Source organism: Typopeltis vanoorti, chromosome 5 (assembly GCF_054136105.1).
Source record: "Typopeltis vanoorti isolate ZY-2024b chromosome 5, IOZ_Tvanoo_1.0, whole genome shotgun sequence".
NCBI classification, from domain to species: Eukaryota; Metazoa; Arthropoda; class Arachnida; order Uropygi; family Thelyphonidae; genus Typopeltis; species Typopeltis vanoorti.
Window position 1 is genome coordinate 5,577,037 of NC_143553.1, and position 60,948 is coordinate 5,637,984.

The 60,948-nt window shown below is 36.1% G+C and overlaps 2 protein-coding genes across 3 annotated transcripts; both read right to left on the reverse strand.

Annotated features, from left to right (window-relative positions):
- Nucleotides 1–6,690: 6,690 nt before the first annotated feature.
- Nucleotides 6,691–12,272, reverse strand: Patr-1 (Protein associated with topo II related - 1). The gene has a single exon (XM_090393033.1). The coding sequence runs from the start codon at nucleotides 11,860–11,862 to the stop codon at nucleotides 9,325–9,327; it is 2,538 nt and encodes an 845-aa protein (XP_090249159.1). The 5' UTR covers nucleotides 11,863–12,272; the 3' UTR covers nucleotides 6,691–9,324.
- Nucleotides 12,273–37,543: 25,271 nt separating this feature from the next.
- LOC150106200 (uncharacterized) lies at nucleotides 37,544–56,446 on the reverse strand. Of its 2 annotated transcripts, XM_090392224.1 has the most exons (3): nucleotides 56,272–56,446; nucleotides 47,327–48,186; nucleotides 37,544–39,200 (listed from the first exon to the last, which is right to left on the reverse strand). In XM_090392224.1, the coding sequence occupies exons 1-2, from the start codon at nucleotides 56,423–56,425 to the stop codon at nucleotides 47,498–47,500; spliced, it is 843 nt and encodes a 280-aa protein (XP_090248350.1). In that variant the 5' UTR covers nucleotides 56,426–56,446; the 3' UTR covers nucleotides 37,544–39,200; nucleotides 47,327–47,497. The 2 variants fall into 2 exon arrangements, with proteins under 2 accessions (XP_090248350.1, XP_090248351.1); XM_090392225.1 differs by lacking the exons at nucleotides 47,327–48,186; nucleotides 56,272–56,446 and adding an exon at nucleotides 40,093–40,517.
- Between the last annotated feature and the right edge of the window lie 4,502 nt (nucleotides 56,447–60,948).

Here is a 60,948-nt window from a genome sequence, read left to right on the forward strand (position 1 = left end):
AAACCTAAACACAACTAAGAATGAAGTTATGTCAGATCAGTGTAGCCCATAAGCATAATGCCATACTGATCACAATGCAGTTTAATATTTAATTAAATTTTAATATCTGATTGCATCTTATCAGGATGTATATTAAAAATGCAGTTTTATTTCTTGATTTTATAGGATTTTAAGAGTTACAATAATTGCAATGGTTTGTAACTTTAAAAACAGCATGTTGCTTATGAATATCATTATGATTTTTTTCTTGTTGCATTACATAAATATTCCTTTAAAAGATATTTGTGAATAAATCAGACAACTGCCACCGCAACTCACTCGCTAGAATTACAACATGAGTTGCGGTGGCAGTTGTCTGACATCCTCATGTGCCGCATTCACCTATTCATGCAAGCTAATCATGCTTAATCTTCCAGAGATGATTCAGTTGGTGACCAGCAGATGCCAGCAAGTTTGCAGATAGTAAGGACTACCCTTCTTGGGCAATAAAAAAAAAGGTGCAGAAGATACTAAATCAGATATTTATCCATAATATCCTTAGGAGCAAAAACTCTGCCACCTCCATAATGAACCCAACTAATTCTTCTTCAATTGAGACTGTATAAAAAGTCCTTGATCCTAGACAGGATCTCAGCATATGTCTTTCCTATGCTCAAACTATAAAGAGCACTGTCATTACCAACTGAGCAATGGAGGCTCCTTCAAACTCACAAGCCAGTGTATTAGATAGCAGAGCCACTACCCAATCGAACAACCAAGCCAGCAGGTTGAAAAATATCAAAGGAGTGGCAACTGAACACTTTCATCTTGAAAATGAAAATCTGACTTCACTGTACTGATAATTGAAAGTTAGGGCTAACCTTTGGATTTCTGATCTGTTGTTTGTCCCATCTTAATGAGATCCATGTAAGATTGTTTGCCTATAAGATCAGAGACAAACTGATTGCTTTCCTTTTCTGGATATATTAATTATTAAATATTATACACTGAGTAAAATTACAGGTACAAGAGGAGGAATTAATTGGAATCCTGTCACAGTTAGAAGATCTAGATTATGCTAATGACATTATTATTATTATTACGGGTATCTCCATGGAGTCAGTAGACTCATCGCGGGAGACCCAAACTAGCAAAACAATATCTGTCATATCTCTTCTTGAATTCATTTACAGATGAAGAGCTCACAACAAAGTCAGGCAATGAATTCCACTCATTCACCACCCTCCAGGCAAAAAACCTTGTTCTGACACCTTTGTTAACCACACTCTTCTTTAATTTCCAGAGATGACCTCTTGTTCTTCCATCACTATCACACAGCTGAAACATTTCCCCTGCATCAATCCTATAAAAACCTTTTAGTAATTTGAATGTTTCTATCATATCCCCTCTTCTTCGCCTATCAACCAATCTCTGCAATCCACAAGCTCTCAATCTATCAATGTAGGGAGCATTTTTTATATCACTCACCAACTTGGTCACTCTTCTCTGAACCCTCTCCACAGCCTCCTCATCTCCAAGGAATCCAGGTGACCAGACCTGAGCACAGTAATCCAAATGTGGAAGTATCAATGCTTTATAAAGGGGAATAATAACCTCTTTATCTCTGGATGTCAGTGTGTTCCTCAACAACCAAGTAATCCTATGTGCAATCTTGGACACCTTAGCAATGTGTCCTCTGAACTTCATCTCCTTATCTACCAATACCCCTAAGTTCCTAGCCTCATCAATCTCTTGGAGTACCTTTCCATCTATGTAGTACACAGCTGGTAATCTTTTAATCCCAAAATGCAAGACTTTACACTTTTCCACATTGAACTGACATCCATTTTCTTTTGCCCATTTTACCAGCTTATTTAAATCCTCCTGCAAACTTTCAACATCAGCTTGATTTTTTATTGCACTACACAACTTTGCATCATCAGCAAACAACTGAATATCTCCCTTTAAGCCGTTTCCTATATCATTTATATACAAATTAAACAACATTGGCCCAAGCACAGAGCCCTGAGGCACACCACTGGTCACCTGCCTCATTCTGGACTCGGCTCCTCCATACACCACCTTATGGTTTCTCTCCCTGAGCCATTCTCCTATCCATATCACCAATTTAATATCCATTCCCATCTGCTCCAATTTGCGTAACAGTGTTCTATGGGGTATCCTGTCAAAAGCCTTAGCAAAATCCAGAAGTACCACTGTGTAGCCAGTTCCTTTGTCCAACTCTGATGTTATTCTATTATGGATAGTTAATAGATTGCTAAGGCAGGATCTACCTTTAACAAAACCATGTTGGCCTCTATAGAGTATCATATCCTGATCCACCCATTCTTGAATTTTGTCTTTAACCAACTTTTCCAATACTTTTACCACTACTCCTGAAAATATTGGAAGTGCCGGGGACATACTTTTGATATCATCAAAATACAATGATATACAAACAAAATCAAAAGACTTATATAAAACAACTGAAATGATTGGTCTTAAAATAAATATGACTAAAATAAAAGTGCTTAAACTAAACAGCAAATGCCACAAAGAGATCAAAATCAATCAGCAAACTATAGAAGTAGAATTTCACACTTGGGAGCAAATGTAGATACTGAAGGTGTAACTGACAGGGATATAATGCAAAGACTGACAAAAGCTAATACTGCTTTCAGAAACTTAAATAATATATGGAAATCGTAAAATACCATAATAAAACCAAAATAAAGATATTCAATAGCAATGTTAAGGCCATATTATTTATATGGATCAGAGACATGGAAGCTAACCAAAAAATAGGAAGCTAAATTAAATAATTTTCAAACCAAATGCAAGTGTAAAATATTAAAAATATTTTGTCCCCACTAATGAAATAAAGAAATGGACTGGACATATACTACAAATGGACAGCAGAGAGATTTCTAAAGTGGCTTTGACATGGATCCCAGAAAAGTGTAAATTAACTCGGCAGAGAATGACAGAAAAGGAAAGAACACTTGCTGGGGCTGGAAGAGCTGGAGAGAAGTTGAAGGGATAGCTCAGGACAGAGGTATCCAGAATGGATCTGGATCTAATGTGCCATGAGGCATAAAGAGGATAAGTAAGTAATACATACCATCTAGCTTTTTCCAACTATAAAAAGAATGCCCAAACCCATTAAGAGACAACATTCTCTTTATCATCCTGAACAAAAGGTACACAGTTGATCCCATTATAGTAAACATTCTTATAAATGAACTTGCTTATTACAACAAACATTTGAAGAAATCTCCAAAGTATCAATGCCATTCTAAATGTCACTATAACTATTCTTTTGGTCAATACAATTTTGACACAGCAATTGTCAGTAGTCAGGATTATTTCTATTTGTCCTTCAGAAAGTACCTTAAAAAAACTACAGCATCTTTAAAACACCATTTATTGAAGTGGATATAATTTTATTTATGATTTAACTGTTTCTCTAAGAAGCTTATTGAGATGACAATTAGTGACATAACTGCATTGTTATGTCACTAATCAGGACTATTTTTCAAACCTCGTGTAAAGAATTCATCAATTCTTATGAGTCAAGTATCGTCATAATGCACTTTTATACTGCACAGCAAACAGGGTTCCTTGTGGTTGTAAACTATGGTATTTTAAGCAATTCAATCTTGTACAATTAAAAGACACAAATTATACACCAGAGGCTCTGATCAACTTATATCACAATGATTTAAGTTGATACCAATTAGCAGGTGGTCAATTCTTATGGCACTAGAGTTGTCACAGCTGATTCAATTTGAATATGCTACACTTAACTGTTGCAGTAGTATGTTGTAATGTTCTTTAGCATTGTCTTTAATGTGCAACTTTGTAGAACATGTTTTGTACACCCAAGGATCAGTGAAATATTAAACTGACCAGTATTATCAAATTTAATTCAGTAATGGCAAAAAAGGCAGTATAAATTTTTTCTAATGGAAACAAAAGATCTAGCAATCTAACAGTATTAATTTATATACAAAAGTATTATGAAGGATGCTAATCACTTTGATGGATGATGATGCAGTATTGTGCCACATGATGACAATATGAAAGACACTGAACTTATTTCTTCATATTGAATGCTAAAGAAAAAAAACAAACATCTGCAGCTTCTCATGGATGTTTTGAAAATGTTCAAAAGGAAGCTAATGATTTTGATTATCTGGATCAATTATGATATAATGATCATAGTTGACAATCAGAGCAAGAGTACAGCAGTAGTAAAGGTGAGCAATGGCTCCAAGAAAACTCACTTGGCATTATTTTATTAGTCAGCTGGATATAATTAGCAAGAAACTAGAAAAGAAATAAGTGTATATCCTGGAGAGGAGTGAAGACATAACATCCCTTACAGAATGTAAGGGATGGTTATGCAAAACACCTTTTCTGACTATTTTTTGACACTAGTTGTTATGCAATAAGCAGATGTAGCTTTCCTATTTCTTTAAACTTAGCTACATCACTTGAATCTGAAAAGTCAAGATAAAGGTTGAGGAAGATCAAATGACAACTTTGTTAGCTGTCACAAAGTCATCTTATCTGTGTAGGTGTGTACTCATGGATACATTTCATTCTGATAAATTTATATAATTTTACATGGTGTTTAATATTTACTATATCCATTCTTTCATATTTAAAAAATTTCACAGCTTACACATATAACAAAAATATATAAATTTTTATTGAATAACTAAATACATTTCATCGAATATTACATGGAAATCATCAGGCAAAACCGACTATTAACTACATTCAAAATATAAATTACAATAGAGTATGCATATAGTAGTAGCTCATGTCTCAGTTGCAGCTAAAGTATATTATTATACTATTAGAGTTCAAAGGAACAATTGCTAATGGCCTGTCTCCCTGATGATGTTCATGTAACATTAAATGAAATATATCACAGTTATTGAATAAAATTCTCTATATTTTTTGTTACATGTCTAAGCTGTATAAAGTTTTTTAAATGTCTAATATACATGTTCCGTTAAAACTATTTATCCATGCTTTCATTTATTGCATTTTACTACTAACACAATGAAATTCACAGACATTAAAAAAATACCATCACATTACATCTCTATATGTAAGACCAGGTAAATATAAATACAGGATTAAGAAATAAGTAGTCCTGTTAGTAAGATTTCACTTAATTCCTTTTCCAGGAATGTATGCATTTAGCAGGTATTACCATATTTATGTGCTATATACATTCAACTTTTACTATAACAGACACATGGGGGACAAAAGGAATAGTTCAGTATATCACTGCTGCTGAAGTGCTTTTCAGTAGTCTGCTATAACAGTGTTTATTACAGTGAAAACTGGATACATATATTCTATAAAAACTTACACTATTCCTTTTTTTATGAAGTTGGTTTTGGAATACATTGTACACTGTCTTAATCTTAATTCTACCTAGCCAAGTGGTATCAGGCAGCATCAATTTCAGTCTCAGCAAAGTTGAAAAGAGCTAAACATTATGGAAATTTTTTAAAAATCATTTCCAGTAAACATTCATATCCTTTAATTCATATCCATCAAACCCTTAATGATATCAATCACTGTAATTATGAGTCTTCAGCAGAGCCAAACCGCATCAATGCCAACCTAAAGAAAACTTCTATATCAAACTAGCCATTTGGTTTTCAAGAGTTCAGTGAAAAGTTTAGCTCTCACTAGAAAGTTCCGATGAGGTTTAGGACCTTCCATTATGCAGTCTCCACTTGGTGACTACATGATGAAAGGTAGCGTCCACTAATGTGCATTCTATTGTAGTGAAGTCAGATGCTCTCAGCATACAGAAGCAACACAAATATGAATTTCATGTACAAATTTTGAGTGTCATATAGATATAATGTGAAAAAAACACAGTGTACTGTAAATTCTGTCAGGAAGAGTCTCGAGTTGTGCATGAAATTGAACTAGGATACATGATCATAATTCTATTTTATAAGTGTTTAAATATAAACTTCTTGATTTGATAAGTTTTGCATTCTAAAAAAGTAATAAACATGTGCAAAACTAAAATGTTTAAAAGACTTAAGAGTCTAAAGTTTACTTTGTCAATCCTACATTAAAATATTTTATTGCTTAAATTATGATTATTCAGAAAACAGAAACTCACATTTTTCAAGGTTTAAGTTTAGGATTAAAACAAATTTTGGTTATAAATCTTTTGTTTTAGATTCATTGCAGAGATTATTAGCAATGAGTTTTCGTTTGGGTTCTTTAAATGCATTCAAAGCTCACTTTGCTGCAAATTATGTAATATTCTGCATGAAAAAACATAACTGCACATCTGAATTATTTACATTTAATAATAATAATAATAAATTCCAACTTGATAAACATAATGATATCTTATAATTACTGAAGATTCATGATCATTACTATTCCTAAAAATATACAGCAATTGTGTATATAACAAAGTCACAATAATGTGCTCAGCATTAGTTTGAAACAGTTGTAATTATTTTCTGCAGAAAATTGATGCAGTAAGTTAAATATGTAAAAATAATGAAAGATGTTACTTTACTAAATATGACATTACAAATCTTAAATATAACTAGATAAGCAACTGCTTAATTATCCAGGTAGGAATGAATATATATATATATATATATATATATATATATATATATATATATATATATATATATATATATAGTGTCTCAAACGTCAACACTATTACAGATTATTCAAGAATTACACAAATTATTGGTGTTCAACTTTGAAACACTAAAATTCATTCAATTTATACAAGATGTTCAAATATTTCTTTCCACTATTGTGCTGTCCTTGGCACAAATTATTTTGTTCTACTGGACTGGAATTTTCAAGAGTTAACCAACTTAAGATCACATTTCCATGAAAAGAAATCTAAAGGTAAGATGAATGGTTGGCCTATCTTCACATAATTCACTTTTAGTCTGAAGCAACTGGTATATATTAGCACAATAATAAAACAACTTCTGTTTTGCATATTTTGTTAGATTTTTAGCTAACTCTTATCTGAAGGAGCATGAAACAAGATAGAAATTTAGAATAAATTACTGAAGATATAATAACAGCAAAACATGGTGGTGTGTTCTCATAAAGGAACCAGCATTCTAATGGAGCATCATTCAGAAAATGACAGCATTATATGCAGATATGGTCTGCCTAGTACACAGTTTTCACTTCTTATTTATCAGTTAACCTCTGAAGGTGTCTGAACAAACTTCAGTTCTCTTTCTGGATATTTCTACAGCTGCAATTTAAGTGTCTGGTTATTAAGCCTGCTATGACAGATTTCAATTAATGGGTATCTTACATGGTAAAAACCAGTTCTGTCTATGCAGTTTTTGTTAATTGTTTAGCTACTCTCTTACATGATCAGAGCATAACAAGCAATAATACAAACAATATCTTTAAACATATATATATCATGTGCTGGACTTCTTTCAGCTTCCTTAATATTTAAAAGATAATTCACTTTGCAATGCAAAGAAATCAAAATAAATCTGATTCTCCAAAAAGTAAAGCAGAAAAATGACACTGTCAATATTTGTTTATTTAATGCACAATACCAAGAGAATCCTTCTGGTAGCCTGTTACTCCAAAGGTATATATTTTAATGCTAGTTTGGATTTTAAAAGAAAAAGATAGATACAAATCGTTTACAACAAAAGAAAAAAAAATTTATTCACTCATGAGAATTATTACACAATATACCGAAAAAGACTGTATATAAACTATGTTTCTATTTTTGTTTTATAAACAATAGTACAGATGAAAAAAATCTGAACAATTTGATTATAAATTTACAAGTTTTTTTTTTTCTTTTTAGCAACTGCTATACTTCAGCAATTCAGGAAATTAAAAAAAAAAAAAAAGACCAAATCATCCCCATTTAAATGAGGGAAATTGATAAATGAGTTAAATTTCATAAGAAAACAGGTAAATGAAATTTCTGTGGTATGTGTTTTTATGAATCACACAATATATTTTGTGTCTTACAAATCTGCATTATAACTCAGAGAAATACAAGCAGGTTCTTGCTGCTTGTTTTCTTTTTTTTAATACACTAATATTTCTCACGCCTGTATTAACAATATTAAATTTTTCTTAAAATATAGGCATAAAAATTAATTTTATGTAAACATTAAATAATTCATCATATTTCAAAAAACAAACAAATTAATCACCTTTTATGTACTATTCTTGCAATGAAAAAAAAAAAAGTTCACATCATTTTATTTTGATAGGGTAACCAATATCTGAACTTCCCAGTGAGTATTCTCATTAACAGTACTACAAAAATAGAGAAAAATAGAAAAGGACCATTGCATATATGAGCTGAATCTTGTTACCCTTGCATACAGTAAGAATTAAATATTACCTATATATGTTAAACAGTTACATTTAAAAAAAAAAAAAAAAGGTATATAATAAACGGACATCATAGCAATTAGCAACAGCCAGCGGGTTCACATATTTATACAGATATACATTAATTTAATTAAATTGGAACTGCAGATAATTTTAAACAAGCTAACAGCTATCAGATATTTAACATGAGGCCAACAGCATATTATGGTTCATTTGAATATTCAAAATAAGGTATTCATAAATTCTGTACCAAATTATACAAAAATGAAACCATATATTATCAAACTGTAGCAACTTATGAAATGAAATTCCATTAAATCTGCAATAATTTCAAATATGATTTTAAAAATCTCTTAAGTAGCAGAAAATGGCACACACACAGAGCTCATTATTTGATTGTATTCACTTGCATTTACTAATGAAAATTTTTTTGTGTGTTTGTTTGTTTTTTACAAGGAACTGTATAAAATGCCCTTGCCCTATATTTATCGTACACTGAACTATCACAACATATGAGTAAGTTTTACACAGCATTTCAAAACCAGATTTCAAGTAACAGAAATAACCAGTTCATAGTCTTATTTCTGAGACAACAGAAAGAAAGAGAGAGAGAGAGGAGAGAAGAAAAAAAAACATTTCCATAACTAATCTTTACAAATATACATGTTTTAGAAATCAATTTTAACATAACCTGCTTTATCAAAAAGTATCACAAAGCCTTTTATTTTTTTAATACTTAGCAGTACACCAACATGCTAAAGGCAGTATTCTTTATCAACCACTTTAACTACCATAACTTTACACATCTAATTTTATGTATGTAACTCCTTTTTTATTATTAAATAAAAAAATCCAAAATGTTGCATTTCATTCTCATTACAAATGTGCTGAAAATATACTTTCTAAATTTTAGTCGGTAAAATCTACTGACTGTAACTAATAACCTTTGTTAGTAGCATCACCTCCACTTCGACCATCTTCCAGTGACAGCAACTGCAATCTATCCTTTAGAACTTTATATTTCTCAGGTTCTATAAGGAAGCGTTGGAAGTGTTTAAGCACATCTGCAAGCATTCCTTCTGGCACATTAATAGTTTCATTAGGTAAGGAACAAAGAAAATCACAAATATTTAAAATTATTTTAGCCCATGTGATTTGTAGTTCAGAATTCACGTACATTTCTGTTGAACACAGTTGCTCTCCTCGTTGAATCACACAACATAGAACTTGGGTGCCAAACTGTGTTTTCAGTGAAGCAAAATATAAATTTTTATCTTTTCTGGTTACATCAAGAGAGAGATTTGCCAAAGGTTCACTAAAGCACACCAGTTCCTCAAATGAAACTTTCGATATGATATCTGTAATTGTACTAGCATACTGTTTAAAGACTTGATCATTTTGATCTTTCCTGAGTATACTACCAAAATTCTGGAACATTATTTTTAAGAGATTTACTTGTTGAGTCTGATTGAAAACTAACAGAGCTCTCATCGTCAGGGCACGGCCTTTTCTTACTGACATAATCTGAAGCAATCTATCATCATTATTGGCATTTGAAGTCAGTCCTAAAAAAAGCTTTTCTAGTAACTGACTTTCTTTAGCTTTATGTGGCTCTTGTGCATCTTCTGGTAAAGCAAGCATTCGCTTCTCTTCATCATCAATTTCAAGTAAAATGGAATACATTTTCTCAATGTCTGTTAAAAGGCGTCTATACTTCAAAAGACTCTGATTTGTGACAATTCTTCCTTCATCATCTTCTAATTGGCGACTTACAGAAATATCGAGAACCTTTCTAGGATAATTAACACTAACAACTTGCAACTTGCCCAGTGAGCCAGCAAACTGTACAGGTGTGTAGGTTTTAGGCTCATGCTTTGACCATTCTGGAAGAACCAACTTTGGACCCTCAGTACTAGTACAATTTCTTGCTTTTTCAAGTGCCAACTTTCTGGTATTGTATGTTGTGAAATAATAATCATCTATATATGGATTATCAGTCTGCAGCTGCATTAACTGAATTTTGATCAACCAACATTTCTCCTTATGCGTCATCAATCCAGCATATTCATCAACTGGGGTCTTTCTGTAATCTTGTTCATATTTTTTGTTATAACAACGGTTATAAGTATTCCACAAGTTCTGCTGCTGCTTTATACCATGAGGAACAAACCTTGGATGATGAGGTTGAAAGGGGAAAATATTTCTTGTCATGTTGTTTATCACACCTGGGGACATTGGAAATGAGCCAACTATAGGTCTTGGATTTAAAATTGGATGAGGAGGCAGATGTGGAGAAAGCATCGGTCCTCGAACAGGTGATGAAATCCGTACATGAGGAGGTCCTCTGCCATGATAAACTGGAGGTAAAAGTGGCGGCCTTAAAGGAGACTTCAAATGCTGTGGATATTTAAAGGGTGGAGGTAGATTAGGTGTAAACCTTATATCACTACCATGAATTTTGGATTCTACCTCATCTAATGTCTGCACCCGAGGTCTAACCATTTCTTTTTCTATATCATCAAGTGTTTTAATACCTCTGTTTATTGATATTGGTGGAGAACAGGGAAGCCACCCTCCTTTTATTGTTTTATCTTGCAAATTTTCATGATTTACTTTGGAAGGAATGTAATTCCATTCATCCCTTGATGGTCCTACATGAATGAGTGGACTTTTTCTTCCTATGTCATTTACAGATATTGATTTGCCACTACTGTTTAATAAATCTCTTTCAACATCTTCTACATGAAATACCTTGGGTGACCTTAATTCACGTTCAATTTCTTCAAGATGCAATACTCGAGGAGAAACAAAATCACTAGCAGACAAAACTTGTGATCCTCTGGGATGCCTAACATTACTTGAAAATTCACATATGTTAGGTGCATGTGAACCAGACAGGTAACTTGGTGAAGGAGCTGAAAAGCTACTGCAAAATGGTGATCCATGTGCAAGTGGTGAATCTGATCTAGCATGGAACGATTGCATCAATGTATTGACACTATCTTTTATTTGTAATGAGTGAGAAGGACTCCAGATTGAGCTGGTTTTTGGAGAGCCATTTAATTCGGTATCTAACACAGGTGGTGGGGGTGATGATCTAAACAGAGATTTTACTGAATGGGAGTTATCAAGTGAGATGATTGCAGAATCATCTAAATCATCTTCCAGTTGTAAATGTGATATGCTTTTCTCTAAAATTTCATTCTGGTTTTCACCAACACAGCACGGATCGTTTAAATACACAGTACTCGAAGAGCGGGGAAGGTCGTGTGGTACGACTCTTTCCTTATCTATAAGCTGTGTTAATTTTTCATGATCCTCCTCCCAATCACATTCATCCAACGCACCATCTCCAAAGGTTTCATCATTTAAGGCATCGTATTCTTCTTCCACATCCGCTGTTAACAGTTCGCCATCAAATTTTGCTGACCCCAAAGACGGCAAATCCGAATCAAAACCAAAATAATCCGTCATGGCAATACCTTTTTAGTACATTCTAAGTAATTACGATATAGCATGATTGCAAAATGTTCCGTTTGTATGTTACTTCAAGGTTCTTGTAGAATGGAAGAAAATTAGAATACATACTTACAATTTCCAGACAATGTATTTAATTATCTTAAAGTAATAACCAATTTCTTTCAGATGAATATATATCAATTTCACATACTTCCCTTTTCATACCTCTATCTAGGCTTAATATGATGGTTTATAATTCGAACAAAGAACACACGTGGATTAAATATTTTTATCATGACAACACGGACTGAAATATATACTACGAGAGAATAACTTTATATGCATATAATATTTCACCACAAAAAAAAGAAAGCACATTCACAACGATAAATCGAAACTAGTAAGCGAACATTCGAAACGTAATACACTACGCGGGAGCTGTTTTGGATTGAGATTAATACCCTCGAAACTTCACACTTCATTCATAATAATATTGTAGCGCCATCTTAATAAAAGAATCATTCTAAAGTAATTTATTGTCGAAAAATATATATGCTGTACTTAATAAAGCAAATTCCTGTTTATTAACTCAAATGATCACTTAATCAAAAATTTCGAATATATGAAAGAGTAATATCTCTGGTTAAGCTCAATGAAAATATAAGAGTAAATGCATATGTGAAAACAAGAATGAAGTTATTCACCATGATGTTGTTGTTGTTGTCTTGTCCTTTGAAGAGTCATAGATGTTTCCGTGTGCTCTTTGTACTGCTTTGGCTATGTCTGTTTTTGTTTGTATAGAGCTGTTGTTCAGGATTAGGATCTATTTCTTGCAAGGCTGCTGTAATTGCTGGACAGGTGGAGATGTGAGTGGGTGTCAGTTCAGTATTGGGGCAGTTGTTGCAGTTTCTATATGTTCTCGTATCATCTGTATTGATCTTCATTCCTCTATAATGTCCTGTTCGTAGTCTTGCTATCGTGGTGGAGGTCCTTCTGTCAGCATTGATCTCGGGAATTTGATGTTGTATCACTGATTTCAATGGAATTAGTTTAGCTTTTGCTAGTGCATTGGCATCAGCAAGAGTTATCATATGAGTTTCTTGGTTGAGTTCTCTGGCCTCTTTTGCTAATTTATCAGCTGCTTCGTTGTGATCAATGCCTACATGAGCAGGAATCCATTGTAAAATGCAACTTTTACCTAAACACTTTAGGTGATTTAAGAGTTTATGGATGTCTTGTGTGAGCTTGGTATTGCCATTTTTGATTGCCTCCATAGCTGATCTTGAGTCACTGTAAATTATAATTCCTTCAGATTGTTGAGATGATGATAGATTTAAGTATGCTTCCAGTGCTTTATTTATTGCGTAGAGTTCGCTGGTAAAATTGGAAGCGATTCTCCCAGATCCAACTTTTATTGAAAGTTTTTCACCTTTCGGGAGTAGAAGGAGAACACCAGCGCCTCCATTAATCATATTGGTGTCTGATGATCCATCGGTATAACAAATAACCTGTTTGGAGGATGAAAGAAGGTTGATGGTATTTAGGCCTTTTTCTTTAAGCATTTCTTTTGGTTCTTTTTTTGTACAGAGTTTGGTAAGGTTTAGATTTATGGAGGTATTTGAAGGTAAAGGACTGGAAAATAGAGGTTCTTTGTTTATGTGGACATTTAGCTGATCAAGACCTATTTCTTTCCTGATAGTGTCATCATATTGTAAAGTTGATGATCTGTGAAGTCTGCAAATTTGGTTCCAATGTTCATAAGTTTTTAGGGAGATATGATCACATTGGTAGCTTCTGATATTATTTATGAATTTTATGGTGGCAAATTTTCGTCTGTCCTCCAGCAGGTCAAGCCCACATTCCTGTTGGGCTATGATGTTGTTAGTGGATGAGACTGCACCAATGATAATCTTGGATGCTTTTGCTTGTATTTTGTCTAGTTTTTTCTTTGCCGATGAGGCCGAAGGTGACCAAATAGGTGCTGCATATTCCATTATTGGCCTTATTAGTGTAGTGTAAGTAGTTTTGAGGATTTTTGGCTTTGCGCCCCAATTTGTTCCACAAAGCCTTTTCAGTATATTTAATTTTTTTAGAGCTCTGTTGGAAGTGTTAGAGATGTGTTGTGCAAAACGTAATTTCTGATCAAGCGTAATACCAAGGTATTTTGGATTTGTGACTTTTTCAATTAGCTTGTTATTGATCATGACTTTGGGATTGTAGGAATGTCTATTTTTCCTGTCTGTACTAAATGTACTTAGTTTTGTTTTGTCTGGGTTGATTTTGAGTTTGAGTTCGTCTGACCATTTTTCTAATCCTCTCATGGATTTGTTTAGAATTTCCTCTGATTCTTTGATTTTAGCACTAGTGTGCCAGATGGCTATATCATCTGCATAGCAAGTTACTTTTGTGTCTTCTGTAAGGTAGGGATGAATATTATTGACATATAGAAGGAATAGTAAGGGACTGAGTACTGAGCCCTGGGGAACACCAGCCCAGGTTCTCCGCTCTTTTGATATTGCTGCATTGATTCTGACTTTGATCTTTCTTCCTCTGATGAAATCAGCAATCCAGATTAAAGCGTTTCCGGTTTCCTCTAATTCCAATGTCATGTATTGTTTGTATTAATTTTTTTATCCAAACACGATCGAAAGCAGCAGTCATATCAAGGAATATGGCAGTTGTCTTTTTTGTTGGTTTTTCCTGAAATGAGTCTATTATTGTTTGGCAGAAATGGAATAATTGATCTGTTGTCGAATGACGAGTTCTATAAGCAGTTTGGTAGTAGTTGATTTTCTTATTTTTTGTCAGCCAGTGCATAAGCCTGGAGTGTATGATTCTTTCAGTAATTTTACAAAGTATGCTAGTTAATGCGATAGGTCTGTAACTTTGACATTCTGCAGCATTTTTGTCAGGTTTCAGGATGGGTACAATAACTGATTTTTTCCATTCTTTTGGAAGTTTGCCTGTTCGCCAAGAGGTATTGAGAATGTCCAGAAGTTGTTCTTTGGCATTTTTGCCAAGGTGTTTGACCATATGACCAAAGATAAGATCATTACCAGGGGATTTATTAGGTGCAGTTTTCTCGATTGATGAATTTAGTTCACTTAGTGTAAATTCTTCGGAGAAGATGTCATTAGTTTGGTATGTTCTTGCTTGTTTTAGCATTTTACTTGTGAGTTTATTGAGGGGCTTGTCCTCTCTGTTATACTGAAGTTTGGAGTTGTTTGAATAGGTTTTTGCCAGTGTGTTTGCAATTTCTTGATCTGTAATAGCTTGTTTCCCAGCATTTATGATGAAGTTTGTTTTCTGTCGGTTCTCTTTTTTGATATTGTCTAGGATTCTAATAATGTTCCAGTGTTGGCTGTCTTTTCTTGGATCCAGGTTACTGCAAAGTTCCGCCCATTTCTCTTGTTTGCACTTCCAAATTTCCTACTCTATTTTGTGTGTTATGTCCATTAATTTCTTTCTGTAATCATCAGTTTTATTAATTCTGAATTGTTCATTGATATTGTCTCTTTCTGTAATCATTGAATCAATATTGTGATCTTTCCAGTATGGTATCCAGGTGTTTTTCCGCTGGCCTCTTGTTATTGTTGCTTTGGCAGCTTTACTGATGGGTGAAGTAAGGATTTGTAATTTTCTGTCGAGGTTTCCAGAGACAGGTTCATCTTGACAAAGGCTCTCCAAGGTTTGAGTAAACCTTGTCCAGTCGGCTTTTCTGAAGTTCCACGTCCTTTTGGTTTGCTGTTCTTGTTCAATCTTGAAGTTTAGTGTTGTTATTATGGGTCTGTGGTCACTGATGGCATTTCCCAGAATTTTCCATTGTGCACTTGATGCAATACTATAATTAATGGCTGTGATGTCAATAGCAGATTCAGTTCCCGTAGTTTTAGAAAGATAGGTGCTCTGTCCATTGTTAATTGTTGTGAGTTCCAAATCTGTAAAGAGGTCTTCCAATTGTTGACCTTTATGGTCTAAATTGGGGGAGCCCCACGTTGGGCGTTTTGCATTTAGGTCACCAAGTATAATGGTTGCATCAGTTAGAGAATCGCTTAGCTTTTCAATGATGCCTGTATCAATATTTGTATTATCAGGATGGTAGACGTTTGTGATTGAAATAGAATGGTTTGGTAGATGTATTTCAACAGCTTGAGCTTCCGTTGAACTGTCATTATTTAAATATTGATTTAGGGTGATTTCTTTGAATTTGATTTCTGGGGTCTTCAAAAGGATAGCAAGCCCGCCACATGTTCTTTCTTCTCTATCCTTCCTAAGAATTGTGTATCCTTTGATGTTGAAGTTCAAATTTTTATTTAGTTTTGTTTCTTGTAGACAAGCTATATGGATATTATTTTTATAAAGCATGTATTTGAGTTCATCCATTTTTCTCTGAGTACCGTTGATCTTGAGTTCCAAAATGTTAATATGAGTCCTCGTAGCATATTTATCATCAGGAGCCCGGACTGCAGCCCCAGACGCGTCGGCTTCCCCGGACGCAGTAGCATTGGTTGAAAACTTTTTATGACTCTTCATTAGAAAATGGATGCCGTTGCTACGTTAGTCACCTTGAAATCGGACCATAAGAAATTTGGTCAAGAGCTTCAAGGGTCCAGGGGGGGCTGCGAGGAGGTGTGGTCGGACTTCTCCCCCCCCCCCATCCAGTCCCCATGAAGAAAATGCTTCCACACCAATCCCTCCCAGCAAGAGAGCTCGAAGATGGAGTACCAAATTCATCTCTTTATCTCCCCGAAAGCTGCGTGGGAATAAGAAACTGGTTTGGAAAAAATGGTAAGTGTAAAAACATTTTTTTTAATTATTTATTTATTTTTATTTTTTATTTTTTACCAGGATGTATCGATGCATATAAAGATTTATGCCACTCCATTGAATAATAATCTCTTTGAATAAACAATTGCAGTCATACATTTAAATTTTATTAAGGAATTCGATCATCATATATAAAATTTATGGAATGCAACGTAATCATCATATATAAAATTTATGGAATATGGCATTAAAATTAAGTCATTGAAGACTTTCTGTAGGCCTTTCATCATTTGAGATGTGGAGAAGTAAGCTATTAACTAAACATTCCTTCTAAATTAACCTTTAAGAAATATTTATTCAACATAATGTTAAGTTACAAGTGTTTATTTTCCATTCTTACTTCGACTTTAAAGTATAAAATGCTTGTATATTTGGGAATTAACTATAGAAAAAATATATGAAATATCTTTGAAAATTATTTTTACGTAGTAATGACACAGTAAGTGAATTATTCGCTCTTTCCGTATCATTTAATGCACTGTTTGATGTCCTGTACTGCATATATTTAAATGAAGTCTTATCATTATATTGTATAGGTAAATCTTTCTTTGCTGTAAAAACTGTCAGCTTGAAATAATTCTAGGCTTGGAAAGCTTACAGCATTGACTATTAAGTTTGCAGATTTATTTTTTAATGGTGCGTACAACAATAAAGTTGCGGAGAATTATTCTGTAATCACCTTCCAAACTATGCGTTCCATGTAAGTTGTAAAGACTTGTTTCGTTAAGTGGCAAGTAGAAGGAAGAATGAGTATGGAAGGATAACTTTAATGAGTGAAGAGAGGAAACAGAGGCAGACGAAATTTTAAAAATAAGAAATAAACATACAGATGAAAAAGTAAAAGCATATTTAAATGTTCTGCAAAAGTATTTAGGGTTGAAAAACCAAATGGCTCACACAGAAGGAGAGCAACAGGAACATAGACTACCACGTCCAGAACCTTTACTGAACAAACCAAATACCCAGAACCATTCCCATCAACCATCAACGTTAGCCAGTCCCCGTGAAGAAAATGCTTCCACACCAATCCCTCCCAGCAAGAGAGCTCGAAGAAGGAGTACCAAATTCATCTCTTTATCTCCCCGAAAGCTGCGTGGGAATCAGAAACTGGTTTGGAAAAAATGGTAAGTGTAAAAACAATTTTTTTTAAATTATTTTTTTATTTTCAGTGAATGATCTGTAACAGCATTAGTTACTACAATATCATTTAACCATAAATCATTAGAATAACATTTGCTAATAATATTTTGCATAGAAAGACCAGGACATCTCAATATTAAAAGATACACACAATGCAAACCACACGCGACAGATTCCTTAGCTTGTACAGCTACAGAATTATAATGCCATTTATTAGTGTTAATATTCAGAAAGTTAACAATATCGTTTTCGGGGTGGACGACCGAAGCTATCGAGAAAATCACCGTGTTTGTCTTTAATATAGATAGCTTGCCAATGTTGTCCTGGCAACCAGGTCGGATCTGTGTTCACGACGAACATCGACTGTTCTTTTCTGATCGGATATTGTGGCAATTCATCACGAGCACAAACTCCTAAACCCACTTTTCTCGTGCTGGGTTCTAACTCTAGTATGCTTACTAATTGTTCAGTATTCATAGTCCAGTAACACAGAACGATCCTTTGTTACGGATAACGTACACTCAAATTCTGCATAAAGAACCACTGTGATGTTTTCAGGAAGAGGTTGAGCAAATTTAACTTCGAGTCGCACACTTCCTCTTCTTAACAGGCTGATATGGGGGGCAACGGCATTTTGATCTGGTGATAAGTCAAATCCATAGAGAACGTTTCCCTTTACGTATTCTTCATAAGAAATGTCATTATCACAGTCTGTTCTATTTACCTAGTGATGTGAACAGTGACATGTAGCATCTGCTGTAATGCCTTTCTTTGAAGTTCGGAGTCAAAGGTTGTGAGGGATACTGAATACCGTCAGCTGTCACTATAAAAAAATTCAGATTGAAATGATGAAAATTAAATGGATTTCTGTTGAAAGTGCGATTAAATCCATCACTAGCGACAAGTCCAATAATTAATCTAGATGGTATTTCACCTAGATACAGATTGTCTCGTGTGGCATCTGACATACCCTTGGGAATCGAAAAATAAGACACTTGCACACGATTAATGGGATATATCATGTTTGACTTGTCTAACACAGACAGGTGAGCCAGTTGAATCTTTGAATTTATTTTGACTTTGCAGACAAAAAGTGTAGCCTCTTCAATTTGCACTTTAGCCTTAGAATCAGCATTTGCAGTCAGTAAACAAAATTCGGGAGAACTGCGAACCCATACGAACACGAACAGTAACGTTATTGATCAAGTACCGGGCTTGATGCATGATGTCAGCGTGTATTCGCCCAAGCATCTCGACACTTTTCGATTGGTTAATTCCAGCTTGTCGTCTACGCATCCCACATTCACTTTTGGTAAACATATCACTAACATTAGCCACATCATCTTTAACAAATAGTTCATTTGTGAGTTGACTGTTTTTAGCATCTCTGTCATAATTTAGTAGGTTTTCAATATAAGCCCTATAAGGATACGTGTCTGATGCCATATTCACTAGTTTATCTTGGAGAAAAAAGTCAATTTGACTGAACAGGGAATGGAAAAAATTATTCACAACACCAACTGAAGAATCTTCGATAGGTTTATTATCATTGTCAGTGATGCGCACACGAACACGTAGGTATGAGTTTCCCAAATCCAAGTATTCTTCAGATGTACCTGGTATGCAAAATTCCACTGGACCTCCACTGTCAGTACTGGATATTGGTTGGTAGGTAACATAAGAACTTCTTTCCACACACATGTTGACACGAGGGTGGGAAAAAAGATCTAACTCTGACATCATATCCTCAGCAAAAGATGTCATCTCGCTTGCGTTTTTTAGTATTCGTTTTTTTCTTCTTGCTTCCTTGACCTCTCTGAAGTAATCGACTCTGAGCCTTTTCAGCAATAGTTTTCCCAGCTTCTGATGTTCTGTTTATAAAGGCTCGACGTACAGGTACCCCTTCCAATACATCTCCTATCATATGCTGACCGGCTTTTAAGGCTTGACCACCGACAATTTGAGCTGCAGGTTTTAAAAGTGGACTTAGAAAATAGAAGGCACTTCTGAAAATGCTACATAATCCGTACCCTCATTGTATTGGGGGGCCTGTAAACATTTGAGCCCCACCTGCCTGCAATGTGTAATATCTGAGATAATCAGTCATCCTTCACTTGTCGGAACTGTAATTTAACTCTTGTCCTGCCACCACGAAAGTGGAACAACTCGCCGCTGTCAGGACGAATTTCAATGCTAATTGACTGAAATGTTTGTTTTCGTAACGGATAATAATCAGGTTGAGCAAAAACGAAGGAACACTTAGTGCTGCACTGAACAACTCGTAACAATGGTGCACATGTATCACCAACTATCTGTTCTTGGATTAAATCAGAATAAATAAAATATGCGGCTACATCCCTCTTTATATCAACTGGATATTTCCCTGCGATTGTACCTTTCAGTTTAACACCAATCTGATTAAAACCCAGTAGAAGACCCAAACCCGAGGCCTCCTTGGGAAACAAAAGGTTGTAATCTTTTGGGACTGTCAGAGAAATAGTGTTGTTTGGGTTCTTTTTTTCCAGTAATCACAGAACTCACATCAAACATTGCTTGAAGAAGTTGAGAGGGTGAATTGTAACTGCCATGGGGAATCTTGTACACTTTGTAAAATCCTTCTTTAGACTTTTCGAAAACTTTATTTCCTGTGATGTTGTTGTTCTCGATATTGTTGACACCTCCCCCAATTGCACGTATCATATGAAACTCATCGTAACCGGAATCGATGTTATTAAATTCTCCCGGAAGATGAATTTCGGCAAGAGCAACTTCCCATTTACCTTTAAGTCTGATCTCGTGTTGTAATTCCACTTGAAATTTCGTTTGCGTGTTTGTAGGAAACATTTTCATACTGGCATTACTGGGAAGGGTCAAGTAAAACATCTTCGCTTCGAACCCAAGAATTATACGATGAGGGATAACCGTGCCACTTAACAAAATACTGAAGCTTTCCTTTCTGTTTGTGCTGCTTAAGTACTTGTTCGATTAGATACACGTCTTCCGGAAGTTCATTGGGTATATTAGCCTTTTGCAGTTGAGGTTCATAGAAAGTTCCCTCCACTATCTCTCCGTCCCGACTGCGAACTCTATATACTACAGGGTTTCTATTAATAACCTGAGCAATAGTGAACAATTCTCGTGTCCAGTTACCCCAATACCCTTTTCTAAATTTGTGGGTATCATCACTTAAAACTACACTATCACCTACTTGAAATTTTGGTTTGCTAGCCTCCTCTTGGGTTCCGTATAAATATTTCCAAACACTATCCTCGTTGTGAAGGTTAACTTGCGAAGGAGCAATACCGATAGTGCGGTGTGGTGTGAGGTTATAAGTATGTACAAGGGTCGGTAATACATTCGTATGACTTTTACGTTTAGTATACGTCATCCACTTGTAGATCTTTGTTTTCAATGTTCAGATAAATCTTTCTGCAATGGGTGCTTTCATTTCGCTCCTGGTCGTGTAGAAATGAATATTATGGTTCTTAAACAATGCACGAACTTTCTTGTTGCAAAACTCTTTTCCTTGATCAGTGTTTATGTAACATGGCACTTCTTTAAAAATAGACTCGAAAGCTTTAACAATATCGTCTGTTGATTTCTTCTTCAGTATTCGAACCCACACAAATCGGGAAAAACAATCAGTGCATACAAGAAGGAAACACACACCACCATTCTCTTTTGCATGGGATGACATATCTGCCAAATCACATTGAAAAGTGTGTAAAAGTGTCGGGACTTTGATTTGATTGCGTTTAAACTTTCTTCTAATGGGTTTATGTCTCACATAAGTAGGTTGTGTTGCTAACCAACTTTTCACCGTTTCATATGACAAATTTGTATGTTTCAGTAAAGCTTTGATACTACCAAAACTAATTAATGCATTAGGATTATAGTAATCTACTAACTTTTCCATTACTATCAATGATTTTTTTTTTCTTTGCAGGTGAAAATCAAGAACCATCGCAAAAGTGGCAGTTACTTGCTTTTATAGCAGTACTGCTAATATTAGTGACCGGAGAAATAGCCATAATCATTTGGGAAGTAGTATCAAAATCAGGCAATCAAACTTGCCTCATCAAAGAAATGTTACACCAAGAAAAACACCATTTGCATTGGTGATATATGTAAATTCCTATTTCTGCATATTGCATTGTAAATAATATCTGTGAAATAAATATGTAAACTTAAAAGAACAAACAGTGTCGTTGATGTGTTATGTATGTTTAAGTAAGATCACTTTTGAAATCACCGTGAATTCACACACGATTTGTTTATTTATTTATTTATTGAACTTTAAGATATTAATTTAGACAAATCAAAATATTCGGATGAATTATCAATAAAATATGAACTTGATTAGAATATGAATATAGAAGAAAATACAGATGAGCTATGGAAAAAAAAAAAGTATGTATGTTTGAGTGACACCAGTATATAATTAATTATTCAGAAAATCTAAGCACACCCGCCATCACAACATACTCTAAGAATTCCCACCTTTAACAGGAAAGAAAGAAATACCCCATAATGTAATGGAAATTAATACACCCATTATTAGACAACCAAACAAAACATGACGACAATGTCGCATGTGTGTCACCCTGGGAAAATTCTAAGATATCTTATCTCAAAAACATCGCCCACAATTCTATAGCCAAACCAAAACACCACGTGATGTTTCTGACAGAAGGGGGGAGCCCAGCGAAATTCCAAAATCAATAACAACAAACATTCACGTCACGATTCCTTATCTTATCTTGATCTTGATCTGGTCAGAAGTGTCCACCAATCACGACACGATTCCTTATCTCTAATATATCTCCCTTTTCCATTCAAAACAACAACGTCACTTATTTACAACTAACAAATGACGTCACTTATGTACATCTCATAACAACAAACATTCACGTCACGATTCCTTATCTTATCTTGATCTTGATCTGGTTCAAAGTGTCCCACCAATCACGACACGATTCCTTATCTCTACCATCACCCATAATTCCATACGCGAACCAAAACACAAGAACTGAAGCCATTGACACATATGACCTCAGGGAAATTCCTGACATTCCAAACCCACGAAACCACGCTCACCGGAAGCATTTGGTTTAAAGTGTCCCACCAATCACAACACGAATCCTTATCTCTACCATCACCCATAATTCCATACGCGAACCAAAACACAACAACTGAAGCCATTGACACATATGCCCACAGGGGAATTCCTGACTCATGAAGCCACGCCCACCGGAAGCATTTGGTTCAAACCGCCACCCCTACTACTCACATAGATGATGGAAGAGAGAAGAAGAAGAATCTCTTTCATGATGAGAACATAACAAGCAATAATACAATCGAACTGTATTTACGGTGAAGAACTTGTTTCTATCTGTTATTGTATAGTTTCCAATGGCACCAAGATCGGGGCCGAGAGATAAGTTCTATTTGGAAGTATTTAATGACAATTTAGTCATCATTTTTGCATCGTTATATTTATGAATGTTTCTCTGTGGGCAGTGGACTTAATTTTCTGATTTCAAAAGCCCGATATTAACACGACAATTTAAAAAAATCGATTATTAGGAACTGGGAGATGGCGGCACTCGTCTTTTTTTAATGATGCACAATATATTATTTTCTCGTACATCGTATTGTGCGTCATGACACCGATTCGCAAAACAATGGAAAGCGATTTTAACATGCGTGATTAGGTTCACTGCAGCATGTGCAAAATCTATGGCCTTCACAGGACGAGAGATTCATGGAAGGAGAATGAAATTGGAGATCGTGTTTGTCGAAAGTGTTTCGTGAGCGAACGACAGAAGTGTGAAGAGAGTAAGAAGAATGATAGGAGTAAGTTGAAAGATGAAATGCGTGATAATGCAATTGCCGTAGTTAGTGTTATGGGAGGTATGAGTGACTGTACGAATTACGTGGCGGTAAATGAGAATGACCAGATAGTAATGGAAAAGATGGAACACTTCCTTGGTATTCTTTACAAAATGAAACGTGAGATTAAGTGGGCATAGAAAAGCCTGGAGGATGGTATGTCACAGAAGCGGAAGAAAGGAGAGAGAGACAGTAGAGCATTAAAGTGCGAAAGCGTGAAAATAAGGAGCGGATTTTGTAAGGTTATTCATTGATAAGAGGAGTCCTTGAGGAGAGTGTGACGAAATGATGTTTTCCTGGTGCTAAGTATAAGGATGTCAGTGGAGCTGTAAGGATATGGACAGTTAAGGTGAAAAGATGTTTATTTTGGCTGTTACATATTCGAATAAGAATTCGAATATTCGAATAAGAATTGGTGTGTTGTCTTGCAATGCGTTTAAGTCCTTGGCAACTGGTTTTTTCTGTCTGCTGGCTTTTATGAGATTGTCTCTTTGTGAACTTGCTTGTAAGACGAACTATGACTAGCGCAGGTCGTGGCAAGCCTTGTTTTTTGTTCTTCCTAGGAATCCGATTTATGGTCTGAATGTCGTTAAGCTGTAGGGGGGGGATGTCAATTGCATGGCCTAATTTTAAATCTACGCCTCTGAGGTTTTCTGTAGGTGCAGTTTCAGGAAGACCGTTTATGATAAGATCTTCTTTATGTTGTTGCTGATTTAAACGTTCGTATTGTAGTTTTAGAGAATGAAGTTCTTGACGGAGTTCGGATGTTTCTTTCATCAAATTGTGTTGCCTGTTATTTAGTCATTACTCACCATACTGTCATTCTGGCTAAGACGATTACGGGCGGTTTTTATGGCAGGTCTTCTGGATTTTAGTCTATTGGATAAAGCATCTGGAATAAATTCATGTGTTGGGAGATTTTGGTTATTTAAAATTCTTTTATATTCACGAAGCAAGGCTTCCTGTCATCGCAGTTCCAGAGGAGCAATATGGCTCAAAGTGGGGAACCATTGTAAGGGTGTACTCCTAATGCAACCTGTTATTAAACGCAGAGTGGAATTAAGTTGAGTATCTAGTTTATTGACATGGTAATTATTGAGTCAGGCAGGAGCACCATACTCTGCTGCACTGTAAACTAGACCCATTGCAGTGCACCGCAGAGTTGTGGCGCTTGAGCCCCATATAGAACTATTATTTCTGGTGCAAACTTTAGCAGCAACATTAATCATATGCTGTTTATATTTCAGAGCTCTATCCAGAGTTATTCACAGATATTTAGGTGTCGGATTAAACGAAATTAATATTCCATCAGCATATATCTCTGATGGAACATTAATAATTTTTGATTTACAAGACTATTGTTCAGGTGAAAGCAAGAACATTCGGTTTTACCAGGATTTGGTATTAATCTCCATTTTTATAGAACTGCCATAAAACTGACAGATCATTTGTCAATATTTCTTCAGTTCTTTTGATAGACTTGTCGCTGATCGCAAAAGCTAGATCATCTGCATAAGCAAACTTCCTGCTGGCTGTTTCAGGAATATCTGCGATGTAAAGGCTAAAAAGCAGTGGTGCGAGCACTGAGCCCTGAGGTAATCCATTCTTAAGCACTCTCTGTTTACTGATGCTTCCTCTGCTGACTACCCTGAAATATCGACCACACAGTAAGTTGTTTAGGAGATGACCCAATATTTTACATGGGATGACCTTAAGAAATTTATATATGAGTCCCTCCCTCCAAACAGTATCGTAAGCCGCTGTTAAGTCAATAAAGACTGCAGTAGTCTTCAGGCATCTTTGAAATCCTGCTTCAATGTAGGTTGTTAAGCTGAAAACTTGATCTGTGCAGCTGCGATCTCTTCTGAACCCAACTTGTTCTATTGGGACACGTTCCAAAATTTTATCACTGATCCTGTTCAATATTAGTCTCTCCAACAATTTGTAGGTTGTACTTAAAAGGGCTATGGGGTGATAGCTTTCAGTTGTCTGCTGGCTTACCTGGTTTTAACACAGCAATGATTTTTGTCCTTTTAAATTCTTTAGGAATGCAGCCACTTTCAAGTATATCATTAAAGAACTTAGCCAGCCACGATCTTGTATAAGGTCCACAATGCATCAGGAATTCATTATGAACATTGTCAAATCCAGGAGTCTTCCCCATTTTGATATTTTGAAGCGCCGAGGATATTTCCTCATGGGAAAAAGGCAAAGAGAAGTGTTGATTCTTTTGAGTTACAGATTTCTTAGCCTTTAGTTTGCGTTTTACCTCTTTAGTATGTTCTTTATCTATCGGAGCTCTAAAAAGCAAAACAATATGAGCAGCTATCTGATTCGGATCGACAAGAGGAGATTTCTTTGGTACAGAGGGGCTTGAACCTAGCTGTTTAAGTAGCGACCAGGCTTTTCTATTAGAGGGTTTGAAATCTATGTTTTCAGTTATTTGAATCCACTTTTCCCTACGAGCAGCATTGAGACTATGGAGCAGTTCTTCTCCTATCTCAGGATCCTTAGTTTCAAGGAATTCCCGATACAGGGATTCGCTTTCATTGGTCCATCCAGGCACGTATTCTTTTCGGTAGCCTCGAGGAATGTATTTTTGCCACCGCTATAAATACTCCAGTGAACCGTGTATAGTTTTTGTAAGTTGGGGGAATTCTTCTAAGGCATGCGTCTAGATCAGCAGTAAAGTTTTCCCAGTCAGCTTTTTGGAAATTCCATCTTGGTCTAGGAAATGATGTTACTGGAATTTGGGCTCCTAATTTCATAAAGATGGGACGGTGCTGGCTATTTGGAAAACCTCAAGAATATGTCTGAAAGTCTGTAGAGGCTGATTTTCACTATCAGCGGAGACGAATGTCAAATCTGGGTTATATTCCTTATTCCAGGCTCTTGATTTAAAGGTGCCCTTTTCCTTGGCATCAAAAACCAAGTGGAGACGGTGTTGATCTGCCCATTCAGTTAATATTTCCCCGTTTTGATCATTCCGATCGTATTTCCAAGAAGTATGATGACTGTTGAAGTCCCCAGAATACACCGTTGGGTGGGAGTATATCTGTAGGACATCATTTGGCCAAACAGTTGCAGGTGGTTTATATATTCACAATCGTAATGTCCGCTATTTTAACAGTGATCTTATGGATTTCGTCATCAGTCGAAGAAGATATCAGCACAGTGTTCTCAATACCATTTCGGACATATGTTATGTTGCCGTAGTTATGACTGTAAGTAATCCCAAGAATGGCGTAGCCAGGGATTATTGCTCTAGATTTAACTTGATCTTCAGTTTCGATATGATTATTGAATAAGAAGTAGATCGACGTTTTTTTTCTCGTAGAAGTTTAGAAAGACAACGACATTTTGATGCGCTAATACCCTCAACATTTAACTGGAAGATACGGATATTGTGTCCAATATTCCTTATCAGCTAGTTCGAAGAAGAACCGTCGTGAAAGTTTGGGTTTCGATGTGTACGTATGGTCAAGAGATTGCACAATTGTCTGGCTGTTAGTCTCTCTAGCTCTAGCTCTAAGCATGACTCAGGGTGCACCACGAGGAGGCGAGCTAGAATTGCACCCCACAGATAGATACAGTAATAATTATAATACATTACAATTGTGAATAACAGATACTTGCAAGTTAATAATATTTTAAAATAATAATAATAATGATTTTTTTTCTGTATAATGTATTATATTCATTCATTGGGAGGCATATCTGATTTCTTCCTCGAAGCTTAGCAGAGCTTATCTAAGGAAGATAATAGATGGCGGTGGTTTCATGGTTATGTTTCTATACTGGTCGCAAGCCGGGTGTTGATTTTACTGTTTGTTGGCACATGCTTGGAAGACTTCAACTGCTATTACAGTTTAACTTTTTTTTTTTTTTTTGCAAGTAGGGGTGGATTTAGACATGTTTGTTTCTTTTGTGTTCTTGTAGTTTTTGAGAGGGGATTTTGTCACAGGTTGTGTGTGGGTGGGAGAGAGAGAGAGAGAGAAACAGGAATTGCTCTAATTTTCATTCTCGCTATGATATTTATATAGCGCCTGTTTCTGCTCTCTGTATATTCCTAGGTTTCTGTCGTCGAACGGCAGTTTGTTTATCATGTCAGGTATGTAGAAGTTTCAGGTGGCTTTGCCGTGCTGATTGTTGTACTTATATGTTATGTAGTTTGTTGACAGTAAGCGTGTCATTTGATATGTTGTTCTGGTTACTCTGTAGGTAGGGCTGTAGTAAGGTTTTAACATGACTGTTAAAGTGTTAAGTGGCACAAGTGTTTCACCTTAATTATTTTGTGTTCTGTCCGTGCTGCCTGCATAAGTGTGGGTTGTTCCCAGAATATCAGTTTTACCATTTTATCTTGCAACCATTGTAACCTGTTAAATCTGTAGTCTGAACAGAATTCGTATGATGTGATTGCATATCTTAAAATGTTTTCACATAATGCTTTATAGATTAGTATTTTTATGTGAGTTGGGGCAATGTCTTTTAATCTGTATAGTTTGCTTGCTATTATCCTAAGCTTGGTATGTAGGTAGTTTGTATGGCTATTCCAACTTTGATCAGCATCGAAGTGAAGTCCGAAATAGCGTGTTGTTTTCACCTGTGTGATGGTTGTGGTTTTAGGTTCTGTGCTTTGTGTGTAGGAGAATGAATGTCGGACAGTGAGAGATTTAGTTTCTGTGGGCAGGGTTTGGGGGTTTTTGAATATCATTACCTTTCCCCCCCTCTCCCCACAACAAAATAATATATATATATATATATATTTATATATATATTATTAATAGTAACCCGGGTTCCCAAACTTATTTCCCGTGTCCCAAGTACATCCCCATGTTCTTTCCCTCTCTTTCCCCCCACCCCTTCCACAAGAGCTTGGATTTAGAAGGCATCTTTAAACCAAAATCAAGGTATGTACATAATTTTTCAACATTTTTTATTCTGCCATAGTTGCCTTCTACACTCGCCCGTAATGCCTTAAATTATATATATATATATACCCCTTTTGAGTTATGTTAGCCAATGTATTAAATATAAGGGACACTCCTAAACAAAAACAGGCTAAAATAGCCGTTAATTATATTAATTAGCTTTATGTTTGCAGGCTTTATATATATATATGCCGTTTTCGGTTAACTAGTTAGTGATTTGATTGATGTCGTGTTACATATTTGTGTAAGCGATATTTGCGTTGTTGTGAATGGATAATATGGCCGTGTCGTCTACGTACTGGAAGATTTTACTTTTTAGGGGAAGGTGGCTTATGTCGTGTGTGTATATGTTAAATAGAATGGGAGATAGGACAGCTCCTTGCGGTACTCCACAGGTTACATGTACCTCTTTGCTGTACGCTGATCCTATACGTGTGTTGTGCTTTCTGTTTTTCATGTATGCTTTAAACCACTGGCGAAGACGACCTCCAATTCCGATATGCGTTAGTTTCGTTAACAAGGTTTTGTGTGTTAGTGTGTCAAATGCTTTTGTTAGGTCAATGAATACCACTAATGTTATTCTGTTTTTATCCAATGCAGCGTTTATTAGGTCTGTGAAATCTTCCAGGAGTGTTGCTGTTCTTTTATTTTTTTGAAAGCCATATTGTGCTTGGGGTATGATTTGAAAATTTTCAACGTATGTGGAGAGTTTGTGATGCACGACGTGCTCGATGATTTGGTTGATTACAGACAACGTGGCGATGGGTCTGTAATTACTTATAATATTTCTTTTTCCATGTTTGTGTATGAGTGCGATTAATGCAGTCTTTAGTGTTTCAGGTATGTGTCACGTTTCGAAGAATTTATTTAACAGATTTTGTATGACTGGAAGTAGGTTGGTTGAGTGTTTCTTGATGTCTTTTGGTCTGATTCCGTCTATCCCCGGTCCTCTGTTAGGGTTAATTTGTTGAATTGCCAGTGATAGTTCTTCTTTTGTTACTGTGGGGAACCACATCGACTGAGTTGCTCGTGGACCTAGTGGAGAATGTTCGTTTCTGTGAGGAAAGGTTGTTTCTTGTAGTTTTTGGACAGCGTTCACGAAGTACTGATTAATGTTGTTTGCCAACTGTTTGAGGGAATTGGGGTCGCAGGCAAAGCTGTGTTTTATTGTTTCTGAGGCAGTGGTTCTGTGTATACTGTCCAGCATTTCATTAATCAGGTGCCAGGTTTCCTTTATGTCATTCTGAGCTGTTAATTTGTTGCTGTAGTAGTTTCTTTTTGCCGTTCTAATCTGTGTTGTTAGGAGATTCCGTTTTCTTTTGTTTTCGGCTTTTAAAGCGATATTATTCTGCGATTTCTTATGTTGTTTCCATAGGGCATCTTTTCTTTGTATGTCTGTTAATTTAATTTAACAGGCAACATGCCTGTTATCCATGGATTTTGTTTCGTTTGGGGGCGTATTTTTATTTTTGTTAATGCTTTGTTATATATTTTGTTAAATGCAAGTTTAAGATTATTATATACAGCTTCAGCGGCGTCTAAAGATGCTATCTGCATCCAGTCTGTTTTTCTGATTTCATCGTTTACTATTGTTTCGTTTAGAATGCTATAATACTGTTTTGTAGTCTCGGTGATTTTTATGGGTTCTGGTTCAGTGTGTAACTGTAATGCTGTGAAAGAATGGTCTGCCAGTTCGCATGTTATGACGGCTGCTGCGTGGCTGTTTGCAGGGGCCCTTATATTTATATGATCGATGCAGGATGAGGTTGTTGTATTTCCGACAATCTCTTCTCGTGTATATGACCGTATGGATGGGGTTATGTTATATGCCGATGAGGTCTAGGTATTGTTCTGTATTGTTATTTATGTTTCTAATGTTTATATTCATGTCTCCTATTATTATCAAGTTTTCTGAGGTACCTACTTTCGTGGCTGAAAGCCATCTGTTTAGTTCTTCTAGGAATTTTGTGGTGCTTAAGTTGGGTGGTCTGTATATTACGTTTAATATCAAGTTTTTTTGTTTGATGTTTTTAATTTCGATGCATATGTTTTCTGCGTATTCTAATTTATAGTTTTAGGGTTTATGTTTGGTTTATGTCTATGTTTGGTAAATATTATTATACCACCGCCTCGTTTTGTTTGTCTGCAGTGTTTGTGTTGTTGGAAGTGTTGCATTTGTTAGGTGGATGCCTCTTCGTTTGTCGTAGATACTTCAGTCAGTATTAAAATGTCTATTTCGTCTATATCTTCCTTCAGATAAGCTTGCAGGGTCAGCCAGTATTTCTGAATGCTTCTGATGTTGATGTGGAGAATAGACAGTCCTTTTCTGGGGATTGTCAGTTGTTTCCATTCTGTTATTGATTTCAGAATGTGGCAGTTATCATATTCCGGGGTGATTACGTCTGCTTGATGGTCTGCATTCTTGTCGGTTGGGGTGCTGTTCCTTCTTTACGAGTTGTCAATATTGCTTTCAATGTGGCAGCCTGTTGAGGTCGTCTACGGATTTCATTTCGATTGGTTTTGCGTCTTGTGTCTTTCTAAGGAATATTTTGCTGTCTCTTATCCATATAAACTGGTAATTTGTTTCTGTTTTTACTTTCCTTGCTTGGTAGAATAGTTTCTAATAATATGGCGTTAAGTATTCGGACAAGTATATTGTGGTATTGTCGTGGTCTCCTTACAGATCCTTGACTATTAGTTTTTTTAACCCTGCTAGCTTTTATAAGTGCAGTTTTTGTTGGGCTGTTGGTGAGTCGCACTACGATGGGAGAAGGACGGGAATTATTTTCCCTTCCCCCCCCCTTTTTTTTTGTGTGGTAACCGATGTACTGACTGGATGTCTTTTGATTCAATGGGAGAGCCAATTTTTTGACTTAGTTGTATTAAGGGGTCTCTTAGATGTTCTGTAGCAATTTCTGAGAGACCATCTATGAGGAGATCATTTTTGTACTGCTGTTGGTTTAAGAGTTCGTACTGTTGCTTTAAAGAGTTTAGTTCTTGTCGTAGTTCGGTTGTCTCTTTAATTAAATTATGCTGTCCTTCCGTTTAGCTCTTTAACGCAGTTTTTAATTTCTCTAACTGTCTGTAATACATCTTCTACCGAGTTATTATTAAATTTAATAAATTCTTCATCTTGGTTGCATTTTTCTGTAATTTGTGCGGTATGTTTTTGAAATAGTTCTCCAACAAAATCGATTAGACAGTCTTTTAGGTTTTGTAATCTATTTTCAAGTAATGCATTTAAAGTTGGCTCACCTGGGTTTCCGTTGTTGTTGTTTTCTTTGTTTTTAATTTCCTCTGGTGTTGATAGCTGTTTACAGCCTGCGTTTGTTTTCTGCATTAGCTGTTTTCCTCCTGCAGTCGAAGGCGACATTCCTTTGTTGTCTCTGCAATGAGGACACTTCCACTTGTCACGATTCTTGTTTGATTTTCGCTGCCAAGTAGCCTCCGACAAACCCGAACATAGAAAATGCATGTTTCTCTGGCAGTTCCTACATGTCATGTGGTTTTCTCCGCCCATTAAGTCTTCTTGGCATTTGTAGCACTTCATATTGTTTGACGATCTTGCTGTAATTTCTAATATGGCGATTTCCTTTGTTCCCTTCTTGCTTAGTTGAGCAACGTATACTTCGAATAATAATAATAATAATAATAATAATAATAAAATAGCAAAAGAAACAGTTTATCAGTTTGAGCATGCTGAAATCCTTTGCATCTGAATCATTCATACCGCCAATCGACAGCACCCCCTAATACTAAATTCTATTTACAGGCCACCAAGCTTAAACGTGATAAAATTCTTGCACGAACTCAATTGCTGGCTTTCACGCCAAGAACTATGCTCAGTTGAATACCTAATGATAATCGGCGATATAAACATAAATATTGCAAACGAAAACCAGAACAACACTATACAATACCTAGATACGCTATCTATGTGTAACCTAATACCAATCATAACATCATGTACCAGAAAAGAAATAGTCGGAAATACTATAACTGCTTCCTGCTTAGGTCATATAAACATTCGGGCACCACCAAATACTTACACCGCAGCAGTGATAAAGTGTAAAGTAGCAGACCATTACTTCACGGCCCTAAACTGCACACTAAGACAACATCCATGCAATGCTCGACACACGAAAAGCAACACAAAACAATAATAGACGAAGAAATAGTCAACCACGAAATAAGAAAAATCGACTGGAAACACATGGCGCCACCAGATTTAATAGATACCTTATACAACAACATTAAACTTAATCCAAAGTATATCCTTAAACTATATTCAAATAACGCCGCTCAAAAAACCGAATAAAAGATAACAAGGAATTGACTACTACTCCTAATTTTCCCTTTCAGTAGTTTCCGACCGTAGGCGACTTTGTAGGCATTGCCTACAAAGTATTCCTGGTAAGATTTTTACAGGGTAGTTCACCATTGCTTTCCCCAACTCCCCAATTTTATCCGGGCTCAGGACCGACATATGTCTGGGACATGTTCATGACTGTAATCCATATGTGTTCACGGGGACGGTTTGCCTGTTCTGGGGGACGAAAAACCTGAATTTCCGGGTGAAAAAATCCCCTACATCCATATGAGACCGGCGAACTCACCTTTGGTCGATAGAGACCAGATAAGGGTTCCTGACGTCACTGACGGGAATCGAATCCAGGTCTTTACGACCAAAGGGTTTCGTCTATACTGACTGAGCTACGGAGGCTCTGGAATCGCTTTACTACGCAAATAAGAAAATGCAAAAAAGAAACCATTACAGAGACAAATTAACCTCCGCCCAAAATAACATAAAACAAACCTGGCGCATCTGATCAACGAGATGCTAGATTGTGCTCCCAACACCACCGCCTTTGAAACCATAAAACACAGCTTCATGAAAGACGCTAAATCCATCCAACAATTAGCAAATGACTCTAACCAATACTTTGTAGACTCCATCCAAGAACTACAGAGAAATATTCCCCCAATCACAAAACGTGATCCTCCACTCAGACCATAAACAAAACAGACATTGTGGTTCCTAACCATAAAAGAAGCAGAACTTCTCTCTGTAATTAATACAATAGATCAAAACAAAGGCCCGGGAATTGATGATATAAGACCTAAGGACATCAAGCAATACGCAACTACCCTAGGCCCAGTCCTACTAACATTAATAAATAAAATATTTAAAACCGGACAAATAGCAAGCATGTTAAAGAAGTCCATAATCAGACCCATATACAAACATGGAAAAAGAAATTTAATCAATAATTACAGATCCATAGCAACATCACCGATTATCAATCAAATGGGGTAAACGACCGTTCTCACATTGTAATTGTGGACCTTATTGTGACCCAATCTTATCTTAGAGCAGATTCTGGAATCAAATCGGACTTTTTAAGTGCTACCCGAAGCTATGAACCATTTGACGAATATGGATGTAACCTTTTATTTTATTGGTTTTTAAAATGACAGTGTATTTCACTACATGTTTTGTTATTCATGCCATACGAATAAATAAATAAAATAAATCAGTCAAATTATGGAGCGGATCGTACTAAGGAAATTCGCATCATATACAGAGAACGTTCATATTATCCCAAAGCACAATATGGTTTTCGGAAAAATAAGGGAACAACATCTCTCTTGGAAGATTTTACGGACGCAATTAATATCACCTTAGATAAAAACAAAACTGTCATTGCAGTCTTTATCGATTTGACTAAAGTTTGACACACTCACACATCAAACCTTATTAGAAAAGCTAAGACATGTTGGAATAGATGGGCCTCTGCACACGTAGTTTAGAAACTACCTTCAAAATAGAAAACATATCGCACGTATTGAGTAAAGCCGCTGTAGAGAGCTACCAGTAACTCTCCAACATAAAAAACACAGAACAGTAAAACCATTATCATCACTACTCAGGTTGAAACAATACGATATCTTGGAATTGACTTCGATGCAGATATGAACTGGAATAACCACATAAACCATCTACAAAACAAACTCCGAACAATAACTGGCAAACTCTACATGTCAAAAGACATAGTTCCCACACGCCTGAAAACACTAATACACAAATCACTATGTTAAAATATACTAAAATACGCTATAACAACGTATGCTTTCTGTGCACCCTACAAACTAAATAGATTAATTCGTTACAGTTCAAAATGATAAAACTGATCTTCTGGGAACAAAGAGACAATACCGGTTTTATATACACTGCAATGTCAGAACACAAAATACTGACAGCAAAACACTTATGTCACTATGCAGCTATGCTAGAATAATATTTTGATGCCAATTACAGGACAGTCAGAAATACATACTCTATAACAAGACCTCAGACAACTAATTACAGTATATCACATATAAATATAATAATCACTACGGAAAGGCAACCCGAAGCTTCTACATTCCAGATATGCTAAATAAACTACCTTTAGAATACAGAAACCTTAGAAACTACAATAGCCTGAAAAGAGCCCTAAGGACATACTATGAACAAGAAACACGCACCCTACACACCTTGCAGACTTAGTGAAACACAATATATTCGTTCAGGCTTTCCAGTTCAATGACACGTCATGACATTCCCAATTACCGTGTCTGTGCGTGCGTGCGCGTGCCTGTGAACGAATTTCTCATCCTACGGCTATAGTGAATATTAGATCTATCAAACAGCAGCAGACTTCCAACACAGCAATCAAACCACAATAACTAACCGGTGTCATCCTCAGATAAGCTTAGTAAAAAGCTTCGAGGTTGCGAGCTGAGGCATTACAATCCAACCGAGATCAACATTTTTTACACTTAAGTGGCGTAGTTACAGTGCTTAAATACATTAAAGTAAAATAGTAAATATATATAATTTATTGCAATTGTATAAATACTTTAAAAATATATAATCTTATTCAACCGCAACTATAAATTACCAACTAGAGTAACTGTTGTTAATACATTATACAAAATAAAGGAAAATTTGTATGAATTTCATCGTTCAAAAAATCAATATGTTTTGTAAACATATAATATATAATCATAATTATAATAATAAAATTATTCATTTTTTTTTGTTTTTATTATAGAAATCTAATTGGATTGTCACTTAAGACGATTTATGTAAATATCTCTGAGATAAAAAAAAATAGTCAGATTTAAAAATATATTATGAATGATTCATTTAGATGAGAATTATGCATTTGGTAAGAATGTATTTAGCATTCCCTACTGCTATCAAAAAGGAACTCTAAATGCAAATTGTGATTAAAATAAAAAACTGAAATCTAATGTAAATTTTAAAATGTAGAAATAAATGTATAACTGTTTTAATGTAAAACAATAACTGTAAGTTGTTTATGTTATGACAACTAGTAATTTTTAACATTCTTTATATTATATTGTCCTAATTACAATAATTTTAATAAGATGTAACAAAATGTGCACTAAATTCATGTAATTTCTGTTCCGCTGAAAAATCAAACAGAAGGAAAAAATTGCAATTTGCAAAAGCAGGTTGGCTCTTGAGTATTCCTTAAGTATTTCATGCTGTCCACAAACTATTTTGATAACGCACAAAAATGCTGTCCACTGGAGACCAAAGGTAACTTTCTGAATGTAATACAGTATCTAATATCAACATATTTTCAGAGTCTAACAGATGTTTATGTCTTCATTTAGTTTAAACACAAAATAAAATAAATAAATAAAAATCAGACGGCGAACATCCTTTAAAATAAACTACACAAAGTTGAAGCATGAACTAAACACTATCTCTTGGGAAGATTAAAACATAAACTAATGTTGAGATGCATATCATAAATTTATTGAAACATTAAACAAAGATATACAGAGTGCAAGTAATCCGAAGAGTCATACTAAAGAATCAAGAAGAGCTAATACAGGAATATCATAAAATTACCTTTACCTACAATATTTAGAACATGGCATCAGATAATATTATACAAATCAAGCACATCATCATCAATTTAAAAAAAAAAACTAGTTTTGCAATGAATTTATAAATTTCTAAGGTACTAACACAAATACTAAAATACTAGTTCAATGGGAGCTTGTAAATAATTTAATTGACAAAGATGTAAGCCATTGTTCTTCCTAGGCGTAAAGCTAATAAATGAGGATTAGTTGATGAATTCAATAATCGAAATTAAATATATATATATATATATATATATATATAAATGCAGAGATATCTCTTATTTCGATTTCCATCAAATATTAGAAAAATTAACAAAAATCAGGAATAAAACTTAAAAAAAAATTTTTTAAGTTTTTTTTAAGTTTTTTATTTTCTAATTTTATTGAAAAATCTATTACTACGAGTTTTGTAGGAAAAAATTCTTTTGTAAAATTATTGAGTGTAATAATTTTTACAAAAAAAATCTAAAATTTATTACGATACTGGAAATATTGTAATTTTTAAAAAATATTAATATCAGAAGAATATTACGAGTGTGTTTTTATATATGAACTATCTGAATATAATTAAAGCATGTCCCTTTCACTCCCCCCCCCCCCCCCCACACACACACCGCCACCTGTATGAGTTGCTGCTCGTTGGTTACGGCTATGCTTTTTGTACTTAAAGTTTGGAATATTTATGAATTTGAAATAAATATGCATGCGTGTATATTAAAAAATAACAAATGTAATTATTAACTTCTCTCTCTCAAGCCTTTCGACGCCTAATAGCTGATCGTTCAACTCCTGCAAGAAAGTCTTAAGAAAATTCGATTTGGAAATACAAAAACGTTGCTGATCCATACTTAATTTGCGAAGAGTTGAGAAATATTCTTTTTCTAGATACACTTTTTGTAAAAAAAAAAAAAAAAAAAAAAAAAAAAAAAAAAAAAAAAAAAACACATTCGTTTTTGCTATTAATGCAGCCATATTCATTGTAAACCAGAAAGCATAAAATAAAAATATTGGAAGAGTATTTTTAACCATTCAAAAAGAAGCTAATTCATGAATTTGCCATCTAGCATTGTAATCTAAAGCAACCTGTTTTATTATCATAAGCCTAAAACTCTCACATCTTTATTTAGTTAATGTTTTTAACTGTGCCCAGTAATAATAATAATTAGTATTTTGGTGTTGTTGTTGTACGTGGGCCTTCCCGAATGTCCATTTAATAATCATTATAAGGAGAGAGAGAGAGAGAGTTCCTTTTCTAGAATTTGAAAATACGAATTAAATTTTCATAAATTTTTTTCTCTTTTTTCTTATATTATTGTGCAGGTTGTTAAATTATATTTATCAGTAAATGAAAACTTTTACATTTTACCAAAATTCATCAGAAGTAATATTTTAGAGTAACCCCCAGCGCCTTTTTAAATTAGAAAGTTTAGGAAAATTAACTGTTACTAGGAGATCGCGATTTTTTTCTTTGAATCAAACAGTAATTAAAAAGTAAAACAATACTTAGTTTAGTAGTCAATACATCGTTTATAAAGGAAAAAAGAATGATACGTAGTTAATCTCGACCATGCAAGCAGAAGTGGTGGTTGCCATGGAAATATAGATGTACAACGCCACATCGCTTTAGTAAGAGAAACAAACACATTTTCCTGTGACAATGAAAAAATGGAAGCATAGCGCCACATTACCTCCGTCTTAAAATAAATAACAATAATAAACCTTTAGTAGATTGGGAGATATTATTGCCATTTTAGGGGTCTGGTATCGCATAGAAGAAATTCCATTGAACAAAGTTTAATATGAGGTATGGATTTTAATTGGAAGTTTTTATAGCGATTCATTAATACTTCCAGCATTTTGTACTATTAGAAAGACGCCTGTTAAAAAAAAAAAAAAACACGCAACACATGACGAGGTATTTCATAAGCGCTTAAAACTCATTTGAAATGCTGGTGTTACACACATTTCTTATAACGACGTCTGGAATCTTAATAGTCTCCAGGTCTCGATTTACGGCTTTTCTTATTGATTCGCTCAATAGTTTTATAATTTTCGGTTTGAATCGATTCACTAATTCTTTACCAAGTACATTTAAAACTCTATTTATTAATTTTCCGAATGTTCCCCCTCCCATTAAATTCTCTAGGTTGAAAGTCACACTTTCGAAATTAAACTCGATGGCAATATCGGCAACACGTAAGCTTAGTCGATCTTTCAGCCCAAGTCTGAATTTTACTCTAATATCGGCATCTCTAACTTCCAGCTGAAGCTTGCCTCTTCCCGTTATGGGGAATAAAGTCACAACAGTACCGTTTAGTGAATAATTGTTGCTCTCCACTTCTATAAGAGGAAGAGTCAGATGAAAGAAGAATTCAAGTTCATCAAAATTGACGTCTATGTCAGAAATTTTAAACTCGGAGAGTCCTTTCATGTAAAGATCCATCGCCGAGAAAGATACCTTCACTTTGAATTTCTTTTCGTCAAATTTCACCTCTTTCATCCGGAATGGATCTAACGTTCCCTGTCCTGAGATTCCCTCTTTCATCTCTCTGCGAAACATATTCAGAAAGAGTTCTAACAAGGTCACAAATGGCGTTTGACTCTTTCTTCCTCCATCTAAAGAGAAAAATAAACAATCGTATGTAAAGTTATTCACATTCAGTCGCCAATGAACAAGAATGATGGGAGAATTGACGCGAATTTTGACAAATGGTGGTACCCACGAAGTTTGTCAGACAGCGACTAAAAGATTTCTGTTCGATGATAGCTAAAATCAGAAGAACATCATTGTTTCATGTAAACTGATAATGCAAGATAAATTTAAAATAAAATAAAAGAAGAAAATTTTCGCCGAATTAAAAGTTTTTGGGACTTACTTTCTGCTAAAAGTCGCGTCAATTCTACCAATTTATTCAGAGATCATCATTTATCCGCATGCTTGCGACAAAGTGACATGGCATACTGATGTTTATGACAGGATGCAGTCCACTCTGTTTTATTCAGGGGTGTGCCCTCATCCCTTTGATAGCTCTGTCATGAAAATCTGAATCATAAAGGAGGTATCCCTGTGAGCACTGCGGGCGAAGTGAGATTGTAACGTTATGAATGGATTTTGGGAGTTGACAATTTTTAGCAAAGGCGCGTAATGGGATTGATTCAAAAGATAGAAGCAAGAAGGGTTAATGAAAAATAAGAAACTCAGTTCGACACTTAAAAAATTCCCAGTATCACCAAACTGGGCATTAATACAGTAAGGTAAATCAGCAGGTGTCGGCAATTCAAAATTAGTAGAATAACAAGACAAAATCCTCTTATTTCTCAAGGACCCGCTGGTTTGTTTTAAATATTTTTAGAGGGGAAATAAACTTTTGCCTTAATTTTTTTCCATCCCTGAAGAATCACTTCATATAATGCTGCTTCCCCGATAAATCAAGAATTGCCAATTGGAGTTTAAGAAATTGGTTTCTTAGGCAAGAGGAGCTAAACTTGCTCTTCGAATGATACTTACCTTCAGCCAAACAACAAAGCGAACATGTAATGGCAATAATACTGAACGCAGCCACCACACGATTCATTGCACTCTTCATACTGTTTACAATCTTATTAAAGTTCAAAATCATTCACAGCCTGGTATTTTATAATATCGCGCAAAACCGAGCCATTTTGGAGTAAATGACGTTTGTCCTAATTATCTATGCATATCCGTCAGAAATTCCTCACATTTCCTTTTCCTTTCTTTCCCTTCTACGAACTCCTTCTGAGATAGTAGGAATGACAACGTGTTCTTCAGAGATAGTGTGCGAAGACATTTTTATGAAATCTTAGCGAATATTATTTCACCGTATTAGGTGGAGCTAAAACTATTGTTATCTGCGTCCTCCTCCCACTTTGAGGGTTTTTAATCTTTTTACCCCTGCTCATTGAAGTATTGTATTTTTTTGACACGTCTTCGTTTATATTTTGTTTCAGAAAGATCACTCTACTCTTCGAAAGATGGAAGATTTGAAATGAAGAACAAGTTTTATATGATGGCTTACTGCGATGACACATTTACTAATTATGATATTTCCTTTAAATAAATAAACAAGAGTTTACTTTGCATTGTTGAGCACGTTGTGCGTGCTTGCACGTTCACATTTGAATCCAGAACACCTAACTTGTCGAAAACATCCAAGTCATAGCTAGCCAAACAGGTAAACGTGTTGGGCTAATTATGGCTAGAATGTATTCCGTTGCTGTGCGTGCTCAACAATGCAAAGCATAATGTAAAAAAAAAAAAATGTTTAAAAAAAATCCTTTTATGGCTATATGGTCGTTGTCACCTTCTTAACCTTTTACTGTTTTCTTTGCTAGTTTTCGTTTTACACCTGAAGAAGCTCTATGTAATTAGGAGGAAACGTTGTATTTTGTTGATTAAAGTAATTACGAATATGTTATTCCGGTTAACTGCCATATAAAATCTCTTATCTGACTAGAAAATGACAATATCCATTAAATAAATAAATATTATTTATTTGTATTGATATATATATATATGTGTGTGTGTGTGTGTGTGTGTGTGTGTGTGTGTGTGTGTGTGTGTGTGTGTGTGTGTGTGTGTGTGTGTGTGTGTGTGTTGTTGTTGTTGAAGAAAACCGCCTCTTGAATGACTTATTCCATTCCACCCGATGCTTTGGACGCTCTTCATAGTTGAAACCTATGTTCAACAGTTTTTGCTCCTGGCAGAATTCCCATGATAAAAATCGAATTCCAGTTGAAGTGCAGTGAATGTCAATAACAATAGTTATGGCTTCGTATATAGAAGCTTCAAAGCCTGGACACAAAGTATCTGGACACTTTGCGTGCCTTAAAAATTTTGGATTCTACCACATGAAAATACTCGCATGTTTTGCACTGTATTCGATGTCAAGAAGCCACGTTCAACCGAACTGATAGACTTCCACCGTGAGATGATAGTTGGATGTCACATCAATGGTCTTTTTGTCCATAACATTGCTATCCGTCTCAGTATACCGAAATCCACCGTTGCTTATGTCATTCGTAGATGAAACGTTGATGATGCTACCACAGCAGAAAAACACCCTGGAAAGCCACCGACACTCATTTACCAAGATCGACGAGTTCCATTCCGGAATGTTCGAGCATTCCGCACGTCATCAGCTGCGGACCTCTCAGTCAATCTTGAAAATGCTGCAGGGACATCTATCAGGACTAGAGCTGCATGCCTTAGGTTACCACAGCAGAACTGCTGCGAACAAGGCACACATCATCCCCCCCCCCCCTCAACGCAAAACGACGTTTGTCGTGGTGTCTTCCACACCGCTCCAGGACCGTAGATGATTGGAAGAAGGTTCTGTGGAGAGACGAATCACGCTTTCAAATGTTTCACTCTGATGGTCATGTTTGAATCTAACCATTACCAGGAGAACTGTTCCGGCAGGTAACGGTATGGGAGTGTTTCAGTTGGATGGAATTGGTTCACTGGTGGAAGCACCCAAAACTATGACGTCTGATGGCTACCTTGAAAACTTCATGCTTCCGAAGGTGTGGAAGTACTTCAGCAGTGACTCTGCCATGTTTCAGCACGATAATACTTCATTCCATACTAAACTGCATGTCCGAGACTGGTTTCCACAAAGCAACGTTGATGTGCTGAACTGGCGCCAGCTCAGAGTCTAGACCCGAAACCCCCTCGAACATCTTTGGGATAAATTAAAACGCCAAATTCGCTGCTGACGACGACGGCCGTCATCAGCATCAGTAATGGGGTAGCTTTGCACGAGATGTGGAAGAATATTCCTGTTGCTGCGTATCAAAAATTGGTTGAAGGGTAGTTGCCGTCATTGAGGCCGAAGGTGGTCCCACTCGGTACTAGAAATGTAAATAAAACGCATTTTTTTTACCACAATCAAGTGTTAAAATACTTTTGTCAAGACGACTGCTTTTCATTTCGCGATCAAGTTGTAAAAAGAGATGGCAAAAAGTTATTTATCACCCAGGATTATTTTCATTAATCAGTCATTTTACACAATATGTTCCGTTAATAGTATAATGAACAAAATCTCAACAATGACACATTCACCTAGAAAATGACATTACTCATTAAGGAGATCTCTCTCTCTCTCTCTCTCTCCCTCTCTCTCTCTCTCTCTCTCTCTCTCTCTCTCTCTCTCTCTCTCTCTCTATGTGTGTGTGTGTGTGTGTGTGCGTGTGCGTGTGTGTGTGTATGTGTGTGTAACAATTTGCACAATTTACCTCCATTTCATTTTAACTCAGTGCTCTCACTCCCTGACTTGGATGCTCATCATTAATTCTCACTTCCTCCCCCCGCTCTCTCTCTCTCTCTCTCTCTCTCTCACACACACATTGTTCTGTAAAACTCATGTTAATCCATATTAATAGCAAACAATTAAATAACGCAGAGTTGTTAACGAACACTTTGCACAGCATATTGCTATTCTACACATTATTAGACAAAAAAAAAACGAAGATTTTTAAAAGAACTGAAAATAAAACAATAGAAGAAAAACAATTACAAACAAAATTGGATAGAACATGTAAATCGAATAGCCAACACCCGATATCCTAAACCATTGTTGTTATATTCCATCGAGTAGTTTTCGACTCCTGGTGATTCTATGAACATATCCTCTCCATTCAAATCTGTCCCCGGCCATATCTTTCAGAATTTCCAAGCGCATTCCACTTCTCTAACTCCACCCACCAATCTAATTCTTGGTTTCTTGCTTCCATCAACTTTAGCAAGCATCATCATCTTCTCCAGACTCGTTTGCTCGCATATGTCCGAAGTATGACAATTTTTACTTGATGATCATAGCTTCAAGGGAGCAATCTGACTTTTGTCCATCATTGATTTATTGGTTTGCTTTGCAGTCCATGGTATTCTTAGTAACCGTCTCCAAACATATAATTCAAATGCATCTATCTTCCTTCTTTTACTCTTTCTCAGGGTCCAACTTTCACATCCATACAGTACCACAGGGAATACCATTGCTTTCACGATTCTGATTTTTTTGCAAGGCTAATATCTTTATCTTTAAAGATCGCTCAAAATTTTCATTGCTTTCTTTCCGAGTAATAATCTTCTAACTTCTTCAGTACAATACCCATCTTTATCAATTCGGGATCCTAGGAGCACAAAATTGTTAACTACTTCCATTTTCTCCCCATCTACTTCAAAATCATTAAATTCACACGTTGTCATAACTTTTGTCTTTTGAGGGTTAAGTTTAAGGCCATATTTAGCACTTTCTCCTTTAACTTTCATAATAAGTTCCTCCAAACCTTCTTCGCATTCTGCTAGCAAAGTGGTATCATCTGCATACCTCAAATTATTAATATTTCTTCCACCAATTTTAATTCCAATTGAAGACTCCTCCAGCCCTGCCATTCTTAAAATGTATTCGCTGTACAAGTTAAACAGGTACAGAGATAAAATACATTCTTGTTGCACCCCTTTACCTATTGTGAAATACTCAGTTTATCCAAGATCTGTTCGGATAGTAGCTTCTTGTTCATAATAAAGATTACGCAAAAGGATAATGAAATGCTCTGGTACTCCCATTGTTCTTAAAACATTCCACAGTTTCACATGATCTACAGAGCCAAAAGCCTTACTATAGTCAAGGAAAAAAAGGTAGACATTCTTTTGATATTCCTGTGCTCTTTCTATTATCCATCTCACATTGGCGAGCTGATCTCTTGTTCCTCTGCCTTTTCGAAATCCTGCCTGTTCATTTCTGTATTCTGCATTTCTCTCTTTATAAATGGTTCCGGTCTTTTCTGAATGATCATAAGTATGACTTTACTTGCATGAGAAATCAGTGCTATAGTTCAGTAATTTCCACACTCTCTTGCATCGCCTTTCTTCAATATAAACTGATTTTTTTCCCATTCCCTAGGCCATGAAGTTGTGATTCAAATTCGCTGACATAGAGCTGTTAAAATTTTAACTGCCTCTTCTCACAGGGCTTTGAGCAGCTCAATAGGTATTCCATCTCCTACTGGTGCCTTTTTACTGGATAACTGTTGCAGTGTCCACCTCACCTCACTCTCCAGTGGTACTAGCTCCTGTGTATAATCCTGCTCTTCAAATTTCTCAGTAATTTTGGAGTCCTTTCTGTAATGGGCTTCTGTATACTCTTTCCATCTTTCTTTGATGTCTGCAGCTTCTGTAAGATATCCTTTGTGTTTACTTTTCAATATTGTCACCTTGGCACTAAACTTCCCTGTTAGTTCTCTGATCTTTTTGAAAAGATCTCTTGTTTTTTTTTTCTTGTTTTGGTCTTCTATTTGTTACCATTCCTGGTTAAAGTATTTTTCCTTGTCTCTTCTGGCTTGTCGTTGAAACTCTGCATTCAAATGCCGCACTTTCTGCAAATTTCCTGTGGCCTTCATTTTCCTCCTTTCCTGTGCAGTTTTGATGGCATCTTCTGACAGCCATTTAAACTTCTTCTTCTTCTTACAAACTGTTGGAATATTCTTCTTTGCTTCTGTTTGAATTATATCTTTAATCTCTTCGCATATTCATCTGGTTCTCTTTCACACAAATTGAGTGTGTCGAATCTTCTGTATACTAATATTGTATTCAGCTGGTATATATCAAATATCATATCTGATCGATATTTGTGTTGGTTTCAGTTTCCGTAATTTCACAGGTGTTCGTAGCCACTAACAATTCATGGTCTGTTTCACAGTCTGTATCGGGAAAAGTCTTGACAGACTGAATTGCACATCTTCATCTTCTTTGTTCGAGTATATAGTTAATTTGATTTCTGTGTTGTCCATCACCTGATGGACAACACAGAAAGACTTTAAACATCACAAAAGAAGATTGCGTACAATCTTCTTTTGTGGTGTTTAAAGCAGGTGTTAGCAACAAACAAAGAATTCTCTGCACAAAACTCAACTAGTCTCTTCCCTGCAGTGTTACGAATACCTAAACCAAAACGACCTGTTATTCCTTGTTCCTCAGTCTCTCCCACTTTTGCATTCTAATCTCCGACAAGTGGCCGTAAATATCGCTTTGGTGTTGCATCTATCACTTCTTGTAACTTGCCATAAAATTCTTCAATGTCTTCTTCTGGTGCCTCTGTAGTAGATGCATAAACCTGTATGATGGTCATATTAATTGAATGCCCACTGACTCTGAGAGAAATGATTCTGTCACTCACTGGATTATAACTTAATACATACCTAGCCATTTTTTTTCCTGAGTAAGAAAGATACTCCATTTTAACGACTTGTCTCATGTCCTGAGTAATACACCACATAGTCCCCTGACTGAAAATGGCCTGTTCCTGTCCATCTAAGTTCACTTATTCCCAATATAATCAGCTTCTTGCGCTCTATTTCCATCTTTATTATTTCCAGCTTACCTTGGTTCATACTTCTAACATTCCAAGTTACAATGTTGTGGTTTCTTGTGAAACACCCAAAGCAATTAATAAAATATAAACTAATTGGAAAGAGAAAGCCGGGTAAACTTCAAGAGAGTATTAGATGGATAATGAGATTGGACCAGACCCAATGTGGTCGATGTCCGTAATTATTATTATTATTATTATTATTATTATTATTATTATTATTATTATTATTATTATTATTATTATTATTATTATTATTATTATTATTATTATTATTATTATTATTATTATTATTGACCGCGCGGTTAGCCTAGTGGCTTTGCGCTTCGCAACCATATGCCTGGGGAAGGAGTGTCCCAGGTTCGATTCCCGTCGAAGACGTGAGGAATTTGAGGATCTTCCTCAGCCATAGCCAAGTTAGCCGGTCTTGGGCGGTCAGTAGGGTTTTTTCCGCCAGTTTGTCTGGGGATTTTCATCCCTCAAGCAGGCAAACCGGCCCGTGAACATACGCCTTTACAGTCAAAAAAAAAAAAATACCCCCCCCCCCCCAGTGGCAGACTAGGCGACGGGTCGGTTGGGAGTAGTACTAACAAAGAAGTCGCATCTAAAGTAACACGCGGAGCCTGCATGGGAAGCGGGAATAGCGCGTAGAAAAAGAAGAAGATTATTATTATTTTTTTTTTTTATTTCCAAATATTTCATAAACAGTGCTTGAAGTTACCCCTACTCCTGTATCCTGTATCCAAAAATTATGTGACTATCCATTTACATACCAATCATTAATTTATAAGCGCAAGTAAAAAATAAAAGTGCGAAAGTTTTCTATTCAAACATAAGAATAAATATTCTTATATTTATTAATTGAAAAAGACTTTATTAAATGGAGAAATTTATATCAATAAAATAAAGGCTAAATGGAGAATCACGCTGTATAGTCGATAAGCCTGCCCCCTCCCACAAGAAGCACATCCGTCGTACATTCGCGAGAGCCTTTTCGTTAGAAAAGAGGAGTTCGATACTTCCTGGGATGAGGAACTTCATCTCGGCATAAAAGAACTTTCTCACTAACAGTGAGTTAGCCGGTCTCTTACAGAGTTAGTGGAGTTGCAAGGCTATACAATTCGTTGAGACATTTTTTTTCACGACTGAATGCTGTGTAAGCATTATTAATTTGATATTTACGGAAATTACTAATTCCGTACTGCAAATTTTAATAAATGCCGCATATTGCAATATATAAACATATGTATGGATTATAGTAAAAAAGAAGAAAAAGGTCCTTAGTTCACAGTATTTTTATCTTATTATTATTATTTTGTACACGAAATTTTAGGGATGATAACTTCAGCAGTTTACCTAAACCACGAGCTCTTCAAGTTTCTGCAGATGAACATCGCGCACTGAGGGCACTCGCTGTTCATTCACGGTTTCGCGTCACGTGCTCTTGAAATATTCGTTCTCAGTTTAAATAAATGAAAGGCGATTTAAAATCAGTGGGATTTCTATTTTTCATTTTCTGCTTTCCAGTTATTCAGTACTTTGCAGCACCAAATCGATGCTTCTTGCAGGAAAGTAAGGAACTTTCACTTTTCTTAGTTCTTGGTTTGCTAGTGTTCTAAGAGCGTCTTCTAGGTATTTGACAATTCCTGGCTTGAATTTCTTGAACAACTTCTTACCAAGAGAAGTTAGAAGTTTGTTAAAGAAGTTTCCTAAAGGACGTCCTCCGCCCAACTTCTCGAGTTCAAAAATAACTTTAGAAATATTTAAATTTAGAAGAATGCTGAACACTTCAAGATATCCTCCGGGATTAACGGCGAGTTTTAATTCTCCTTTAACGTCCACGACCGTAGCCATCAATTTCATATTCCCCTGGCCTCTAATCCGCACGATGCGAGCCATCGATCCACGTAGAGAGTAATCTTCGCTTCTTAGCGTGAGAGCCGGAATCCTCAGATGGAAATGAAGCACCCGTTCGCACAGATTACAGCCGCCTGTCACGAACACAAACTCCGACAGACCTTCTATTCTGGGATTATTAACAACGAGCACAATTTTAGAATTCTCCTGGTTATATTTCACTTCGATGTTTTCAATTGAAAGAGGGTCCATGATCGGAATACTGAGCGATGGAATGCCCGTCTTCATATGCTTGCGAAATGAATCCAATATTCTTTCTATCACCTTCTTGCAGAGATTCTGAGGAATACTGCGGTATCCTGAAAAACAAAAGGACACATAATCGGTTATTCTGAATAGGCAATGGAGTATTTATTTAAAAAAAACCACAACAACAACGGTCACCCTCCAATTGATATCGATTATTGGAGGGTGAAAGTCTTGAGTTGTTTCGAATTACGAAACTAAATTCGTGTAATTATATTTGTTAATTACGTGCATTCTCCTGTCTGATTTGCCTGTTTCACGGAAAGATCAGCGTTTCTGGAAGAAAAAGAAATCTTCCTGCGCATGTGGGACCGGCCAACTCACTTTCAAATGCATTTCTGTAATTTACAGTACACACGAAGAAATTTCTGAAAGGAGGCTTTTGAAATTTGATTGCACACCTTTTCGTAACAATCGCCGCCTTAACTCATTCCGAATATTTCATGAAAGCGACAAAATGTGTTTGTCAAAAATTCTGTACTGAGTTTTACTTTTGCTCTTCTTCGATTCTTTACTCGAGACCGTCCAATTATTATCAAGTTTCCGAATTATAATGCATCAGCTAATCTGCCAAAAACAGAAGTCTGAGACCGGTATGCCACCATGTCAGCATAAAGGCAGGCTAATGAGCGCTTCTGAAACTTGTCTAATAAAGTCCCTCGTATTATAGACGGGATTATAACGTGCGACTCGTTCTCAGGCAAAAGGTGCGTGACGAAACTATAAACAGGCGTCTTATTATTGTACGTCTCTCTCTCTCTCTGTGTGTGTGTGTGTGTGTGTGTGTGTGTGTGTGTGTGTGTGTGTGTGTGTGTGTGTGCACATTTCATGAAAAAAGTGTATTGCATACTAGTAATATATGCACCAGATACAGCGTATTACAAAAGAGAGACAGACAGACAGACAGACAGACAGAGAGAGAGAGAGAGTTGAAAAATGCTAGCAAAACCGTCATGGTTAGGCAGAACACGTGTGCACAGGAATAATACCCGATTAAAGAGTAGAAATGTAAACACCACTCAGAGAGTAGAACATCAACGGCACGGATGGATGGGAGGCAATAAAATGTGAGCACATCTCGCGATTTGCATTTTCCTCGCTGAGGTCATTCCGCTTTAGTAAACAGTTTTGCAGCAGAAAAGTGGAACGCATATCACTGCTGGCGAAATCTAAGGGAAGTGTGCGGGAACAAAAGGCTTTGTCGTATAGGAAGGCCGCACGGAGTGGGGGGGGGGGTATCAGCATTTGGCCAAGGTGCAAAGGAATGCACAACGATCTATATACCGGACACCCTTCCATTTTTAGCCAAACCGAAGTACGGAACTTGTACTTCGTAGTCCCCTTTACAATGAACAACCAGTGGATACAGGGGCAGGGTGCACCTCTTCACATGACAGGAAATTCAAAGTGCAGCGATTCTGTGTTGGGAATGCGCATGGCCTAGCGAACTGCTCAGTGCTTCGCCAGGACAATAACGGCCCAGTAACAAGCACTCTGGAAGGTCATGTTTGGGAATAAATGCATTCGCTGTGGCCATGGGCGAAACATGGGCACGATTATATGACCCTGAATGTTACGGGGAGAATGATGAGGAGGGGGAAGCGATGTTAGGGAGAATCATATCACTATAGATCAACCGTTCGAAGAAACTATATCAAGAACTGGGTAATGTGAAGGTGACTCGGACTGAGGGGTGGGGTAATATTTCGATAACAGCCCATAGTGCTCTCTTGTTTCAAGTAGTACCGGAGGACCACGGTTAATGTACAGTTTTACAGGGACCCATGCGAAGAATGTCCATTTCATTTCCAATGTCCGTGCATTACTCGCAATAGATGAGGTTTTATTTTCTCTTATGGTAAGACACACTCTTGCTGGTATTAAAAAAAAATTTTTTTTGGCTCTTTCTATATGTGAATATCAAGTGAGATGCTTTAGTTAGTAGACAGTGGAGCGTTAAATATGTTAGCCACGAAACCACCAAAAATGCATACATATAGAAATGAAACCAATTCAAATAAATATAATACGTTACTTAAATAATATTCAATCTTCTACAGAAAGTAGGAAAATTTAGTTATTATAGCTGTAAATTAACTGACTGACTAACAACAAGAGCTGATCGCATGAGTGTTTAAAAGCAAAACCCTGTCCAGCCTCCTTGGTAGTGGTTGGGTGCAAATTTGGATCCGTCAATGAAAATTACATGTGGCTTTCCTCTCTCTGTTTTTTGCTTAGTGAAGATGTGTTTCCATGCTGATTTCATTCATGCGGGGAGGGAAGGGGGAAAAACAATAACCTCCAAGAACAGGATCAGGCTGCTTTAAAATAATGAATCGAAGCTCAAAATAAAAAACTCTTATATACTAACTTCTTATAACTTGATTAACAAAAAAGTGAATAAAAACACATTAAATGACCATCCCTAAACATTGACGTAGCTGCTCTGAATGAGTGCAGCGAAAAGTAAAAAAAAAAAAAAAAAAAAAAAAAAAAAATGCTACACGAGCTCTCTTACAGCCTTGATGGACGGACAGAAATGGCTCATCTCGTCAGCAAACATTTCTTTCGGAGAATCTCTACCACGGGATGCTGACGCCACAGTTGCTTGAATAAACTGAGAAACACCAAATGCGTTTGACGTACGTTTTGGTTACCATTCTCTCTCTCTCTCTATCTCTCTCTCTCGATCGCCCAGCAAAGGTTTCGCAACGTTCCCCCCACAGTCAACGTCCTGTATACGTGTTCCTTTTCTTCCCTGACAATTATACAAAGCGTAAATTAATAAACCAAAACTGTACTTCCAAAACTTGCGAAAACTGTAATTGAATAACTGACTTATAATATTTGGAAGTAGTGATCTTCGATACATAACCTCCTTTCTTATTATACAAGATACTCCCCACATAATTTCGGTGCACCGATTATCTTAACGTCAGTGGCGTTGTGGAAGCGTGCACAAGATCCACAACATGCGTGGGCTCCGAGAACACGCTGGCAAGTGGAAGTGTGTGGGACAGAAAGTGTTTACAAAATGTCACCGAATAAATTTATTTACGTTCCTAGATTTACGTGTTCCGTATCTTTACATTCAATGAAGAAACTTCAAATTTTGAAAATATGTCGAGTGTAATTGCTTGGTATATTAATTATAATTACAATCAATATTACTGCAGAGCGCTAACTCGGCATATTCTTCATGACTGCTGTGAATGAGTGTTGAATCGATGCGCGCGCGCGCGCGTGTGTGTGTGTGTTATTTAGAAGGACGCCTAAAGATCCAGCTAAGGTTATGTGGTTAGTGTACTTAAGTCCGGTCTTTCTTCCCGTAAAACAGGATGTTTTGCGGGTTGAGAGACTCCAAATTTCCGGGAGGAAAATCCTGGTACCTACGAATGAGAATGGCTGACTAACTCGCCTTCCGCTGAAAAGACCTTAAGAAGGGTTATGAGCGTTCTAGACAGGACTTCAACTCAGCTCTTTCCAATCAAATGCATTGTGCGCGTGAGGAGGGGTGGACAGTGGATGCTTCATCACTGTAATTTTTATGAAATTTTGTATACAGTTGCAACACAGAACCGGAATACAGGAATTATCTGATGAAAAAAAATCGATATTGTTTTATTGATTTTGTCTGCAATTCGAGATTTGCTCTGCAGTCTGTTTTTTTTTTGTTTTCTTTTTTAGAAAATAAAAAGCACAAAAAATCCTCTCTCTCTTTTAGAGTGACGAGAAACCGGAAATGGGTTCATAACTATAAGCATTTCTATTTTCTGAATATAAATTTATAAAATGTTTTTGTTGATTTTCTGTCACTATATCGATGTCCAGAGGGGACCGAACATACTACTTCCGTGGAACCGAAATTTTTTCTGCTGTACCACTGCTTAGGCTCTCTTCCACCGCAGTGCAGTGACCTGTCTCATCTTTTCCCACAAAGCTCCAACTCGGATGTTTCTCATCAAGTATTTTCCTAAACATTTCCTAATTTCAGCGGCCATCTTAAGTCAGAGAATCTTCTGGACCGCTTATTATCGCTAGGGAATCAGTACAGAATTTCGTTTTCCCATCAGCCGTCTTCTTCTTGCTTTATTTCCAGTTTAGCTTCATTTGAAGTTTTTATTCGTGTAATCCGACCAGATTAACGGCTAGAAGAACTCACGCAATTTACAAACAAAGAATACTTATGGGCATAGGGATAACCAACCACCTTTTCCTAGAGTTACGGTTACGAAATCCAAGGATAGTCGGAAGGTCGTGGGCGCTTAAGTGCTTGCTAGGGCCACCGATGAATATGATGACTCTTGTAGCATCTTCGATCGTGGTGTTCATTTCCAGTCATAACATCTTTGTGATTAACCCAGTTCCTCGCTCCTTTTCTCTCTCTTGGTATAGCTACTAACATAAATCTCCCCCTTGCCCTTAAAGTCGTCTGTTCATTCCTTTCATATGGTCATTCAACGGCCGTGAGCTCCTTTTACGGGGAGGTACGGCACCACCTCAATCTCCCTATTTTTATCAGGGCTCGGGACCGGCATAGCTGACAATTCAGACTGTGGCTGGAGAGATTGTCTTAAGTATTCGTGTGTGTTCACGGGGCAAGTTTGCCTACTTGAGGGATGAAAATCCCCAGATAAACTGGCGGAGAACACCCTGCTGTCCACGTCCAAGACCAGCTACTTGGCTATGGCTGAGGAAGACCCTTAAGCTCCTCACGTCGTCGACGGCAATCGAACCCAGGACACTCCTTCCTCAGACATGGTTGCGAAGCGCAAAGCCACAAGGCTAACCGCGCGGACATTAGTCGTCTGTAGTGTAGCTTTATGAATCATTTTCGCATTCTCGTTACGTGTAAACTGGAAGAATAAGTGTTAATGAAGAATATATATTCGACAGCATACTCTGGAATTTAGCGCATGTTTAGCGAAATCACCTGTGAAAGCCAGCTTGTTCTTTCGTTTCGTAACAGCATTTATGTTAGATTCCACTTGTTGGTTATAATCATTGCGAATATTACGTCCAGTACTGACAAATAAACTGATGGGTCTGTAACTTTATAAGTCCTTTCCGCTTACCTCCTTATGTAATGGTATTACTATTATGGGGTTATTTCAATTTTGTGGTGTTTTTTCGTGGTCCAAGGTATTTCGGGCAGAAGTTTGAAAGAATGTTTAGAATTTCTACTTCTCTGTATATTAGTTCAGTAGTTATGCCATCTTCTCCTAGTGTTTTTTAATCTTGATGTTTCTTATAGTCTTTTCAGCTTTCTCTGGAAGAATCTCTCCCTTTCTGTCTCTCTCTTTCTCTCTCGCGTTTAATTTTTGTTTTGTTTTTTGGCTAGATTGCAGCTGTACGTCCAATATCCTTTGCAATTTTTTTTTGATTGTTTTACATAATCCTGTGTATCCTGTTTTTGTCTTTTATTATCCCGTTTTTTCCTTCATTTCTCGTTCATTCAACAGTTTTTGTTCGTATGTTTATTTCCACCGTTCTGCCGTGCCTTTTGCTATCTCTACTAGGTTTCTTGACGATGATTCGTTTATTTCATCACTGTTTTAATTTTCTTCTAAATTTTCCAACAGACACCCTCAGCCGTTCTTCAGTTCTATTTGGTAGAACGAAGCTTCTCCAGATCGAGGACTGGCATTTAGTAGCTTTGATGTTTCAACTTGTATGGGTATTTTCTACAACTCATTCGTGTCTGTGATCGCTTCTTGTTCTAAGGAGGGAAACTTCTTCTACTATTCCTTTTTCCACTAGGTTATAAATTAAATAAAAAATGCCAAGTGTAAGCAAACAAAGTTCAAGCATATGAAAAATCTTCACGATTAAACTACTTGTATATAGAAGCCGATAACTTCCCATTAATTGCCTTGGTAGTACTCTAGTCGTGAAGATATTCCACGCGCAAACTTTGTGTTTTTTTATACTATGATAAAGGATTAAACAAGAACATATTTTCGTGGTAACTTTAAATCAATTTTTGTTCAAAATCATTTAGATCATGCCGATTTTCTATCAGGATTGCTTTCTCTCTCTCTCTCTCTCTCTCTCTCTCTCTCTGTGTGTGTGTGTGTGTGTGTGTGTGTGTGTGTGTGTGTGTGTGTTTACTTTGGGGAGGCTATCATTACGTACTTTTTGTATGCTTTTTAGCAGAAGTTTTTATTAATAGTGAAATCTCTTTTTTTTAGGATTCATTGATGAAAAATGAACTTTCCTCGAAAATAAAATAAAGATTTTGGATTGAATTAAAAAAAAATTCTGAAATCCTGTTAGGCAACATGTTATTATTTTATAACTTACTACTTCGCGCCTTTTTATAGAATTTTCCATTGATCACATACGATTTTAATGTCTAAAGAACGCAAGTAATCGAAATGTGTGAAAAGGAACTACCACAAGAGCACTTTTTGAGGGAATGCTTCCTTCTCTGCTGCGGTTTCAACAACTGCAGTGCCACATCTTCGATGTAATTGAGCACGGCAGAGCATATAGAAATGGCATCATTGTGGCCTCAGAGCTTCTGTAGCTCAGTTCAACGAAGCGCTTTGGTTGAAAAGATCGGGTTCGGATCCTTAGGAAGCGAAGAATCTTTATTGCGGCTTCAATGCAAAGTGAATGGGCTGGTCTCATGCGGAGGTAGCAGAGTTTTGCAAACCAGAAAAACGCAATTCACACTCAGAAACATGCATAAGACTACCCGCATTATTATAAAACTACACTATTACTGTTTATGGCTTCAGAATATCGCAAAATGTTGTTGTTGTTCTTAATCAGAACTCAATAGTTTTTGAATTTAACGGTGAGTGACCCAGCAGGTTCTAGTCTTCTTACAAAATGTGAATTAACTACACTAGTGTCATTTGATGATATTCTGGAAGTTTTTCGTACACTTTGCAAGGTGGCACCGTATCCGAAGAAGGAAAGGCGCGTTAAATAAAAGGATATTTTTCTTCGAGTAAAAAATAAATAAAATACGTGTGATAAAATGTATTTTCGTATGATGATTTTGATCACCAAAGAAACTTATATTAAGTGTGTCCACTTCATGATATAAAGGCTACAATAACGGAAATTTTGTTTCAAGTGGTTGCTACAGACCTACTTAAGAGAGAGAGAGAGAGAGAGAGAGAGAGAGAGAGAGAGAGAGAGATTCAAAATTTGTTTAGAGGACAAAACAGCTCTCTTTATATATCAAATTGGGTCCAACTCAACCTTAACTAAAAATTCCTCATATCTCTGCAATTACAAATATTTACAATGGAAATATTCTTATTATGTTACCGTCTGTATATTGTTTGGTAAAGCCGAATATAGGATCGTATATTGCAGTTTTCTTTCGAAGGAAAAGGTTCAACGTTCCCTCCAATTGTTTACACCCTTGCGCAGAAAGAAGTTCGTTAGGTGCGTCAAGAAACAAACTTTCGAATATGTAAGCTCAGGAAACAATAAGTATGCAGATATTCCGATTTGAAACTTACGCATCAACTTAGTAAATGACATTGGTGGGGGAGACAGAATGATAACAATAGATTTCACAATCATATGAAGTTGGGAGGAAAAAAGCACGTGGGTAGTGGGTGACTTTTGAAATTCATTGTTGTTACTCTACCTTTTGAATTATCATTTATACACAGGATGATCTAAAAATCCCCGAATAATTTTCTTTTCTTGTGCCTTACGTGTTTCCAAATTTGTTTTCATTGCACGAGTGGCATTTAAAACTCAATTATTTATCAAGGCAGCGCATTTACATTGGAAGAAAATTAGAGGAAGAAAAACATATAATGTATTCGTTTAAAAGTTGCAATACATTTAGAAGGGAAAAAGCAAAGAAAAATATCAAAGAAGAAACGCTGCTAATAAAATGCGCTGTGTAATATTAAATAATGAAAACATTAGGAGATCTGACTGAATTTGCAAAGATAAATCCTAGTCATAGTTGCACAACTTTAATAATGAATTGTTTGACACGTGACGCATTGTTGAACGAATCTCCAACCTCATTGTTTCGTTTTCGGTCCCGTAACAATCAATGAAGTTGGAGATTCGTTCAACAGTGCGTCACGATAGATTCAATCGGTAACAATTTAAAAAAAAAAAAAAAAGCGCAATTAGATAAAATGAATAGAACTTACCACAGGCGGACAACCACACTTGAATCTTGCATAAATAACACGCACAAAAAATAATTACCAAGGCAGTTATTGTGACATTTAGGCAGTTGTATACGGCAGAAACAATGGACACAAGCGCTGTGCAGATTAGAAATAGAACGAAGAACACAGCCATATTTTTATAGTGTACTAAGAATCGGATAAATTTTCGTTCTCTTCCGACGCTATCGCAAGCGACAATTCGTGATTGCAGTGTTATCGCGTGCAGGCACTCGTGCCGTGACTGCCAAACTGGAGTTCATTTCCTTCCTGGAAAAGGATTGAGTGGAAGAACAGTCGAATGTTATCGTCTTCGTCGTTTGTGATTAACAAAAATAAAGCCGAAACAATCCAAATGCTGTGTCTACCACATGTTTCGAAAAGACGTGTAAACAAACAAAAAAAAATTAAAAGTAAATTATAAAAAATTTTTTCTGATATTTAAAAAAAATCGTGGTGCAATAACTGATGATTAACATCTTTGATGAAATCGACTGTGGATTGAAATCTACAGTCGATTTCGATTACAGATTAAAATGCTTCTTTAACAAAATGAATTCTAAAGTAAATTAGAATCAGGAAAATTGTAAGTTGAATTCGTGTCTTTTCATCCCCCTCCCCCAAAGGGAATATAACGCATTCTTTTAGACTCGTTATAAGGAATTCGTTAAACATCAAGCCTGAACCCTTCTTCGCGACAGGTGTGAGCATTTTTGCCGAAATGCGAAGAGATTAGCGGCAGACATCTTGTGTTTCTTATCCTAACTAGTATATCACATGCGTGTGTATCGCATACGTTATACTGTACATTTTTTGGGGGAACAAAGTGGCTTAAAATCTGTACGGTACCAAAGAAGAACGAAATCAGAAATCGACTGAAAAAAAATCTGGAAAATTTCCTTTAGATCTGGCGATCTAATCCAATTTATATATATGACGTTGAGAGTCAGTTTCCAGAATTATATTCCCCTTTGATTTGCCACTAAGTAGTCGATATTTTCATCGCTCTTCCTTTCTTATTAGAGGCAGTACGAAACCCTGTTTCTGCTGGGAGAGTTCCTAATTTCTCTAACCTGAGTAGACCTAAAATATTTATTGATTCATGCGATATTATGTCCTCGCGTTGCCTTTTATAAGTACATGCAGCTGAAAATCTGATGAATCTGAAATTGATGAAAATACCACAAGAACGATTGGAACTACTCCACGGGAAGAGGATTCAGTTTTGGGACGAGTGGGAACAATTTTTAATATTAACGGCGACCGAGAAAGAGTTGACAATTTTAGACATTTTGTTTTATTAACATAATTTACTATTTCAAGCTATTTATTTTCAAATTTTAATTTTGAAAATAATTCCAGACATTATTATTATTATTATAACACGACATCTCCAGGCAAAGTCGTCGTAACCCACTAAGTAACAACAGCAATGCCTAGAAGCGGCAAGTTTGGAGAGTGGTAAAATGGCAATCTCAACCACAAGAATGCCTTTAAAAAAAAAAAAAAAAATTCATTTTCTGGAATTTAGGGACGAAAAATAGCGATTGCATTTGAATAGAATATCATACTGCACAACACAACACACGTTTACAAGATAATTTTAATATTGCATAATGCAAGAAGCGTAAATTTCATTTATTTAAAAAAAAAAAAAAAAAAAACGTGAATTGAACACATTTGCTTCTTTTTTTTTTACTCTGATTTCTTGGAGAAGGAAGACTGATTCCACCCTTTGGAAACTTCTAATAACCGGAAATGCCCGTCCACATGCAACAAAGCGTAACTTCTGTACTAGCATATTCCGTCGTTAGGTGGCGTACTGTGTTGGCATGCAGAAGTGAATGACCTGTCCAACAACGTTTAACGTCTGTTTCTGACGAGGACCGAATGATAATCCTCATGAAGAACGCGCCCTCTGGTGTATTTCGAAAATCACAGCCCGAATTTCAAAATGAACCAGTACTCCCACTTTTCCGGAGAAGCTGAAAAGGCGAAAAAAAAAAAAAAGAAAAAGAAAAAGAAAAGAAAAAACCCTCTCTTAATGCATGAATTGCTTACAGTTACTTGCAAATAAACTAAAGAAACTTAACTTATTTAGCATTTCTTTGCAACAATAATTCCTTTGACAAACTGATCGAAATCAATATCACGAACTCAGAAGTAAAAGAATACAAAAGAACATTATAGACTCCGATTTTCGTATTTCCCAAGGCGTTAAGATTCCAATTAATAAAGCTTAAAAAAGTCTGTCATATGATGTATTAGACAAAATACAGGAAGATTTAATTTGAAGCCATTTTCTGAACTAGTGGAAATTTATGTATGAAGAATTTCTTCTCTTCTATTTTCTTCTATTTTATCTTCGTCGGACTAACGTAGATTCTCAATGTAAACACTTTTACTGCCTAAAACATGCGCCTCCATATCGGCGTAGAGCACAAATGTCTTAAATACATAGATATATATATATATATATATATATATATATATATATATATATATATATACTAGGGGGTATCTTCCCCCCCGGCGACTACGGCGTCTAACCCCCCCCCCCCCCCCCGAGTTCCTGGCTGGTAAGCCGGAGACAAAAAAAAGTGGCATAAAAACGTTTCAAATTTCGGCTTATCTTTTTATATATATAGAATAGATATACCCCCCCCACACACACACACAATAAATAAAATAAGAGTTAATAATTTGGACTATTAAATTAAAATTCAATAACATACATATGTACATTTTACCAGCTCCTTATCCCACACCCCACACTTCCTTTGTTGGAAAGAGGGGCTGAAATTGTGTCTAGGACGCAAGTAAGCTTTCTATTGGTGTTTCAATTGAATGTAAGCTGGTTGGCTTCATACATAAATGTCAAAGTTCCCTCTTCCGAAAAACAGAAATCGGAGGGAAGCATACACAGTTATGCGATGTGATGCACTTGCCACTACTAAACAACTATTCTTCTTCCATGCCCGCGCATAAATATTGTGTGTGTGTGTGTGTGTGTGTGTGTGTGTGTTACGATTAAAGAGCATCTTTTTAAGTAGAGTAAAATTACGTCAGAGACTGTTTTTTTTTTTCCTAGTGTGCAGGACACCAGAAAAAATAAGAGCATTCAACTGAAAGGAAGGACCACAAAAACTGATGACGTAATGCGGACTCATCTGAATTCAACATACCACATAACAGCACGTTGTTACTATCATCATAATATTAACTCCACCATGCACCTTTTATTATCGCGTATGATTATTTATTGAGCTTGAATACGCCTTTAAACGATTCAACGAATGAATTAAAGATTAGAATCAAATTGGTTCAATCATTTTAACTAACTTTTTGTCTTAAGTTTTATGATAGCTCCTAAAAGATAGTTTTGTTTCAGGAAATGAGTGTACTTGCATATAATAAACTATTACATTGTATTAAGGTGTTTCGCTTTTCAAAATATATAACAAAATAAAAGATATTCGGTATTCATTTCACTGTTTCCAAATGATGGATAGTGCAGCATCACTGTTATCTGTGTTCGGACCCCCTTCGATCGCTTTTTCCTTTCTTCACGCGTTAGTGCTTCAGCACGTTAAACAAACAGGTTAATGACTGTGCCACCCATTTCCCCAAATCTCAACAAGTAAGGTTGTTTCAATTTACCAAAAATCTGGGAGGTGGTCAATTTAAGATCAAATTAATTCTTTTTAATCTTCTCTTTATTCAACAACAGGTTTAAGAATTAAGACTTAGTTCTTTGTTCTGTCCGTAACAATTTTTAAACTGGTTCCGCTGTTAGCTTAATTGTTCGTGTACTTTGTGCTCTGAAGATACTGGGTACAACACCAGCAAAATATCCGCAATAACTTAAATAAATATTAATTAATTTGTTACTATTTTTGTGTTGTGAATTAAAAACCGTTAAAACAAACGAAACAATACATTAAATTTTTTTAAAAAAATACGATTTTTAATGGATAAAAGGACGTCGCCTTCTGTGAATGACAGATCTCCCTCAGAATTTCAGAATTAAATTTCGCATTGGGTTACTTGCCTTATGTTAATTGGTATTTATAAGTGAACCCATTGGATATCCGCACTTTACTACAACATTTGTTAACTTCGACCTTAATTTAGTTAACCATGCATGCAAAACGTGGAACTGTTAAACCTTTAAAACAGTGCACGATTTCATTAATTAAACTCTGTTTATAAAAATCGTTTAATTAACAAGTTCTTTTTTTTTTTAATTAAAAGTTTCTTAAGTTTTTTATTATATAATTGGAATGTGTAAATTCATGACTTCGGCACATATGAAGCAGGCGAATGACGTTGTGCGATCGCCTTGATCATTACGGTCATTTGATTGGCGAATATTTCTTGGAACGACGATTTAAAATCTAATCTTGAAAAGTATTTCTTATCAGGCGGGAAAAAAGTGCCCTGAAATAAAGTAACTCAATTTGTGGCGCTGTCTCGCTGACACAGCGTCAAAAGTAAAGCTGCTCGCTTCTCAAGCAAAGAAAAGAAAAAATCCTGAAATGTCTCCGTTATTTCATCCGTAGAGGTAATAATACAACTTGGGGACTTTTTGAACTGTGCTTAAACAGCAAAAGAAGACAGAATAAAGTCGGTTGAAAGTCCCTGTGTGTTCTGGGAAGC

What these genes read in the sequence shown, in the direction of transcription:
- Patr-1 (XM_090393033.1), bottom strand. Translation starts at nt 11,862, where the DNA reads ATGACGGATTATTTTGGTTTTGATTCGGATTTGCCGTCTTTGGGGTCA.
- LOC150106200 (XM_090392224.1), bottom strand. Translation starts at nt 56,425, where the DNA reads ATGGCTGTGTTCTTCGTTCTATTTCTAATCTGCACAGCGCTTGTGTCC. An exon ending in AGTGTGGTTGTCCGCCTGTG is followed by an intron (nt 48,187 to 56,271) that starts GTAAGTTCTATT and finishes TTTGTTTTTCAG; the next exon opens with GATACCGCAGTATTCCTCAG.